The sequence below is a fragment of the Hypomesus transpacificus genome, chromosome 3 (genome assembly GCF_021917145.1).
Source record: "Hypomesus transpacificus isolate Combined female chromosome 3, fHypTra1, whole genome shotgun sequence".
Taxonomy (NCBI): Eukaryota; Metazoa; Chordata; class Actinopteri; order Osmeriformes; family Osmeridae; genus Hypomesus; species Hypomesus transpacificus.
In genome coordinates, this window is record NC_061062.1 from 1865161 (window position 1) to 1935518 (window position 70358).

Here is a 70358-nt window from a genome sequence, read left to right on the forward strand (position 1 = left end):
CCTTTCTCCTCCTCTCCTCCTCCAGGCTTTCCTCCCTGCAGGGTCCATCCATCATGGTGATGGCAGAGAGGGGGGCAGGAGCATGCAGAGAGCACTAACTCTGTTACCTTTATAGAGTCCATAAATCTCCAGCCAGAGACACCATGATTCTCCAGGAGGGATCTAGTTAAAGTGTCCACTGCCCAGAGAGGAATCGCCTTTTAAACGTCCAGTCTGCCTGGTTCTCAGCCGAGTCACAACAACCAGTCAGGCCCTGGACCACAGGCCTCCACAGACAGTTCAGGATCGTAATGGGTAGAAATGCAGGTTATTGTTAATGCACATTTCTCAGGCTTATAAATAAGTGTTGTCACATGCTGTATGTTAATCACGCAAAACGTTATTGAATTTTGCACTTAACTCTACTTCAGACTAAGACTTACTCCAAATCTGAAAATCTTAGAAGAGGCAGATGATCTCTCGGGTGGTAAACCTTTGAACATCTTTTCAGGTGAGACAGAATATAGTCTCTTGGAGAAGAGAGTTTAGAGTTGGACTTTTCCCCCAACACCACTAAAACAGGCAGCCTTGGCTACCCCATCGTTTTATAGCCAGTAAATGGACAACCTGTTTGATTTCCTAAAATAACTCTATGTAGCAGCTTTATTGCCGGTCACAGAAATAGACCCATAATTGGCCCTGTGTGTCTCTTACAAAGGACAAAAACTCTGAATTGTAAAGCATGCACTATAAAGGATGAACTAAAGTAACTTTAAAAACGAACTATAAAGTATCTACAATGGTGGAGCATCGGTTCAATCCTAGAGACTTAATATCTGTATTTGTGTAAGATTAAGCACTGTCTGGAGACCCTTACATACTGCAGATTGTGTTTTGAGATAGTGGGTGGAACACATCCGACATGTATAATGAAACCTATGAACTGTAAGCCCCTCAGGGCCTCTAGCCCCGGGTCCTTGTTGTGGCTGTAGTGGATTGAGAGAGGACAGCATCAACACTAAATCCTCCAGTACATGTCTTTGCATCATGTAGCCCAACATGAACAATGTGTGAGAGCATACTCTAACATGTGTATGGTAACCAGGGAGGTGCTTGGCATGTTAGAATAACTTGAACATTGTACATTGTCTATTAATAAAAAGCCAGACCGGTCGCTGTATATTTTATTCATAATAAAACTAGCGCATGCAGAACCTGGTGGGCGCTTGCTCGCTAGCCGATGGTCTTCCTTGGAGGCAAGTAACCTTTGAAGCTCAACAGAGAAAAGACAAATGTCATGGTTCAACTGGTCCACTGCAAAATCATTTTACATAAGAAGGGGGCTATATATTTGTGTTTGTACACTGGAACAACAAAGAAAGGGCACGCGTCTTTTCAAAAGGCCATTTTGATATTTCATCTGCCAGCACGTGGAGTGTTACATCACTCGATAGAGAACGGCCTCTTTGTGGGACAATAGCACACACAGATCATGATTTGGACTCTTTTTATTCTGACTTTAACATTGCTGCCTTGTGTCTTTGCAAGATCAGTGTTGTAGTGTCTCTAGATTCTACAACACAAGAGACTCTACAGTACTGATGAGCTATAGCATGTGTGCTATAGCAAAGTCTATAGTCTGTGTGCTATAGCAATGTCTATAGTCTGTGTGCTATAGCAATATCTATAGTCTGTGTGCTGGCCTGTTGGCTGTGCTGTCTGCATTGTCTATAGTTCACAGGGCCTGGGCTCTCATTGGAAATGTGCACATGTTCTGAATGAACCAGCATGGATCAATAATAATTAAACGAAGAAAGAAAGATTGCTTGTAGAGTTCATAACTTTGATCAGGTGACACCTTCATTATGGCATCCTATTGTTCTTTCACTATAAACATCTGTCTTACTGTTGGCTTAACCCTGCCTCTACCTCTCCTCCCCACAGCCTCTAATTAAAGCTATAGATCCCCACAGTATACTGATCAAAGACATTAAATATTTACCAGTCTTTCAAGCCTGACCTTAGCCAGCCAGCACAGTACAGAGCCAAAGCTCGCCTTGCTGTATCCTAATGACAAAACCTCTTCTAAACAACCCCCTCTCCCCTCCATAGCACCAGCAAGTTATCTTTAGTCCGCATTGAATATTTATACACAGAGGCTGGAAGCTCCGTCACCGATCTCAAAGGTGACTCGCCCAGGCTCTGAAGGTGGATAGGGATTGGTTCAGGGTGAAGACACATGGATCTCTGCTAAGTGTCTTTTTAGTCATTTTAGGTAAAGGGATATTGTTTTATAGTCGCACCGACTGCAACCCTCTCTCTCACTCTCTTTACTTTTTGAGAAAGACACAGGCGTGAGCACTGAGCCGATGTGGTCTATGAAATATTTGATTCGTCAGCACTTCTGATCCATCCTTGCCGACCACACAGTCTAAAAATAGACGCTCTCTGGCACTATAATTTGTCTAATTAAAGAATACTCCAGCAAGTTACTATGAATAAGCATCAATGAGGAAACTATACAGCCAATGATTCTCTTTGGATGCCAACCTAGAGCAACGGGATTGGCTGGTTGAGCATGCACATGACTTGAATTGATCTTGGAACTAAAGAGCGTTTCCTTCACAGTTTAACCGTCTGTGTTGTAAAGAGGCTGAAGGAGAGAAGGAGACATGCCAATTAAGACCCCACACGGATATCTACCCATGAGAAACCCATCATTACCCGCAGTTATCAACACCAGGACAAAAGAAGGAGCCAAAGACATGGGTTTCTAAGCACAGTGTAGAGGTGCCACTGAGAAAGATTACATCTTTCTTCTCCGCAGTCTTAATCTTTTCTTTAATGTTCAGCAATCTCCTTTAGTGGAATTCTCTACTTTGCCTGGTGAATGGAGGAAATATATTGGGCTGGAGTTTTATGGTTCCACTGATACGCCAGAGGAAAGTGGGGACAATTGAAATTAAAAAAATCCATCTTGAAAAACAGGCCAAGTGCTCCGAAAGTGAAAGGGCATATAAAGTACTGAAGACTAAACCATTTACACAGATTCAGAGAAACTGAGAATACCAAATGCGTACTCCTATCTGTGAACCCAGTCATTCTACGGTGTCCATTAACAAATTAATGTATATCATCTGTCAAGTCTGGTCCTCGTAGGCCCTAAAGGTTCATTAACTTTACCTCTACAGAAAAACACATTGAATGTCCAAAAACTGGTGAGTAAGCGAGTAACTTTCTTGGAAGAAAAGTTGTACGATTTTGGTGTCCAAGAGCTACTCACAAGTCCTTCTGAAAGCAAAGGCTTAACTGTTGCTGTGGCCATACATTGGTTCCATAGGGAGGAGGGCTGAAGATAACTGCCTCTATGAACAAGGGACAAAAACTAAAGAACGTTAGGTGGAGATTGAGTTTGTGAGTGGGCACGAGGAACCATACACTTGGCTTCGGAGAACATCACAAAGCTCTGCACGGTGTTACAACAATGCCAGCAAGGGTGTTCGTTCTCCATACCCTGGGAATCGATTTCACACAGAGTGCTGAGGACAATGGCGCATCGCAGAGACACTGACTGAGATAGTGTGGCTTATGTTTTGGATTTTGGAGGCAGTAGTCAGACTTGTTGGGCAGCATTTACAAAGCGGGGGATCCTGTAAAAGAAAGCCTTGGAAACTGGCTTCTACTCAGCCAGGAGAGGGGAAAAGATTTTCATGGGGTTTATGTTTGATTTCAAGTTGTCTCCGTGATTGGCTGTAGACAAACAAAAAAAACTTTGTATGGTTACGTGCATGGCATAAGGTGTTAAATCACCTCACGTCATCAACTTGCTTATTCTTTATTACTTACCAGCAACTGAGACACAGGTGAGCATTGTATTTTACACTGCTGTCAAAAGGCTCCAAAGCAACGTGAGAACAGACCTGTTGTGCTAACTCTTTCTCCGAGGCTTATTAATATTTTATTGAAAATAATAAATAGAAACCAAACCCTGTGTATTTCAGAACTAAAGAGCAGCATATGGAAACCACAGAGCCACGAGGCAGCACTGTTGTGTCGCGCCCACGGCCGTGCGTCACGTGCCCCAGTTTTCAGTTCTCATGTTTTTCCCGCCCTTGGTGTTCTCCGTGTTTCTGTGTGATTACCTTTACCTGTGTCTTAGTGTCTGTGCGAGGGTTTTCAGTTTAGTCGTTTGTTCCAGGCCTAGTTGGTTTACCTGTGTCTAGTTCGATCTGGTTCTGGTTCTGGATAAGAGTGTCTGCTAAATGACAAATCTTCCCTGGTCGGTCAGATCCTTGTGTCGTTCTACATGTCCCTCTTTTTGGAAGAATAAATACTTTTTGTTTCTTTTGTCACCCAGATCATTTTGGTTTTGTATTAGCTCGTAAATTGCATTTTAAAGTCGGTCTCGAGTTCGAAACCCGGTATAGGTAAAGCTCTGACGAGCAGCGGGTTTACACTCCCCCCCCCCCCAGTCCTAATGAGGGGTGAGATTTCGTTTATCACTTCATTAGATATGATACCATTTGTGTTAATCAACTATTCATGTGAACTATGAATATTAGCCTACAAGTACAAAAACTGTGATTTCAACATTAGGCCTACTACAATGTTGTGACAATAAGTCTATTCCTCGGTGTTCTCGATGCCACAGTAATGACACGCCCCCTTGTGTGCGCTGCCTGACATGCACGTCGGGTTCAACAGCCTGCCACAGCGGAGCACCGACTGATGGAATGTGAACGTGCTTCTCTAGATGCTAATTGAGGCCGCGATGTCATCCTTTGCACGGTGACTACAGCACATCCGAAACTGCACACCCTGGCTTTTGCCCGTTTGCACTTACAATGATCACTACCGAAAGTGCAGAGAGTGGCGGAGACCAGATTAGCTTTCAGCTGGAACCACTGAAGACCACGCACCTGCCTGGGAAAGCGACGACCAGTGACAGTCAATCTCTCTACGCGGACAGTACGTCTACCGCCAAAGTGACGGTTAACGGGGTGCATGATATTGAAGACAGGATTCTTAGGATCACAGGCTACTACGGCTATTATCCAGGATACTCAAGTCATAAAAGTAAGTAGGTTATCCATAAAGCGCATTATAACCAAGTAGCTTAAGGCGGGAAATGTAACTCCTTCAGCCTAAATCTGAATCATGAATTGGCATGTTGTGGCTTTGGTTGCTTGAAAGAGAAAATAAGTCTGAAATCAAGTCCCTATGAACAAAACGATAGAAGAAATATGAAAGTCTAGTCGCTGCAGTCACATCATAAATTTTGCTTTCACCCAATGTAATTATCTGCTAATTGTTCTGGCTCTTTATAGGCTCAGGGAATATCCTACTGACAACTGTACAATTATGCATAATGACAGAGGTGGGTATTGATACTCAGGATATGTTATCTGAGAGAGGTGTGGGCAAAGAGACACAGAGTGATAGCCTTTGTCATGGTAATTATATATTGGTAAAGTGAAATTATACTGCTTACTTTGTCCAATATGAAGAAGTGAATTGTGCATATTGACACTCATTCCATCTCCATTAGGCCTACAATGAACCCTACTACAAGGATGTCAGTGATAATGCGTGTCTGCCCATTTATCCAAATTCAGTAATGGTTTCATTTTTTAAATTGCCTACTTTTTAAAAAAGATATAAAGTTGAGTTCAGACTGGTTGAGTTCAGACTGGTTGAGCTCTCTCTAGCAGTGAAGTGAGAAACATACCTCTGAGCTAAAGCAAAGCTGGTTCACTACCCTCTCAGAAGCCTCCTCATCACAAACTCACAGAGTGTAACAACACTAAACACACTCATCTCTCTGCCCTCCTCCAGCTACTCGTCTGGGACCCTGAGCGAGACAGTGATGCAAATAGAGACTACAGCCTGTTTGCTGTTGCCTACTCTACAGTAGAGACTACAGCCTGTTTGCTGCAACCTACTCTACAGTAGTGACTACAGCCTGTTTGCTGCAGCCTACTCTACAGTAGAGACTACAGCCTGTTTGCTGTAGCCTACTCTACAGTAGAGACTACAGCCTGTTTGCTGTAGCCTACTCTACAGTAGAGACTACAGCCTGTTTGCTGCAGCCTACTCGACAGTAGAGACTACAGCCTGTTTGCTGTAGCCTACTCTACAGTAGTGACTACAGCCTGTTTGCTGCAGCCTACTCTACAGTAGTGACTACAGCCTGTTTGCTGCAGCCTACTCTATAGTAGAGACTACAGCCTGTTTGCTGTAGCCTACTCTACAGTAGAGACTACAGCCTGTTTGCTGTAGCCTACTCTACAGTAGTGACTACAGCCTGTTTGCTGTAGCCTACTCTATAGTAGTGACAACAGCCTGTTTGCTGCAGCCTACTCTACAGTAGTGACTACAGCCTGTTTGCTGTAGCCTACTCTACAGTAGAGACTACAGCCTGTTTGCTGCAGCCTACTCTACAGTAGTGACTACAGCCTGTTTGCTGTAGCCTACTCTATAGTAGTGACTACAGCCTGTTTGCTGTAGCCTACTCTACAGTAGAGACTACAGCCTGTTTGCTGCAGCCTACTCTACAGTAGTGACTACAGCCTGTTTGCTGTAGCCTACTCTATAGTAGTGACAACAGCCTGTTTGCTGCAGCCTACTCTATAGTAGAGACTACAGCCTGTTTGCTGCAGCCTACTCGACAGTAGAGACTACAGCCTGTTTGCTGTAGCCTACTCTACAGTAGTGACTACAGCCTGTTTGCTGCAGCCTACTCTACAGTAGTGACTACAGCCTGTTTGCTGCAGCCTACTCTATAGTAGAGACTACAGCCTGTTTGCTGTAGCCTACTCTACAGTAGAGACTACAGCCTGTTTGCTGTAGCCTACTCTACAGTAGTGACTACAGCCTGTTTGCTGTAGCCTACTCTATAGTAGTGACAACAGCCTGTTTGCTGCAGCCTACTCTACAGTAGTGACTACAGCCTGTTTGCTGTAGCCTACTCTACAGTAGAGACTACAGCCTGTTTGCTGCAGCCTACTCTACAGTAGTGACTACAGCCTGTTTGCTGTAGCCTACTCTATAGTAGTGACTACAGCCTGTTTGCTGTAGCCTACTCTACAGTAGAGACTACAGCCTGTTTGCTGCAGCCTACTCTACAGTAGTGACTACAGCCTGTTTGCTGTAGCCTACTCTATAGTAGTGACAACAGCCTGTTTGCTGCAGCCTACTCTATAGTAGAGACTACAGCCTGTTTGCTGCAGCCTACTCTATAGTAGTGACTACTGCCTGTTTGCTGTAGCCTACTCTACAGTAGAGACTACAGCCTGTTTGTTGTAGCCTCGATTCACATTTGAATTGCGATTCAGTCTGCCAGCGATTCAGATCGATTCACAAATGTATGTGAATCGATTTTATTTTAAAATCTCAGAAAAATCGTGAATTGATTTGTTATCGAATCGTGACCCCAAGAATCGAATCAAATTGTGAGGTACCGAAAGATTCCCACCCTTAGTAAGCATGTAGGCAGGGAAGTACCATTCACGACTGTCTAGTAAACAAGATTACTTTTTTTGTTTACGTAGTTTATTCCCATTATTGGATCCCATTTTTAATTTAGCTCACTCTTGAGTCTCCAATTGTGAATTTGAAATGTCCATGAAAGTCGATGCTAATCATTTGGTTAGACAAGGCCTGTGTGCGGGGTGAGAAAAGGAGTGACACATTAATAGATAAGTAGTTTGATCCTGCCAAACCTATGGGGTAATGATATATTTAGCAATTTCTTGTTGGCATTTTGCTATTGTTGCCATGTTGCCACCATCTGTCTTGCATAACTAGATGCCTGGAGGAGAATCCTGAACTATATTTTGTGATGAGGTATTGGCATAGATGCACATGCCCTGACTTCTGAGGCAGTGAACGAGTTTATACACATTAAGAAAGAAGCAGACTTTTGTTTATCAACACCTATGTTCTCTTCAGAACCAATCAAATCAAGACCTTCCTTTGGTCATGAATGAGTGAAACGACTCAGACAATTAAAGTCATCACAGACACAGAGAATAGACAATAACTTGATTTACAGATGGTTGGGCAGATAGCCATCACTCTGGGTAGTCGTCTCTTATGAAAAGGAAAATACAAATCCATTCACAAGTCACCAACTCTACTTCTTATACGGTAAGGCTTCTTAATCATATTACGTGTTCGGCGCTTACAAAGCATGTGGACAGTATTTTGAGTCGGCTGTGTTGAATCATAGAGTCTAGTTAAGTAACCCCACATAGCAAGTAAACGTAACAAAACCTTTCCCCTAAAAGTTCTCTCAGAGACATGCATTGTCAGCACTATCTGCCTCTCTTAGCCTTTACCTCTCAGGGTGCTATTTTTAACTACCGTCATACTCTTAATGAGATGCAACTTCTTGTGAACCGCCGTTGAAAGAGGGTCAGTCCTCGGCGTTGTGAAGGGAACGGGTCTGAACGCCCACAAAGTTCAACTTATTTTTTTCCGAGGTTTGTTACCGTGTTTTCACCACTGTTGCAACTTCGCGAATTTCACATGCTATTGTTTACCTCACCACTGATAACGGATGACAGATACACTGGTCGACAAGGTTATTCAGACGATTAAAACATGCAACGGTGTGTAGTTAGTTTGAATCTCGCTTAACCTCATATCCCAACTCGGTTTTTGATTCGGTGTACCGTGGTTGTGGAGAAGTGCAGTTTGCCCTGCACACGGTTTTCTACTGCCCTCATGTGGTCACAACCTCCATTTTAAAAGCAGATACCCCAAGCCCACTTACCCTACAGCAATGACTGTGTGTGTTAATCAAGATTGAGAGCTCCTTGAGCAACCCTCGCTCTGTCATTACCTCCCGAGAAAGACGTTTACACAGTATGCTTTGCAGGCTACCAAAAATATCTCAGTTTGCAAGTAGGAAGAAGAGAAATCCCCGAGGTTGTACTGCAAACCTTATTTCTGTTTTCTCGTATTTGCTGTTATGCATCACGATAGAAGGCCTTGCAGGGTAGACACAGTTCTGTGTGCTTGTTTTGCAATGTCTTTTTTTCTTCTTCTAGAGACCCTTTTGCAAAACAGGGCCTTTGTTTCAGGATCAAGAACAGGACAGGAGCCTGTAGACAAATCAAACTCACCTTGTTTACCTCTCAGCCACTTCTCACAGGGTTGTGAACATGCTTCCACTGTTCTGTCGCCCCATTCTGCCCACTAGATGTCCTCGTCACCTAATTAGATGAAAAGAACCATCTTGCTTGTATCTGAATGAATTAAATCCACTATTTTACCACTCATCATATTAAGTATGTCTGGGTGTTTGGGCAACAGTTTCTAAATCCTCTCTCCATCTCCATCCATCTCTCTCTCTCTCACTCTCTCTCTCCCTCTCTCATTTTCCCTCTCCTCTCCTGCTGGTCCTCTCTGAAAAGATGTTCTGATTAGCAAACAGAGATGCATAAACACAAAGGCGTGCGTGTGGCGTGCCTCGCAGAGGAACATGGTCTGATCTGAATGACAAAGGGCCTGAATGAGGAGACTGCGTCAGTAGGCTTGAGCTGTGTGTTCTGGACAACCAGCGTTGCCATGGTGGAGCGTGGGGGTCGCTTGGGTTCTGTTTGTCCCAAGACGCAACAACAGAGAGAAACAAGAGGCAAGAGATGCTGGTACAAGAGATGCTGGTACAAGATAGGCTGGTACAAGAGATGCTGGATTGGGGTGAAGACGTGTAGTGGTGCATGAGGGATGTGTCCGTTTGACCTCATAGGTTACACCAGATGCACCTTACAACGACTGGTGAAGTTTTGCAAAGAAAGCTAACAACATGTACTGAAAAATGCATATTAATTAGTCAGATTATTATGGTGGTCTTGCTATGGCATAGTTACTGAAACAGTAACACTACTCAAACAATGTATGAAATCAGATATTGAACCTAGTTTCCATTGGTCTCGGAGCTCAATGATAATGTATTTAATATATATATACATTAATCTTTATTGGCAATGACGACAACATTGTTGTCGTTGTTCCTCATGGGAAAAATCCTTTGTCATAGTGGATGAACAGTACGGGGACTCTGACGGTGTCTGTGGTGAGTTTGAGCCATGATCTCTCCATCCATACATACCACAGCTGTGGTCCACCAGTCTGAGCTCTGAGTGCAAACTGATTAACATCCGTGGTCCTGATCTGCTGACTGGCTGTCTTTTCCCTGCCCTGCGTCTAGCTGCTGGCTCCACCAATCAGCAGGGCTATTTTTAAGTTGAGCCCCTGGCCTCTGGGGAGAGAGATTCTGTAGTCCCACAGCCCCAGTCTCTGACACACCTGACCCTACATCAAGCTTTATCACTGACCAGGAGTAAGTGCATTGCTACGTTTCTTTAAGTTCTTTGGTGATATACGACTGTGTGGCCCCAGGAGGAACACGTACAGCTGCACCCGGCTGGCCTGTCATTGATTTCCCTGGCAGGAGAGTGAGCCGGAGACGGGGGTTAGGGACTGGAGGCTGTTATATTAAGATTATATTACAGAGAGCAGAACCTCTGTGTGTCTGACCGCACCAGTGCTAACGTGCCATCAGTGGAAAGGCTAACGGGCGGACGAGGCCTATTAAAAAAGCGCAGACAGAGGCAGGGTGACAGAGAGGGGTTTCTCCTAACAGCAGTCGCAGGGGGCAGGTCCTCCTGTCTGGGCTGGGGCAGACCTGGGACCTGGGACAAGGTGCTTTCCTTTCTCTGGAAGAAGGGCGAGTCACTGAGTAAAACAATAACAAAAACATCGACATTTAGAAAATATTTTGGGGTGGGCCTTGGTATCTAAGAGGAGAAACCTGACCGGAGGTGATTATGAGCACTGACACCCTGAGGCGAACTCTGACTAGAGAGTAGACTAGAGACTAGAGAGAATTGGTAAAGAGCCTCTCATCGCTATGTCTCTCCTGCATCTATGCAGTTTGGCTTTCTCCTTATGGACTACACCTCGTCTGATGTTACACTTTTTTGCTCACATAACTTATTGAGGGCTTTTCAGGCTCCTCTCTGCTGACAACACAGTGGGCGCAGAACCCAGAAAGTGGATTGGGGGGGGGGGGGGCAGAAACGTCTAGCTGCTCACCTCCAGTCTCCCTTCCATCCAAATGGTGATGGGGAGACGCAAGGCTTCAGTTGGTCCCTTTCTCCCCCTAAATTCATTAGTGTCGCAGTGGTGCAGACAATAGAACAGGACCTCCATAAATAATCTAAGACTGAAGGGTTAGTGAAGTAGGGGAGAAGTGCCAGGAAAGCAGAAAGAGAGAGAGAGAGAGTTGAAGGGAGAGAGAGATTTGGAGAGGAGGAGAAAGAGAGAGATTTGGAGAGGAGGAGAAAGAGAGAGTTGGAGGGAGAGAGAGAGATTTGGAGAGGAGGAAGAGAGAGGGATTTGGAGTGTAGGAGAGAGAAAGAGTTGGAGGGAGAGAGAAAGAGAGAGCTGGTGGGAGAGATTTGGAGAGGAAGAGAGAGAAAGAGAGAGAGAGTTGGAGGGAGGGAGAGATAGTTGGAAAGGAGGAGAGAGAAAGAGAGAGAGGGAGGGAAAGAGAGAGAGTTGGAGGGAGAGAGGGGGAGAGAGAGAGACATAGTTGGAGAGGAGGAGAGAGAAAGAGAGAGAGCTAACACAGCATAATTAGCCCTGGCTGCTGCTTGGTTACCTTTCAAACAAAGCAGCTGATTTGCCGAGCAAAACGAAGAGGAGGGGAAAAGTGAGGGAGGAGGAGGAGGAGGAGGGAAAAGGAGATGAAGGGAGTGATTGTGCCGTGCCACATACACTTGAAGCTCAGTCTCCCTTGGAGACAGTGGCAGCGTCGGATCACAGCATGACGGAGCAACACTAGAGTCTCCAACACACGGAGTTCTGTCACCAGCCAGAGAGCCAGGAGAAGAGGGCTGGACAGTCCCGGTCAGACACACTGGGAGACAGTTAGACAGAGGGAGCGCAAGAGAGAGGAGGAAGGACCGGAGAGTGAGAGAGAAAGAAGAGCTGTGGTCCAGGAGGAGAGGAGGAGGAACGCAGGAGGAGACCAACGAGGAGTCAGAGGATGACGAGGAACTGCAGGAGGTGCTGCTGAGAGATCAGCTGCCAACGCACACGCACACACACACTCCCACACACACTCCCACACACTCCCACACGCGCTCACAGACCCCCCCCCCCCCCCCCAAACACACACACACACATCCCAGACTCTGTCCCTAGTGGAGGATGAAGAAGCACTCAGCCAGAGTGGCTCCGCTCAGCTCCTACAGCACCCAGGTCCTCACCTGCCCCATCTCCGAAGGTAAAGACTCCCAGCTGGGCACCGGGCACCCAGGGGGGAGGGACAGAAGTAGGAGGGATGGGGGATGGATGGGTGGGTGGGGGATGGATGGAGGGGTGGGGGATTGATGGAGGGATGGATGGATGTATGTATGGGGGAGGGATGGAGGGATGGATGTATGGGTTATGGCCCTTGATGCCATGTCTGGGACATCTACTGTGTGAGTGACTGAGGAAGCTTTAAAAAACTAACAATTGTGCTTTACAGACAGTTGTGCTTTGAGGACATGAAAGGGGTTTCCCCCAATGACAACATAGGTGCGCATGTGTAACGCAACGCTCGAGAGAGGCGTGTGATGCAGCTGGCTAGTAATCCTCCCGTCTGGGTGATAAGGCTTTGCATGGCCGTCCTTAAACGGATCAGTTGTAGAGGGCAGGGGTGTTCAATCCTGGTCCTCGAGAGCCCCTGTCCTGCATGTTTTAGATGTTTCCCTGCTCCAGCACACCTGATTCAAATGATTGGTCATTACCTGGCTTCTACAGAGCTTGATAACAACCCATTCATTTGAATCAGGTGTGCTGGAGCAGGGAAATATCTAGAACATGCAGGACAGGGGCTCTCAAGGACCAGGATTGAACACCCCTGTTTTAGGGGCTGGGAGATGAAGCATGAACACAAGGAGGAGGGGGCATGAGAGTGGTGTTGTGTCTGTGTTCTTGGCATGTTCTGTGTGTGGAGATGTACAGATGTCCAGGCTAATGACGACTGACTCTTCTCAGAGGTGTGCTAACATGGGTTAACCTCATAAGCCCTGGAGGACACTGCAGACTAGTGAATGCTCCTACAGTGATAGAGTTGTTGATTTGGATTTCATGTAGTTACTTACTCACTTCAGTTTGTTGTTTCAGAAGCTTTAAGGATTTTACAGTTTTGTCAGGATTTTGGGCGACAAAAATGTGTCCTTAACTTCCCCTTCACCAGCAGCCCCATCATGCGATAATGATGTTGTGTTTCACGAGACCTCAAATGTAGCCTGAGATTCAGCATTAATGAGCTGGGGAGATTCCAATTCTGTGTTTAATATCTAAATCCTGGCCTCAGATCCTTCTCAGGCTCTCTAGCATCAGGATCTAATATGCTAGCTACAGTAACTACCCTGGGCCACTCACCTCCTGCAGTAAGATGATTTCTGTCTGCTCAGCCAATATGACGAGGCCTGGTGAGTGTGTGGATGATCATACTGTAGCGCAGTAGTTAGTCTATTCCTCTTGGTTCTCTATAACGACAGGATATGATGCTTTTCCGAAGCCGGACGTTATTGCTTTCATCTTCCTTGATATATATATTACTACTGTGTTTACATTCTGCACCAACATCACCAAAGCTAATTCCTTTGACGTACTGGGCAGTAAACTGGTTTCAGATTCTGATCATCACGTCCCTGGATGGTCTTTACAGAGGTTCTCTCTCTGTCTCAGGCAGATCTCCTCTCACCACCGTCTACTGTACACGGCCTACTGTACACGGCCTACTGTACACTGTACATGGTCTACTGTCACTGTACACGGTCTACTGTACACGGTCTACTGTACACAGTCTACTGTACACAGTTTTCTGTACACGGTCTACTGTACACAGTCTACTGTACACTGTACACAGTCTACTGAACTACCCTGGCTGGGATTGGATCAGATCAATCCTGTTTTAAGCATCACCATTAGGATCTCCTTTGGGGATAATAGTAAAGGCCTAGGTGTAGTGGAGATAACATTTGCTCCTCCCTTAAGCCGTGTGCTGCATTCCAAGTTCATCGTCGGTTAAGGTTTAATTGTGGCTACATTTACATTTAGTCAGTTAGCAGATGCTCTTATCCAGAGCGACTTACAGTAAGTACAGGGACATTCTCCCCGAGGCAAGTAGGGTGAAGTGCCTTGCCCAAGGACACAACGTCATTGGAATGGCCCGGGAATTGAACCAACAACCTTCTGATTAATAGCCCAACTCCCTAACCGCTCAGCCATCTGACCCGCTAGAAGTTCTGTAATGGTCACAGGATTTGCTGGAGTCCAGGCAGCGTGATCGCCGCAGGGTTCTTAAGGATTCCTTTGAAGTAGCACTACCAGACGGTACTTGAACAGAACTGACTCTCAAACCGTTGCTCATAATTCCTCATTTACTTGATGTGTGGTAGAACTGTGTCTTTGTGCCCCATAAAAGACAGGAGTATTTTGTATAGATCAGTGATTTTTTATTTTTTTTTCAACAGTGAGAAGGTTAAAAGTATAACGAAAAGAGAAATGTTGGCCTGCTGTGTTTGTCACGTACGATGTATCCATCATGAGTGTTAGCTACAAATGAACCAAGGACATTTTTAAGCTCCTATGACCTGTGTCTTTTCAGAAGTGGTGATGACTGATGCCAGCCACTGGAGTCATTGCTCTTATCTTGGCTTTTGTTGGAGGAGAGCTTGATGGGTAGTTTCAAGGACAAAAATGACTCGTGTCCGCCTGGTTTCTGCTTCTGTGACTAAACTCCTCGTAGTCATCTCCTCGTATTCGCAGGGAAAGTCGGCAGTCTGCTGGAGTCTTAAGGATCTATTCAAATCACAGTTTGCTGTTTTCATATTGGAGACTGTCAATTATCAAAAGTGTGTGTAAATGTTTCAGTTGAATGTGTCAGACACACATCGCACTCATATCTCTCTGAGCCCTGTTAAAGTCCTGTCTTAGGTGCTGAATAGACCTTAGTAACCCAGGAAGAGTCCGCTAGCACTGGTGCTTGACTGTGAAGTCTCCAGCCATGGTAGAAATGACTGAGCCCAGAGCGCTGAGTTAGCAAGCTGAGAGCTGCGATCATCCAGCACATGTCATCTTGTATTCCTGCCCTGGTGTAAATTGATCGCACTGTGGAGAGCTATATAATGGATCTTGGCTCCGGAAACACCCTCGCATTATCTTAGTCACATAGACACACACACATATACACAATACATATACACATGCACACACACCCTCCTCAATACACATTAATAGCAAGTAATGTTATTGATAGCCCAGAAGGCCATTCCATTCCACAATTCATTAAGGCAATGCACAATTCAACATTCTGCTTTGAAGGCTAAAAGACGTCTGTAAAGTATGTTGTTCTATATAAATCCTTACAGTTCTATTTCCCAGACCTGGGCTGCCAGGGTGTGATCCAACCCCAAACAGAATGCTGTACCCTCCAATTATTTTAGCTATAAGAGTCTTCCGAGGAAGCTATAATCAAAATGCCCCCTTACATTTAGTCATTTAGCAGACGCTCTTATCCAGAGCGACTTACAGTAAGTACAGGGACATTCTCCCCCGAGGCAAGTAGAGTGAAGTGCCTTGCCCAAGGACACAACGTCATTTGCGACGGCCGGGAATCGAACCAACAACCTTCTGATTAATAGCCCAACTCCCTAACCACTCAGCCATCTGAACCCCTTATCACAATCATTCTAGAGCAGAGCTGTGGGTGTTCATCTGCAACCTGTAACCGTATTATAACGACAAGGTTGTCACGTCTTTGTCATGTGATCTGAGCTGACACACACAATTAAGACGACATCATCTTCGGGGTGTCGGGTGTCTGTGCATGCCTGACTATATATGGGAGTCAGATGGCTGAGCGGTGCGGGAGTCGGGCTAGTAATCAGAAGGTTGCCGGATCGATTCCCCGCCGTGCCAAATGACGATGTGTCCTTGGGCAAGGCACTTCACCCTACTTGCCTCGGGGGGAATGTCCCTGTACTTACTGTAAGTCGCTCTGGATAAGAGCGTCTGCTAAATGACTAAAATGTCAAATGTAAATATGTGCCCCCGAACGCCGTGCCGCATCATGACCCTATGATGCTATTTACGACATGGACAGGCTCCACGCTAAGCCGACACATTTCCAACAGAAGCCCACTGGAGTGCCTCCACAGCAGGTAATTCAAACTGGAGGACTGCTCACTAAGGACAGGTGATCGATACCTGCTCTCCTCCTGATCCTCAGTATTAGGATAGCATTATAGCGTTAGCTCCAGGGATGTAGGTGCAATTATAGGGTTAGACTAGGGTTAGGGTAACCGACGAGCGACGTTACTACCCCTGTCACACAGAGGTCAAAGGTCACCCGAACAGACATCTGTCCTACCTTGTCTCCTTCTCAGGAGAGGAGGGTTCAGAGTCCCAAGCAGAGACGCCGGGCAGCGAGGCGAGCGGAGAGGGGACGTCCTACCAGACGTGTACCAACGCGCTCCTCAAGGTGCTGGGGGGGCTCCTGCTGGTACTGTGCGTGTCCTCATCTTGGGTGGGCACCACGCAGGTGGTCAAACTCACCTTCCAGTCCTTCTCCTGCCCCTTCTTCATCTCCTGGTTCAGCAGCAACTGGAACATCCTCTTCTTCCCTCTCTACTACTCGGGCCACGTGGCCACCACCAGGGACAAGCAGACACCCATCCAGAAGTTCAGGTGAGTTCACAGATCAACATAAACAGACCTGATAAACATGATAAACAGACATCATCACTCAGCAGTCCAGCGCAACACCAGGACTGTTAGTTATACTTGTTGAGTGTTTACTCTGGTCCACTCATGAGATGGACCTATGCTACCTATTACTCATGAGACCTATGCAGACTTGTTGAAATAGGACTCTGATATTTTTCCGTGTGCAAATTTGCAAAAACACGTGGCCGTTTCCTTGACTTCCCAAACACTATCTACCTCGAGTAAATCCCTCAGTCGAATGACGTCCAATAAAATTCTCCATGAACTCTATTTTCTAATTAGCTTCGGAGAAAATGAGATTCTTCATTATTAAGGGCCAAGGAGAGCTCCTGGAGTGGCGGTCTAATCTGGGTTTAGGAATTTGTTTTTTTATTTATATGTCCGGGAGTGTTAATAAGTGCTCTGGCAGACAGAAAATTTGTTCCGAGCTGTTTGTTTGTTGTTGGAAAGGTTTGATCTGTTCCAGGAACTCAAGTGGAACTTCCCCCGTTTAATTTCCATCTCCATTCAGGCATGTGAATGAGGATATTGACCGCAATGAGCAGATATGCTCAGGGAAGTAATATACATGTCATTTTGTTAGAAGGCAGTATTTACCACCTCCTGGAGAGAAACAGTGCTTTGGGCTGTGGACCATACATTTACATTTTAGTCATTTAGCAGACGCTCTTATCCAGAGCGACTTACAGTAAGTACAGGGTCATTCCCCCCGAGGCAAGTAGGGTGAAGTGCCTTGCCCAAGGACACAACGTCATTTGGCTCGGCCGGGAAACGAACTGGCAACCTTCAGATTACCAGCCCGATTCCCTCACCGTTCAGCCACCTGACTCCCTAGTAGTAAGACAGTTCCGTCCCCGCCCCTTCTGCTCCACCCAGGGAGTGTAGTCGGTTATTCGGAGAGGATGGGATGACCATGAAGCTGTTCCTCAAGAGGACAGCCCCCTTCTCCATCTTGTGGACGCTGACTAACTACCTGTACGTGATGGCCCTGAAGAAGCTGACAGCCACGGAAGTGTCCACGCTGTACTGCTGTCACAAGGCCTTCGTCTTCCTGCTGTCCTGGATCGTGCTGAAGGACCGCTTCATGGGTGTACGCGTGAGTCCCGTCTGTCCAGCCCATAACACACGTGTCCGTCAAGGCCTTTTCTTCGTAGGTTCACGTTATCGTCATGGGTGTTTCGTCTCGATGATGATGGTGTTGGTGGAGATGATGAGGATGTTGTCCTCTGTGCCTGTAGATCGTGGCAGCTATCATGGCCATCACAGGCATTGTGATGATGGCATACGCCGACGGTTTCCACGGCGATTCCATTGTGGGCGTGGCCTTGGCTGTGGGCTCTGCCTCCACATCGGCTCTCTACAAGGCAAGTTAACCCCCAAAAAATAATCATAATCATAAATATCATCTTCTCACTCTTTTTTTCATGGTGTTTCATGGCAAATTTACACGTGAGTGGTTGTTGATTTCCAGGTGCTGTTTAAGATGTTTCTGGGCAGTGCCAACCTAGGGGAAGTGGCCCACTTCCTGTCCACCATGGGAATCTTCAACCTCATCTTCATCTCCTGCGTTCCTCTCATCCTCTACTTCACCAGGGTGGAGCACTGGGGCTCTCTGTCCTCCCTGCCCTGGGGGTACCTGTGTGGGCTGGCTGGGCTGTGGCTGGGTGGGTGGATACTGACACACACACACAGATACACACACACACACACATACTGATGTGTCAACCCTTCTGTCTCTTTCAGTGTTTAACATCCTGGTGAACGTGGGTGTGGTACTCACCTATCCCATCCTCATCTCCATAGGAACGCTGCTCAGCGTCCCTGGCAACGCAGGTAGGCCACAGGAAACGCAAACAGCAACATTCCAGAGTTCCAAGGCGTTCAATCAAGGGGCGTTATTATGTTGTGTGCCAAACAATTAAAAAATAAAACTAATTACTACGTAAATCAAAAAGACAAATACTGTTTTGATAAGAATTTTATTATAACAAGAAATGTAATGTTTTTGCGAGTAACCTGCAGCCTACAGGAGTACGTTGTTGGTGATACTTGGGTGGTTTGGTCGGACCAGAGGGAGTACTCACTCTGAACAGTCTAAGGACCCCCGGTTTAACAAAATGAAACAAAATCGCTTGAATTTCCAAGATGAGAGTAAATATCCGTTGGGTGTGTGTAGCGCTGGGTGATGTTGCATCCAGAGGTCAGCACTTATAAAGGCCCTCGCAGCAAACAGATTACACAGCAAGTTCCTCTCTATCCTCACATCAGAAACCCAATCATCAGTATGTCTCCACAGACTCTGCAACTATCTCTCACCGAGGGAGGATCAGGTTGCTAAGGCGACACTAAACGCCTGCAGACGAGTTGTTTTCCTTAACCACGGTAGCCTGTATGAAGGTCAGTGGGTTACGCCAAGCTGGCGCAGTGCTCCAGACCACAGAGACAGAAAGGGAGGGGGAGAGAGAGAGAGACAGAGAGAGAGGGAGAGACAGAGAGAGAGAGAGAGAGAGGGAGGGAGAGAGGGTGGGTGGGTGGGTGGGAGAGAGAGGACATCACCACTTGTGCTGATTGTAAGCCGCAGTGTTAAGCTAAGATGACCCCACCACAGTCTGAGTGTCCTGTGGTTGGTTTACTTTATGTAATTAAACAGAACACGTTTTTTTTCCCCCCTCTCTCAATCTCGTCTATCCTTCACTCTCCTCACCTCTCTACTCCTCCACTCTCCTCTCCTCACCTCTCCTCACCTCTCCTCCACTCTCCTCTTCTCCACTCCCTACTCCTCTCTTCCAATCTCCTCCCCTCCACTCTCCTCACCTCCACTCTCATCACCTCCACTCTCCTCACCTCCACTCACCTCACCTCCCCTCCACTCTCCTCTCTACTCCTCTCCTCCACTCCACTCTGCTCCCCTCCACTCTCCTCCACTCTCCTCTCCTCCACTCTCCTTTCCTCCACTCTCTTCCCCTCTCTACTCCTCTCCTCCACTCTCCTCTCCAGCCATCGACGTGCTGAAGCAGGAGGTGTTCAGCGTGGTGCGTCTGGCCGCCACCTGCATCATCTGCCTGGGCTTCCTCCTCCTGCTGCTGCCTGAGGAGTGGGACTCGGTCACGCTGCGTTTCCTCGCCGCCGTCGCCGACAAGAAGTCTGAGGACAACGGCGAGGAGCTCACAGAATCCAGCATCCACACGCGCAGCCGTAGCCGTGCCAACGGCGCCGTCTCCATCCCTCTGGCATGACCCCCCCCTCCCCCGCACGTCCATCCCGCACGTTTCTCCAGCACCCACCTGGCAGGCGTGGCCAAACAACCGAAGAAGCATCTGGAGCGGGGAGACCTTTCTTGGGGTTAAGATGGAGTCATGTCTCCAGCACCGCTTCCCTGGCCAGGGCGGGAAGAGAGGACTTTTACAGATTCTGCTGACGAGGAAGTTCAAAACTTCCTTGATCTCTTTCCCTCGCCCTCGCAGTCCACTCCCCAGCACGTCCCCAGTCCACACAGGCCCGTCTCCCCTCCTCCTCCATGGACTGTATTCTGTGAATATTAATATTGACAGGGCCAGTTTGGCTCAATCTTATCTGTATTTATTAAATTTATTCAGAGGTAAATCAATAAGATGAGTATTTACATTTGACTTCTTAAACAGTATTATATACAAGAATGGGAAATATACTATGCTTAATGTACAGTACAGGCTTTTCTTTCTTTTCTAATAAAAGGAAACTAAAGACCCAAAGTTGTACTGGAGCTGCATTATTATTACAGGAAGTGGTTCATAATATGATGTTATTGGACTGGTTTGGTGCTGCCCACATGGTTTACATATCTATCGTTTGTATGCATTGGGGTATACTTACCATGTTGTTCGCATTGTGGTAGAACCCTGGACAACTCTTTCACCATACAGCAAGTGTTCAGTTCCTCTTTCAGTACCTCTGCATGGGCCCTGGGCACACAAACACATTCAACATGCTGTTTGGGAATCCTGCTCATCAACTGGAGACTGTTTCATCAGAAAGCAGTGGATGTGCACCTGTGTGACTTTAAATGCAGGTAGATCCTTCCTCTAAGATGTTCCCTGGGTACTCTACCTTGCAGACATCTCTGGGAAGCTTTGAGAGTGAATCATCCTGTCTTACTAATACAGTACAATGAGTGGATTTAATTAATTCAGTAGAGATGACAGCCATCGCTGGGCTGTGTCACTCATTTAGCCTCTCTTCCTTCCTCAAACACACGTCTATCTGTGGGTGTATGGTAAACAGCCCTGCCTGCCTGCCCCTGTTTGGCCTGGGGTGAAGGCAGAGGCCTGACTGTCAGAGGAGCAGACACCAGCCCTAAGGGAACCACAGCTACAAGCTGGCAGTGTGACACAATATGAACAAATTCCAAAACGGGGTGGGTTCTATATCAGAATAGTCTTGTTGGGACATTTTGAGTTTTATGTTGGAAGAAATGCGAGCCTCTCCCTCACAACTCCTTCTTCCTCTTTCCTCTTACTCAATCCCTTTCTCTCTCCATCACTGTCTCCCTTTCTCTCTCTATCACTCTCTCCCTTTCTCTATCACTCTCTCCCTTTCTCTCTCTATCACTCTCTCCATCACTGTCTCCCCTTCTCTCTCTATCACTCTCTCCCCTTCTCTCTCCATCACTGTCTCTCCTTCTCTCTCTATCACTCTCTCCCCTTCTCTCTCCATCACTGTCTCCCCTTCTCTCTCTATCACTCTCTCCCCTTCTCTCTCCATCACTGTCTCCCCTTCTCTCTCTGTCACGCTCTCCCTCCCTCTCTCCCTCGAGCTTCAGAATCCTGTTCCATGAGAAGCACTGGGGTGTCTCTGAGACAGGGCTCCTAATGAAGCATTTGCTGAAGTGACAGATTCAGATAGACACATTGTTGTGGCTGGCCTATTAAACCAAATGAGCGAGAAAAGATGGGAGGATGAGGGGGGGGGGGGTGTTGACAGGGGGTTCTGTTATGCCACTTGCTTGGGTACTTCACGGTTCAAACAGCAGTAGTAGATTCACACGGTGAGATAGGAAATCTCTCCTCCTTAAATGAGCACAGTCCTAGTCTGCCCTGTCTGGAGATCTGTCACTTATTCCACACGCTAAGAAGGCCCTCAAAACATCACCGCCATCTTCTCCCCCCCATGCCTGGGCAGTCACAGAGGGAAGGAGGACAGGGTCTTTCAAGCATTAACTTTACAGAGTTACAAAGTAACCTGTGGGGAGAGTTACCATAGAAACCAGTCTCATTATAATGAGGAAGTGAAGTCTGTTGACAGGGACGGAACGCCTGCCTCTTGTTTAAACCACGAGCCAAACTGTTTCCCGCGTTAGTGCAGATGCATCAGGCAGATCCTGGACAGAGAGACCGGGTCCTCGCTGGGCGGGATTGGAAGTGGACTGGGACATGAGTGACACGTGAAGGAGCAAAGGGGCAGAGCTTGGCCGGATGAGGAGCCTGTGGTTACTCTGTAACTCTTGATGTCACTCACAACAGGCCAAGGGACAGGAAGTTTCACCTTCGAGGAAAGACTCTCAAACAGCTGGAACACGGAGCGCCGGAACAGCGACTGAGAAAACAGAGAAAGGTGATAAAAAGCTCAGTCGACTCTGATCCGGATAAAAAACTTTTTAAAATCTTTTAAAAGAAAACGAGAGAAGGCCAACCCTCCCCCTGCTGGCTCGTCCTCAGGGCTCAGCTGGTGCAGCATGGGCTCCGCAGGATCCAGACCCAGGCTGTGTCAGGTAGCCCCCTGCCACAGCCTGGGTCTACAGGAGCAGCAGGCCAGCCACCCTGCCTTGCCCTCCTCCCGGGAGCTGCAGCAAGGAGCTCTGGGATTCAGGACTGCCCAGCTGCCTCCTCTCAGACCGGACGAGAACAAACGTCTCCTGACGCTCCCTACAGGTCAGAACATGTCTAAAGCTAGCGTACAAACCACCTCGTACTGTGTCATTGATCCACAAGCCGTAATGATTTGAATCCTGATGTGTCTTTCGGTCATCATGGCAGCTTATGGAATGTGTTTCATCCACCTTACGCTACCCCGGAGGTAGAGCTTTTGATTTTTCAAATCAGTTAAATGTCTTGTGTGTGTTAAAATGTGTGTGTGTGTGTATGCCAGAGTCATCATTTGCAAGCAACCTCCCTCAGAGTCAAAACAACCTTTCAAGCATCATTCATTCTCATCCTCCGCGAAGACAGCAGGTCAGCACGGCAAAATGATCTTAGTGTCTAAGTTAGTGTTATTAGGGACTCTGGAGAAGGAGTGCCGTCTCATTATGTGTGTCTGCGATTCGCCCACAACCATCCAATCATCATCTCCCCTCAGGCTTTACAACCAATGGCCCCTCACATTGGGCTTGCGGCTGCTGCCAATCAGAAGGCCTGGGTAACAAAACACACGTCACTGAGTATCTGTCACCTGTCTGTTTGTGTGACGTGAGGGTACGATGAGAGGACATGTTTCTTGTCTCAGGACAGGGACCTCACAGGTGGGGGTGTTCTCCCCTGTTCTACCCCCAGTCTGGAGGGACACGGTGGCTTCAGCAGGAGGATGCAGGTAGGGACACATCAGATGAACATCCTGGCACAGTACTCTGTCATCCTCAGAACCACGACTAGTTTAGGCCAGCTGGACCTTCGTTCAGGGAGGGGAAAAGGTTTGATCATTCAGACCGTGCCGAACCTCCATAATCGAATGAGGGTTTTGGTTTCATTATACACGTCTATGAAGGAGAAGAACAGGGAGATTGAGAAAGAGAGAGACAGACAAGATGGAAAGGGAGACAGACAAAGAAGAGGGAAAGAGAGGCTGAGAGATGAGGGAGAAAAAGAAAAAAGACAATGGCGAGAGACAGACACAAGAGGAAGAGAGAGAAGAGGAAGAGAGAGAGAGACAGACAGCTGGTGAGCTTTGATGCAGGGCTTTTCTCAGTGGACCTGATTAAAACACTGATGGAGTAGAAAGGGGGGTGGGCTACTGCCATGACTCTCCCTCTGCTCGGGGTAGGAGAGACAGCGAATACCTGCAGCTGGAAACCCTGTCACACCACCACCTACACACCTGACACCTGTCATGCTTCAAAGTCTAAAACATCATTTGCTGAAAATGCTTATAATGTATGACACAATGGGGGTGGAGATTTTTGAAACAGTGTTGGAGCTGATGGGTGTGTGGGTGTAGGGAGATGTCCTGCAGGCCCAGACAGCTCTCAGTCGGCAGACGCAGCTGCGACGCCGAGCCCACCAGAGGCGCGCCCGCGAGCGGAGAGCACGGGGCAGGGTCGTCTACACAGATAACGGTGAGACACACAAACCACCTCCTTTACATCCAGTCAGCCCCAACAGGTTACCACTAATCCAAACTCTGTAATGACTGGAATGCCGGTGTGTCTTGTGGTCGTCGTGGCAGACGACGGGGAGGGGATGCAGAGGCTGCGTGTCGTGAGCAGACCCACAGAGAGGGACATCTTCTGGGACGAGGCTAGGGGAGAGAGCATCGACCCCAGGGAACTCCAACTGACACCCCCTCCCCTGGAGCAGAACAGGGGGAACCCCCAGCCAGGCCCTCCACACCCCCAGCCAGGCCCTCCACACCCCCAGCCAGGCCCTCTCCTCACCCCCAGCCAGGCCCCCTCCACACCCCCAGCCAGGCCCTCCACACCCCCAGCCAGGCCCCCTCCACACCCCCAGCCAGGCCCCCTCCACACCCCCAGCCAGGCCCCCTCCACACCCCCAGCCAGGCCCCCTCCACACCCCCAGCCAGGCCCCCTCCACACCCCCAGCCAGGCCCCCTCCACACCCCCAGCCAGGCCCTCCACACCCCCAGCCAGGCCCTCCACACCCCCAGCCAGGCCCCCTCCACACCCCCAGCCAGGGACAAGGATCTGATCTGTGGAGGTCTGGTTGGCGGCAGGCTGCACTCGACCGAGGACTGGACAGCAGAGACAGGGAGGCAGACGGGGCACACAAGGCCCACTGGGGAGCACTTCCCCTGGATGCTGGACTGGAACAAGAAGGGTGGTACCGGCCACTCCGGTTCATTAGCGAAGACTGAGGGGTCTGGCTGGAACGTGTGGCGTGAGGGCCTGGGAGGCAAGCAGGAGGGCAGAGGGGGGGTTAGAGGCATCTGTCAGGGGAGGAGAGGGATTTGGGACGCTGAGTTAGAATAGGAGTTTTTGGGTAAATCTGGATCATTTGGTGTTAAAACCTCAGTACAGTCTAGTTACCTCAGAAGGTGGCTGTCATGGACAGCAGGCAGCAGACGTGGTGGTGGTGTTGAGCTGTATTCCACTCTGAAAACACACTTCTTGATGATGCTACGGCGCTAAGCTATTTAGATAAAATATTCCTAAAAAAATAACAGTCGATGGCGCCCTCAAGGGGTTCCAGTGTGACACTGAATGAGGACTGTGTAACGTGTTTGTGCCAATGTTTAGTAAGCGAGTACACTCTGTATTTGACGATGCTGTGTGTGTCTGTCATGGGTTCATCTGTTTTAGGCTTCTAGAAAGGAGAGAAGTGTCCAAAACAACCTTATATAAATGTGTATAATGCAAGTGTCCACATATCTTCAACTATTCTTCTAATTATCCGCAAAAGAGAATGCATCACAAAATCGGTCCGAAAATACTTTGATCAATTATTCATGAACGAGAAGAAGGAACTGAAGAGTCCTTCAGAAACGTAAAGGTCCGCCAATTCCCTGCAGAAATAGAAAGATCTGTGGCTCCTCAAGTGTCTCTGAAACAGGAAATTGCTCATCGCCCTGCTGCTCTCCTCCTCTAAGGAGGCCCTGATGTGAGCTCTCAACAGGCTGGAGAGGAGGAGAGGAGGACTGGGCAGCTACGGACCACCTGAGGCCCCTGGCAGTGAGGACAGACCAGGCCGGAGGCCTGATGGAGCCTACGCAGCACAATACATCTAAAGACAATACCAACGTGTGACACCAAGACAGTTTATTTCTTTTTTTATGTGGATTTATATTTCATGGTATTAAAATGTGTGAGCAAATTTTATCACAAAAACTGTTATATTATATTCCACCACATGGTGTCATTATTGGATAGTTTCACAAGAAACTATATTTAATCACGTCTTCCCAGTAACATTAATGTCCAAAGGTCATCAGTGAATGTTAATAATTTTGGAAGTCTAAGTAATTGCCGACTCTTGTCTTATCTTTCTGAAGGAAAATTAATATGCATCACATTCATTACATCCCTAAGTCCAACAAATGCAATAAGCTATCGTTTTCAGATGAGGTGCTTTGTGCCCAATGATGTGGATGCAAAGCAGTAGAGCAAAGAAGCTCATTAAAACGGGCCCATCTATTGAGCAAGACGTGTTCAACCAAGCAAAGTCTGCCGTAAAGAGAACTGGACAGACTTCAGGAGCCGGGCTGAGTGACCACTGACTGATGGGGCCCCTTAAAAAAAACACACAAAAAACCTTCTCCTTTTCCAGTTCAGTGCCTCTACACACTAGGTCTTAAAGCCAAATGGACGGGGCGGACGGGGAGGGAGCACTGAGGTCCGGGTGTCTGCCACACCACACGGTCACAGAACAAGAAGGTGACGGATGCCATGTGAGCAATTGGTTCCAACTGACAGGGGATTGGTCACGGTCAGTCTTGTGGGTGGAAATCCACGTGAGAACGTGGCGTTTGCACCAGCGAGGGGGCAGGAGAGGCATGGGAAGCACAAAGGAGAACTGGGAGAAGGCTAGCTGCTGTGGACAACACAGTGGAAGGTCATCTCCAGCTGATTTAACCCTACAGCTGCTAGCTATTCACATGTCTGTCTGTTGATGTTACTGACATGGCACCAATCCCACTGGGTTTTTGTTTCGTTTTTTAACACTGAAGACAAGGTTTTGGTAACATAGGCATCTAGATTATACTTTGGAAAGTTATTTTGTATTTTAAATCACAATGCTCTCCCGTCATATTTCAAGAGGGCCCCATCACCTACCCCGTCTGAACAACTAGCTCCTTCAATTAGCCTGTGATGTGCCCAGCTGACTGGGGAGGAGCGTCCTGGAGGGAGGGTCGTTCCTCCACGTCGGCCTGGAGAGGCTGTCTGAAGAGGCTGCTGGCTGACAGGCAAGACGGGTCAAAAGGGGGACCGAGGAGCCCTGCAAGTTCTCCAGAGGAGCCCATTGTGGCCCAAGCACAGCCCAGACCAGCCTTCCCTTTCACAGGCCAAGCCCCTTGGCCCTTTGGCCCCAGACACAGACTGGGACATGGCCCCAGCTGCTAATTATCCATCTGATGGAGAGGCAGTGAAGTGGGACTGTCATGGGAGGGGTGGCCCCTCTGTCTAAAAGGGTGCTGGGCTACGGACGAGGCTTGAGAAAGAGAAAAGGGCGGAGGGATGAAAGGACTTTAAGACCAGGGGCAGGTCACTGGAGCAGCAATAAGAAACTTTATTTTATACAAAGATATGGACCGAATGAAGTGGTGTTTACTACAAATAGGGGCTTGTTTATGCTTACCTGACGATCAAATCCCCTCAGTGTTTCTCCTCCTAATCGTTCTCTGACATACAGTTTAACGTGATCTCTTTTTAAAAAGCACATTTTCTCACGTGATTTCATAGTCTGTGTTTTTGTCCCAGTAGCGGGCACCATAATGTCCACCAAGCTCTCTCTTCCTGGTCGGTCCTACAGCATCATGTGACCCGACGACACCGGAGCAGAACCAGTCGAGTTCCAGATGTAGTACTCTGAGGACAACAGCTCGCGAGCTGCAGAAAGGAGAGAGGCGTCAGAGTGCAGGAGAGGACTCAAACACAAGGAGAGGCAAGGAGGGTTCCAGAAACCAAAACATATGAAATCACAAAAACAAAACCTTAAGCTGGGGCACGGCCGGATCAGTGACAAAAAGGAACAGTCCATCTTCCTTCTGATGGGTATTTATCTGTGCATTTATTATCACCAGAAATCCCACACTCAGACCTCCAACAGTGAACACTCACATGTTATGATCCTGGGTTTGACTGAGGAGTAGACTTGGACAGAGTTTTGATCCACACAACATCCAGACAGGGTCAGGTCTGGAACCCGAAAATACAGCTACAAAGCACGGAAGACTGCAAATAAGCACTCCCAGTTGGAATGGGGATGAAAAACAGCCGTAAAAAGCTGTTCGTCATTGAGATTATGAGCGTATGCATGATAGATTGTCGTACTTTGATGTATGCAGTGAGTCCTGTGCACAGTGGGTCAGTTGGTCCCGGTGGCTGCCCTGTAAAAGTCACCCTTCCTTCAAGAGTCACCTCCCGGGACTTGGGGAACTTTTGTCCTGAAGAGAGGAGAGTGAAAACAGCCACTGAGGCGCCTCAGGAGGACTGGTACTCCAGTTGCAGCTGTCAAAGGGGAACTTACCGATGACCCAGACCAGTAGGCTCTTCTCTTTGGACACCTCCAGCAGCCCAGAGCTCACCTTCACATCCACACTGCCCATCTGATCCCTGCACAGACACACAACCCACAGAGTCAACACAACACATTAGCAGCTAGGTTACTTATCTCTTGCTCTCCTGTTGTGGGTGCCATTCCAATGGGATATGGTGTAATGTATCGTCTGACAGACGTTTTATTTTACATGTTTTTTTTGTCGGGGGGGGGGGGGGGGGGGCATTTCTCATGCTTTATTTGACAGTTTTAAGAGAAGTGTGACAGACAAGGCAAGGAGACATGCAGCCAAAGCCCCAGGCTGCTGCTATGAGGCCTCAGCCTACACTGTACTACACACACCTATCCTGAGAGCTACCAGGGCACCCCAGATGTTCTGTGTTACCTGTTGAAGAAGGGAAGGTGAGCCTCACAGTACTCAAAGCTGTTCCTCACGCTCTCATGCAGCTTCAGGCTCACAGCCAGACGTAGCTGGTTCTCCTTCTCCCTCAGCTGGTAGGAGCCGAGGATAGGCGGAACGGGGACCTGGGAGAACACCATATCTTGTCAGCCCGAGGACTCACACGCCCCTCACAACTCCTTTGCATCGCGAGGGAGAGAAATAGAACCCCAAGCGTTGGCCACCGCCCCCTCACCTGCCCCACCGCCCCCTCACCCGCCCTCTCACCCCCTCACCGCCTCATCACCAGCCCCACTGCCCCCTCACCTGCCCCAAGGCCCCCTCACCTACCCCAACGCCCCCTCACCTGCGACGTGTAGCTGCAGAGCCTGAATGGCTCTATGGGAGGGGAGAAGGGGAACTTGTAGGGTCCGGAGAAAGCGGAGCTGTCGGAGTCGTCCACACTGCTTGCCGTCAGGATGCTGGCGTCCAGTGAGGTCACACAGGGGTGAACCAGGATATCCTGCAGAGGGGAGCCGTTTGGAGGCAGGGTGAGAGTGACCGTCACGTTGGGAAGAACCCCCTCTACTTCACACTAAGGGGACAAAGGGCAGAGAAGAGGTCATCACAACCAGTAATATCTTAAAAAAAAATATAGGAGTACGGACTGAGAGAGTTCCAGAGCTCTGACACAATCCTCTGCTAACCTTAGTAGTGACTGTGCCATAGACATCCCAGAGGTCCTGTCTGCTTTGGTTTCCATACTGCATGGAACGCACCACCTCTTTCAGGTCGACGTTGACCACGGCCTTGCCGCGGTGCAGTCCCGTCTTCCAGGCGGGCTGCTTCTGGGCCCCTGCAGGAGTGGGAACAGCTGCAGTGGGCGGGGCCCCCGTCTGAGGGGCCCCCAGCGGGGTCCCCAGGGGGCAGACCTGCAGTAGGACGGAAGGCATGGCGGCCAGGCGAGACGCCAGCCCTTCGCTGTCTGCTTTACCCCCAGACCCGCAGAGGAAGGTCTGTAAGCCTGTTAACAGTGCGAGGCCCTGGGAGACAGAGAACAGGCTGGACAGAGGGGGGCGAGGCTCTGGAGGGGCATCAATCAGGGGCAGACAGGCCAGGATCAGAGGCCCCTGTGGGATGGCCAGCACCGGCCAGAGGACCCCTCCTCCAGCGCCCTCCACGTGCAGCTCCAGGGCTGGTTGGCGCTGGCGATAGAGGCAGTCATCCCGCGCTGCCACAAAAGGCTTGTCGAGATCAGCGAGCCCCAGCTCCGTGAGCAGGAGCTGGAGCACAGTAGCATCCTCGGGGACAGACACGTGCCGGGAGCCGGCCAGACACTTAGCACGCTGTTCTACAGTTGGATACCGCCTGTTTGAAAGAACAGAACGATCAAATGTTTACGACAGACATGCCACGGTAAAACTATGGGTGTAGAAATTATGCTTTTCAGTAATATACAGTCAAAGTTACAAGCAGGTTAAACGTTTTTGCTTATAAACGGACAATTATATTTTGGCTCAACCCGCAAATTTAGCTACCATTTCAAAATACAATCACAAACCTTGAAAAACGCACTGTGACAGATTCTCCTTTCTCGTGAGATATAATCCATAATGCTCGCACGCTCATTTGGCTAGAAAAGAAGAACTGTCATCAGAAGGAATTGTCTGTGATAAATAGTAGATTACTATGTATTTAACATTAAATTAGCTTGAGTTTCAAAGCACTTCCTTCTTTAGCTGTCATGTGACAAGCACCACACATCACAAGACTGGTGAGCATGCGTACAAGAACAGTGAGGTTGTTCGTTTTGTATTACAAATTCGTAGACGTCCAGTCGTCCGATTGGAAATCTTTCGGTGGCAACACGGTGCACCGTGGGACTGACCGGGTATACTGAGGCCATATGACCGCAAGCAAATATCCCCACCCTTTTCTCTAAACAGGAAGCTTGAAACAGTTAGCTAGCAAGCTAGCTGTCAACAACAAAGGACAGTATTGCCCAAATTCAGCTGATCTGGCTGTTGGCTGTTTTGCCTTTTAACTTAACTAACGACTAAACTGCAATATTTTATATTGAGAGTTGAAGATCCAAAATGGCAACAACTGCTCAACTGTTTGAGGTAAGTAGATGTGTGACTGTGTGTTTTCTCTGACCTGTGGGTGTAGCTAGCTAGCAAGCATGAAGGCTAACTAGCTAACTGGTGCTAGTAGAGGCAGTTAATCTAAGATGGGGTTGGGTCATTTAGCTAGTTAGCTATCCACCTCTATCATGTAAAGCTGAACTCAGGACAGAACAGCCACGATTAAAAGCTAATGAGCATGCTATAATGATTAATGGCTTCTTACATCTGAGAACAGTCCGTGCCATAACTGGATATCACTTGCACCAACAACGAATTGCATCTTCATACAATACCACAGTTTTTTACTGAGTACGTTCACATTAAGACTCTATCTAGCCAGCTATTGAGTCCAGCGTAATAATGTCAGCTAGCCAGTCTAGCTGCAACGATAAGGGTAGATACACAATTTGTCCATGCCTTTGTATGCTGTGGCAACAGGAACTTTACTCCACACTGTGTTTGACCCCCTAGGAGCCCTTTGATGCAGATGAATACATAGAGAGGTTAGCCTGGAGAACTCCAGGAGGAGGCTCCAAAGGTGGCGCAGAGGCCTTTGATCCCAAGAGGTAAAGGGAGACTGTATTTATTGTCAATTAGAGTACTTTTGTGTTGCCCATTCCACCCCGACTCTTAAATTAAATTAGCTCTTTCTAAAGCTGTAAGCTTGAGCCAAACCTCATCTTTCAATGCCTTCTTCATAGATTGGGGCTTATCATGGACATTTCAGTTTGACTTTTTTTTTTCTAAACTTAAACCAGTCCTCAAATTCAGCCTTTAAATATTTTTTTTACTGCCCTATCAAAAGAAATACAATACAGCTAGCTACGTCCAGCCTTATCTTTGCCGTTCTCAAAGCGCTTTCCCCAGCTGTGTTGCAAGCTCCATCTAAAGCTTGTGGAGGCAAAGTAAGAGGTGCACAGCATCTCCAGAGCCCACCAGGCTGTGAGTCACATAGTTACTGACAGAAGGAAGGAGAGATGAGAGCCTCGGGAGTTTGGAAGAGATGGACGGTGGCCTTAAGCTGTACCCAGTGCCGGGGGAATTAGTCGAGAGATTATACACTCATCAGTTTGGGATGTTTCATACTACAGTGAAATATGGTGCTGACTTAGAACGTTTACTCTGCCGTCCTGATGGCACTTAAATACAGCTGACGAAGCTTCCAGTTTGAGAGCTTCTTAAATCTGGGGACCCAGAAATTAAACACCCAAACCTACTATTTATATCCATTAGCTGTCAGTGTATGGGGTTAGTGGGACAGATTTAACCCTGCATTACCCAAGTCCTCCAAACTGTAAGCCTTCATTTACTGTTGATCAACAAGAACGCCGATCTCGAAATCTAGTCGGTGAACGTGTTTGCTTTCCCCCCCTGTGTGTGTAGGCTGCTGGAGGAGTTTGAGAACCACATCGAGGAACTGAAGCATCTGGATGAGAAGATCCAGCGGAGGGTGGAGAAACTGGAGCAGCAGTGCCACCGGGAAGCCAAGGAGTTTGCCCACAAAGTGCAGGACCTGCAGAGAAGCAACCAGGTGATCTGCAAGGCCTGATACACCCACGCCTTCCGGAGGCTACGATGGGACGCATTTCGTAACACGGGGCAGTGACTCAATCATACTAGGCAATCAGAATAACGCAGAAAATTGAGAAATTGTCTCAATTTTGGTGGGGGGTCTAGAAGTGGAGTGGTCTAGAAGTAATCTAGTATTAAGTGTAGTAAATAGTCCCCCCTTGTGAATCAGATGGCTGAGCGGTTAGGGAAGCAGGTTATTAATCAGAAGGTTGCAGGTTCGATTCCCGGCCCTGCAAAAATGACATTGTGACATTAGCAAGGCACTTCACCCTTCTTTCCTTGGGGGAAATGTCCCTGTACTTCCTGTAAATTGCTCTGGATAAGAGCGTCTGCTAAATGACTCAATGTAAATGTAATCAGAAGGAACTAGTAGTCTGATATACTAAATTAGACTATCCTTTTTCTGTCTCCTTGCAGGTTGCCTTTCAACACTTCCAGGAGCTGGACGAGCACATCAGCTATGTGGCCACCAAGGTGTGTCACCTTGGCGACCAGCTGGAAGGGGTGAACACACCCAGACAGAGGGCTGTGGAGGCCCAACGCCTCATGACCTACTTTAACGAGTTCCTGGACGGGGAGCTACGCAGCGATGTCTTCAACAACCCAGAGAAGGTCAGCACATTTCAGCCACCCACTATGTATTGAAAAGTGAAAAAAAACAAGTGTCTGTGAAATAAAAAATAAATTAAAACATTACAGAAAACATATTCCACCCCCATAAGTGGTTGCTTTTTAATAGCAGCATAAATATCCACAGATTAACAAAACTAAAACAACCTTGAATCCTAGACTGCTGACTGTACCTACATGATTAGAGGCTACAACAACAACACGAAAGTACCATTAGTTATTTTGCTGCTCAACAACAAAAAAAAAGATTGCCAAAGTAGCAGAAAGTGGCAACATTTGTCGGTAGTTGCTAAGTACGACTTTTTTTGACATTTTGACAGTGCAAAGTTTCTAAATCTTGCAAAATTGTCGCTTAATTGGCAACATTGTGTAACCAATAGCATTAACCGGTAAAAGTGTGTATTGTCGGTTAAATTATGCGGATAATTATGCACATTCCTAGTTGCAGATAAACATCCATTTGGGATTACCAGTAGACCAGGCCTCGTCAATAAACTTGATATCAACCAGGCAACCCTATCATTGATGCTACAAAGTTTGATAGTCGAGTATTTTAGCTGGTTTAGGAACATCTGGGATTTTCTCAATTAACCGCGGGTACGAGGAACGTCATTACCGGGGCAGGGAGTCCACAGGTCAATCTCAGAGACGGGAGCCGGAGATGGGAAGCTCAGCTTCCGGAGTAGCGGGCGGGAATATCGGAACAGATTCTTCTTTTTCTTCCTGAGCGTACCTCCAGACGAGGGTATGGAGGGAGAGAGGGGGAGGCTGCGCGTGAAGAGCTGAAGGGGAAAGGCTCCGTTAATCCTTCTGAAAGGGAGGGCTGGGCCGCCAGTGTGGAGACAAGTGCTGCTAAACCCTGACTGCAGGGAGACGGCTACATTACTTACATGGGATTTAGCTAATCTTAGCTGGGGGACAGATACTTAGAAAACCTTCGCCGAGCAGAAAGGCAGGATCCTCCTCACGGGAGCGGAGTAATGATGTTAGCTGAGGCAGGCAGTGGCGGGAACAGAAGAGTTGCGGACGGCGGGCCTTTCTGGGGTCTGGGGGGTGTCTGCCGCCCTGTGTGTCGGGGGGAGGGAAGTGTGCGAGGGGGGGGGGGGGGGGGGCTTTCCGTAGCGCCCCTCCCCCCCCCCCCCCCCCCCCCCCCCCCCAGGACAGATTATTGAAGGCGATTTAGGCTCCGGTGGGATTACAGGCCATTGAGAGGAGGCATCTCCAGTGCAGAGTGATGCGATGCTAAGTCAGTGCTGCTGGACGCTCAGGTGAGCAGTGCCTGCTCCTTATCAGCTCCGTGGAGAACACAGACAGGTGGAGGAGAGCTGCTTTAAGATGTTCATCCCCACGGTGGAGCTGATGATGCTGCAGGCGGCCGGCCCGCTCTGTTTGCCTGTCTAACTCTCTCTCTCTCTCTTTGTCGCATCCTCTCTCGTTCTCTCTCTCGTTCTCTCTCTCTCGTTCTCTCTCTCTCTTGTTCTCTCCAGATTAAGGAGGCAGCTGATATCATTCAGAAGCTGCATCTCATTGCCCAGGAGCTGCCGTTTGACAGGTGAGATGGCTTTGAAGGCAGTCAGAGGGACAGGTGCTGCTTGTGGTCTCTGGACATGCTCTGTGACCCCCAATCAAAAACCTAGCACAGTGATTTTCAGCTAGATCATTTACGTGATTAAAAACGTTGTACTTCACTAAACTCACTGGCGGGCAGAACGTAGGAAAGTTGATCTCCAGAGTATCTCTGATGAGCGCTCGTGTTTTTGTTCTTCCAGGTTTGCAGACGTCAAAGCCAAGATAGCAAGTGAGTGACTGCATTCAAATCAAGTCAAACGTTATTTAGTGCATTTCATACCAAGAGGCAACATAATGTGCATCACAGAGGGGAACAAAGGGGGGGAGCAATCTTTGCCAGAAAGCGAAAAACCAGTCCACCCATTTGGGCCAATATAGGAGAACTGTAAAATGAACATTCCTCTCTGAAATGAGACGATTGAGCACTCTCCTCGAGAGTGTCCAATCCTAACGGCATTCAGTCTGGGTCTTGTGATGCCAGCCAGTCAAAGTTACAAGGGCACGACTGTCTAGTGGAAGACATGCCAATCTGCCTGACCCAGACAGCCCATGACCCTGTATGTGTGTGGGTGTGACCCTGTGTGTGTGTGTGACCCTGTGTGTGTGTGTGACCCTGTGTGTGTGTGTGACCCTGTGAGTGTGTGTGTGACCCTGTGTGTGTGTGTGACCCTGTGTGTGTGTGTGACCCTGTGTGTGTGTGTGTGTGTGTGTGTGTGTGTGACCCTGTGTGTGTGTGTGTGTGACCCTGTGTGTGTGTGTGTGACCCTGTGTGTGTGTGTGTGTGTGACCCTGTGTGTGTGTGTCCAGGTAAGTACCATGACCTGGAGCGTCAGCTGATCCAGGACTTCACGGCGGCCCAGCGTCGGGGGGAGATTGGGCGCATGCGGGAGGTGGCTGCCGTCCTCCTCCACTTCAAGGTGACCCACAGCTACCCCACTACCCACCCACACATCAACACATGAGCCCACTACCCACCCACACATCAACACATGAGCCCACTACCCACCCACACATCAACACATGAGCCCACTACCCACCCACACATCAACACATGACCCCACTACCCACCCACACATCAACACATGACCCCACTACCCACCCACACATCAACACATGACCCCACTACCCACCCACACATCAACACATGACCCCACTACCCACCCACACATCAACACATGACCCCACTACCCACCCACACATCAACACATGACCCCACTACCCACCCACACATCAACACATGACCCCACTACCCACCCACACATCAACACATGAGCCCACTACCCACCCACACATCAACACATGACCTCACTACCCACCCACACATCAACACATGACCCCACTACCCACCCACACATCAACACATGTAGTCCATGTATATATATAATTTTTGTTGTTGCATAACGTCCTATTCCTGATGCCATTGAAATTTGAGCTTATAAACATGTATATATCAAGTTAGTATATGAAGTTCAGCAGTGTAGCAGGCGTGCTAGTCTCTTGTGTGATTCTCTGTTACAGCGTGCTAGTCTCTTGTGTGATTCTCTGTTACAGCGTGCTAGTCTCTTGTGTGATTCTCTGTTACAGGGCTACGCTCACTGTGTCGACGTCTACATCAAGCAATGTCAGGAGGTGAGGACGTGGGACCCAGTGAAGACTTGTTCATCAGAATAATAATGATAATATGTCAATATGTTACAGTCGCTTTAGAATGGTAATACTGCTAAATGTAACACATCAAGCAGTCAAACAGAGAAAAGGAATCATGACATAGACTCCTTACTGTAGTGCCTGCTGTGTTACAACACTACTGTACTGGGGGCTCTGGAGCCTTCCGCAGCCCCAGGGGTAACGTGTGTGTGCCTGTGCGTGTGTGTCCAGGGGGCGTACGTGAGGGGTGATGTGTTCGAGGACACTGCCCAGCTGTGTCAGCAGGTCAACAAGCAGGTGGGGGAGGTGTTCTCTAGCCCGGAGACTGTCATGGCCAAACTCATCCAGAACATATTTGAGAACAAACTGCAGGTTTGTCATTTATATATAATAGTTTGAAGTTTAAAAAACAACATTTATTTGACAGTTGATTCAGTGAGAATCTGTGTGTTTTCAGACCCATGTGAGGAACAAACTGGATGAGACTCGTCACTCTGACGTCGAACAATACCTCAAGAACCTCTACGACCTCTACACCAGGTGAGACGGATACTCTACCCTTTATGCCTCGGAGTCGACTTCACCTGGTACCAACCCTCTTCCCAACCGTCAGGAAACTCACAAACCCTGTTCGTCTTCAGAACCACGGCCTTGGCTGCCAAGCTGACGGAGTTCAACCTGGGCTCAGACAAGCACACGTTTCTGTCCAAGCTGATCAAGAGCATCTTTTCCTCCTACCTGGAGAGTTACATCGACATGGAGAGGGAGAACCTGCGGAGCCGCAGTTCTTTGATCCTGCAGCGCTACTACGACTCCAAGAACCACCAGAAACGCCCCCTGGGCTCTGGCAGGTGAGTTGAGGCCCCACCTCTAGCTAGCCCCCCCTCTAACCCTAACCCCCCCCCCCCATCCTTCACTCCCCCCCCCCCCCCCCCCCCCCCCCCCCCCCCCCCCCCATGACTCCTCCCCCCCACCCTTTACTCCTCACTCCCCGCCCCCCGTGTCGCTGTACCCCCTGCTGTGAGAGGTGACCCCCAGCCCTGTCTGCAACCCCAGTATCCAGGAGCTGAAGGAGAGGATCAGGCAGCGCACCAACCTTCCGCTTGGCCCCAGCATCGACACCCACGGAGAGACTTTCCTGTCCCAAGAGGTGGTGGTCAGTCTGCTTCAGGAAACGCGCCACGCCTTCGAGAGGTGCAACAGGGTGAGTCTGCGCTCCGCCGCACCCTACAGGACACACTGGATATGTGCCGAATCATTGTGTTGAGTTACGATGGCACAGGATCCATTGGTCGACGGTTGTGCTGGAAAAGCCCTCAAGTTTCCCTGCTCGTACCTAATTAGGCTGTGTGTTTGTTGTGGCCCCAGCTGTCCGACCCCTCAGACCTACCTAAGAATGCCTTCTCCATCTTCCTGCTGCTGGTGGAGCACCTGTGTGTGGACCACATCGACTACGCCCTGGAGATTGGCCTCTCAGGCAAGTCTCGGCGCCAGCAGACTGAGGACAAGTCTGCGGCGAGGCGTTCGGAACAGCTGGATTCAACCAGCTGGTTTTCAGGCTTGGGGTATTCCGTGGGTTTGTTGGTTTAGCTGTTGAGTTTATTCCCCCTCTCCTTGTTTCTTCTGCAGCCATTCCTTCATCAGATGCCAAGAACGCCAACCTGTACTTCCTGGATGTGGTTCAGCAAGCCAACACCATCTTCCATCTGTTTGACAAGCAGTTCAACGACCAGCTCATGCCCTTGACTAGGTGAGCGTGACCCCCTCCACTCTCCGCTGGCCTCTGTGCTACAGCGGCGCTCGCAGCCCCGATACTGGGGGGAGAACAGCTTGTAAAACCTTGTTCTGGAATTGTCTACACACCAGCTCTTCCCCCAAACTGACTGAGTGCCTGCAGAAGAAGAAGGAAGTGATTGAGCAGATGGAAGTGAAGCTGGACACAGGAATAGACAGGTCAGTGCCGCGGTGTTGCGTTCAGAGTATTGCTGACTAGTGTTGACGGTTCGGTAATGTCCTGTGGTTTACCTGCGTGTCCTGTCTGTCTCCAGGACGCTGAACTGCATGGTGGGCCAGATGAAGCACATCCTGTCGACAGACCAGAAGAAGACAGACTTCAGACCGGAGGATGAGAACAACGTCATGATCCAGTACACCACGGTGAGAGATCCCATATCCATGCCACCGACAGCCCTCTTCCTGCCCACTTCAGCCAACCTCCAGAACCATGCACAGACAGATACACACCCACGTCCCTCCTCAAATGCTTCTTAACACACACACAAACATCCACCGTGACCTCCCCCCCCTCTCCAGGCGTGCTCCAAGGTGGGTGCCTACGTGAGCCGGCAGGTGGAGCGCATCAGGAAGTCGATGGACGGGAAGAACGTGGACACTGTGCTGACGGAGCTGGGCATCCGCTTCCACCGCCTGGTCCACGAGCACCTGCAGCAGTACAGCTACAGTTCCATGGGGGGCATGCTGGCCATCTGCGACGTGGCAGAGTACCGCCGCTGTGCCAAGGACTTCCGGGTGAGGGGGGGGGGGGGGGGGGGGGGGGGGTCACATGACCTGGGTCTCGAAGCCACACTGTAGAGATGTCAGGCCTGGTCGGGTGTAGGAGTTGTGGTAGAAGTGCATGTTGCTGGTATTGTTTTCCTGGTCCGTTAGAATTTAGTTGAGGACCATTCCCAAGTTGTTCACCTGAGACCACGGTGCTGTTTGGCCCCGCGTCTGGTTCACGTGTCTGACAACTAAACGCTTCTCTTCGTGTCCTTCTTGTCTTCCAGGTTCCCCTGGTCCTGCAGCTGTTCGACACCCTCCACGCGCTCTGCAACCTCCTGGTGGTCGCCCCTGACAACCTCAAACAGGTGTGCTCCGGGGAGCAGCTGACCAGCCTGGACAGGAACCTGCTGCACGCCTTCGTCCAGCTCAGAGTGGACTACCGCTCATCCCGGCTGGCACGCCATTTTAGCTAGCGACCCCTGAGACGCTCCCCAACCCTGATGATCCCCCTCCGTCCGTCCAATCATGCCACCTCCCTGGCTTTGTAGAACTTGGCCCAGAGAGATCCTTGCTCTGGAGAACGCACCTTCCAGACAGTGCACAGAATGGTCTCTTCTGGGTCACACATGCCCCGGCTCAAGCAGATGCACGTACCCGCACTAGCTTTGCCCACCTTGTGAGGCTGTGATCAGTCCATTTGCGTTGGAGATACTTGCGTTCTTACTTTAGATTTCTTTGCCGCGATGTCCAAAACATGTATGGGACTGATCCCTTTTGTTCTCTAAACATTAATACCCCTCATCCACTGTAGAGGTTTGGCATAGGCCTATTACAGATAAACAGACTTTGATTCCTGAGGTTTCGACAGTCACTTAAAGGGACATTTCTTTGTTTTGAATGTGCCAAATATATATGTAAATATATCGAGTGGCTGCACTTGTGCACAGGGCCGAACTGTGACGCTGTTAAGTTGTGGTTCAGCTTCTAAATCTCAGGCCTGGTTAGAGGAGAGCAGAGTACTGGGAACCAAACACACCTTTAACGAGGTTCTCCCACGCTGACCTAGCCTGAGTCCTCCGGCTGAGAAAAGACACATGACCGCTTCCCTGACCTCTGACCTCTGGCTTGTGACTTCACAAGCAGGGGTCAGGGGTCAGGTCCGCGGGCGGCGACCCAGACTGAGGTCAGGTGTGGGAACCTGTCAGGGGTTAGGGTGGTCTGCAGCTAGCTGAGGTGACAGGGGCCGCAGGTCAGTGAGAACGTGTCACTGTAATTGCACAGATCAACACCCTACTCATCCGGCAAGGCTGACGTTCGGTGATCGTCGTTGTGGACTGGATCAGTGTTTCTGGGTCAGGGCTCAGACAGGCGCTGGGCCTCACAGGGCTGATGGAGTGGTTAACATCACTGTGTTTCCTTGGTGACAGTATACTGATGTTGCTAGACCTTACCTGAAGCTCTCTGTTCTACTAAACTGTTCCCTGTCCACCACTCTCTAGCTTAATCATCTATTCAATTAAAAATATGTTGTTTTATCTTTGTCCTGAATACTTTTCCTTTTAATATTATAATCTCTTAACCTCCATGTCGGCTGATTTTTTATCTTACTATTACAAGTTACAGCGATGGGTCGGTTATGTTTTAGTTCTTATATAGAGTTAATTTCCAGTGAGAATGTGTATCGGTTTAGGGATGAGTTAGGAAGGGTTGTCTCTACCAGAGTAAAGTTACTCTTCAGACTTGGGGATGAGAATAGACAAGAGGGATTGGATGTTTACTGGTTCATGAAACGCTTGCGGTTGTCATGGGCGAGAGAGACGGTGCGATAGACAGCTCAGCTTGGCTCCGGCTGGCTAGCGTTGTGGAGAAGGTACACAGGGCATTGAGCAAAGTCAAACAACGTAATTAATTAGGCTAATATTAATAATATCAATGCCACGAAAATTCAATTCTCCGGGCCCTAATCACAACCGGATAGCTTGTCAAAATTATTGTGTTAGGCCCTGGTGCAAACATGGGGGCTTTTCCAAACATTTGAAAACTATTTATTTTTGCGGCGATTAATGTTCCCCGCTAGGGAGGAGAGGGGGGGGGGGGGGGGGGGGGGGGGGGGGCCGGGCCAGGGGCGATAACTGGAGAGGAGGCAGAGGCTGCACCTGCCCCCAGGGAAGCCTGGCCCAGGCAGAGGGGATAGGGGGGGGGGAGATGGGGTGTTTAAGCAGGTGGATGGGATTAGTAACTCTGTCAATACTGAAGAGCTGGATAAGACTGGTCTCACACTCGTCATCCGGCACAGTTTGAGCAGCTCCTGCATGGACACACACACACACACACACTGACTAAGGTGGTCCACAATCAGACTCTGAAAGACACCCCGAGCATGTGGAACATTTCTACAACAAACTTGTCTTGCTTGAAATGAAACGCTGTCAAAGCGCATCAGCTGTCAAATAAGGTTGTTGAAACTACTCCAATAAGCACCTGTTTGACAGAGGTGGTGATTCCCTCAAGCACAGTATTCAGCATGGATCACTGATTCCGTGCTTGGGTCTAGAAGTCCGGTTCTAGACCGTGTCTGACGACCAGAACCATTCTCCGTCCAAGTCGGCCTGGATCCTTTCATTCATCCTCCTCATCCTTCCGTTTGGCTCCTCCTCCTTCCACAAAACGACTCCTGCCACCATCTGTTTGTCCACTCACTCTACAAGCCCTGCTAGTCCTCCTGCATCCCACAAATCCTTGCTTTCGGCACATCCCTGCCGACTACACCGGCCCAGCCTCTTTCTCCTGGAGCACTGACAATAAAGCATTACAGCAGTCAATCCATGTCAACAACAGCTTTGCTTAATTCCTGCTAAACACGTTTAAGCTAAATCTTCACCTAATGATGCATAATGATTAGCACTTGCTCTTTAGTCTGCCGGCAGCTTGTATAAATTCCGCCGCTGTATTTCCCTGCTGTCGCAGCGATGACTCAGGTGTAGGAGCTACAGGCCTGGCAGGCTGGGAGGGTATTAAGGATCCCCCCTCTTCAAATTAGTCACCAAGTAATTAGAGCTCACATTACAGAGGGCTTTGTATTCCTAGGACACACCTCAACAGCCCTTTCTGCATCAAAATCAGATTAGCCATGCCTGAGCCAAGCACAGGTACGACAGTTCGTGGTCCGGTTCAACGCCGGTACACACGACACACAACGGTTGAGTGGTTCAAGTGGTATCAGGGTGTGTCCCCGTCACCTAGCGAGGGCTGTTATCAGGGTGTGTCCCCGTCACCTAGCGAGGGCTGTTATCAGGGTGTGTCCCCGTCACCTAGCGAGGGCTGTTATCAGGGTGTGTCCCCGTCACCTAGCGAGGGCTGTTATCAGGGTGTGTCCCCGTCACCTAGCGAGGGCTGTTATCAGGGTGTGTCCCAGTCACCTAGTGAGGGCTGTTATCAGGGTGTGTCCCAGTCACCTAGCGAGGGCTGTTATCAGGGTGTGTCCCAGTCACCTAGTGAGGGCTGTTATCAGGGTGTGTCCCAGTCACCTAGCGAGGGTTGTTATCAGGGTGTGTCCCAGTCAGGCCATCTGAACAGGAGTCCAGGCCCAGGAACGCAGCCAGGCTCTCTGATGTGATGCAGATGTTGCCCCGGTCTTGACCCCTCTGCCTGGGCCAAAATGGCACAGGTGCCATGCCACCTTCAGTCTTGGGCAGCTTGGATGAGCGCTGAGCAGGAAGCGGGCAGTGCCAACCCTCTCTTCCTCTCGCTCTCGTCACAACGAAGGCTAGCTCGGCCGTGTGGGTCCAAATACAATCTGCCCTCGAACGGCGCAATCATATAAACAATCGATCGATGCTGCTAAACGAACGTAGTGGCTTTTGTCGTTCCCATCTCCTGCTCTGCCGTTTAAAAAAAGAAAAAACAACAACATGCTCTATTAATACTCTTGTCATTGTTGAACGTTTTCCGGAGCGTTTTCCTGGCTCCGTGCCTGTGCCATGCACGCTCTTGGCTGGGCTTGTATGTTTGACTGCTCTACGGGAACAGACTGGCACTCTTACTGAGGGCTCCGGGGCCTGAACACACGAGCCACTAAACACACGAACTACTAAACACACGAGCCACTAAACACAGCCCTGTGTAGAGTAAGAGGCGCTCTCTTGCTCAAGAGATCCTGCTTTCTGTTGTCTTACTGTAATCTTTCCCCTCAGAGCGTTTCAATAAAACACTGTTTTTTTTAACTTGTCATTCTAGTCAACTGTGAACAAACGGATGTAAAAAAAAAAACTGACTAAGATACGTATGAAAATTGTATAGGTAGTCATCTACATACTCAAATCCAGTGTGTTGATAAAATCAACATACCTACCGATTTTAGTATGATTATTAGTGAAAGGGGTTTCAACAACACTTCCAAAGCACTCTAGAGAAAGCCTTGGGATTCATGTTTGCAAACACAAACAGCTGTTACATCAGTCTGGGCTGTGCCCTGTCTAAGCCTCAGATGTTGAACCAAGCCGGCACTACTGCCAGCTAGTAACAAATGAGGTCTCTCCCTTCCTCGACTGAAGATGAAACACTACATCATCACAGCACATGCTTTTTGTCTCATCAAGTATTTGCCTCAGGGTAGATCAAACGGAAATGAATTGGTTTGTGAATGCCAGCCACCGTATCCTGCTCCATGGAGCAGAGTGGCTGAGCGAGTAGAGACGGTGCAGTAAGTGCATCTGGCCATCGGGGGACAGTAGTGCTCCAGTGATGCTGTTTCTCCCCCGTCGAGCTCTCTTCCTCAGACCTTCTCACAATGGGGATCTGGCTGAGGGGGGAAATGTTGCTTTTTTAGGTCTGTAAGCCCATATCCCTTAATCCCCAGCCATGATTGACAATCATGATTTAGGGTATATGGTGTCCCATTCTAATCCACGAGCAATGATTTCATTTGCATACCTTCCTTGCATGGCCTCATTTTGGAAGAAGAAAACGTTGCCTTTGTAAGTGATACAGAAAGAGAGAGAGACAGAGAGAGACAGAGAGAGACAGAGAGAGACAGAGAGAGAGAGAGAGTAAGAGAAATGGAGAAGAAGAAGAAAAAGGGAGAAAGGATGAGGAAATATCTGTGTTTTTTTGCCAGAAGCAAGATGATAGCAGTCTCCATGACCAGCCAACCCTTCCTTATGCCTGCCTCCTCTCCAACTACACTCCCCTCTGACACAGAAATACAAACAAGAAAATAGGAACACACACACACACACACACAACAAACAGAAACACACCCTTAAAGAGATCTGTACACACACACGCAGAAACACACACAACTTTACAAACTAGGTAGACTACATAGCGACAATGGTAAAGAGTCTGTTGAAAGCCACGTCCTGCAGTTACCTACACAGAAGACGTGAACACAGAAGTATTATCAGACTCCAGGGGACTCCGAATCACACACTGACATGCTCCCTCACACGATGCAAAACGAAATTGGTATTTGCTCATTTTATATCCAAGTCAGGCTTAATTATAATCATGGGAGTTTGGGAGTTACCGTATAATCTGTGTAAGGTATTAAGAATTACACAGAACACGCCACAGCGAAATAGAAACAAACACAAATGCTTACAATTATTTCCCAGTCATAATACCCATGGGATTCAAACCAAATAATAGATACTGTTTGGCAAACCTTCAAAGAGCAGTCACCCAAACTATGCTGAATCAACGTGTTATTATTTGATCTATTTCATATTTTATCATTTTGCCAAGAAATGTATGATCAGAAGGGCCTGAGGTCACTGTCAGGGTTTGTTAGTCACTGGGATTGTTTTCTTTTCCATAACTATTTTATTTTCTTCTCACAATTTAATACACATTTTCAAATAACTAACAGCAAACTAATTGTATCGTTTTATTTAATTTTGTGTATAAGACTGTTTTTCATGTTACACATATATTAAAGTGACCTTCTGATAGATATATAGTCATCAAAAATATAGTAAATACTTATTTATTTGAAACTTTACTACCACATGAACATAATGTTAAATCTAACAATAATGAAAAAATACTTCTTATTTTCCTTGACACATTAATTCTCACATTTCTTATTTGAAAATGAATTATCACAAATAATTCATCTATTTAGAATTTAGCATAAATATGACCAAATCACACACACAACCTCAAGCCTTACATTTTCACTCTCCTTATTCATCTTTCCTGAATCCTTAAATCCAGGTTATCAACATAACATCAAGTCAATTCAACAGAATAAAGAAATTAAGGTGTCTTCCACCCTCTGAATATCTGCCGATTTCAGACGCCTCCATCCTGCAATCAACTCCCCTGCCCTCTTGACTGCCTAAGCCCGGGCAAGCCTTTGTGACAGATGACCACTTCCCTTGAAAACGCTAACAGTTTGATAATCTCCTGTTATCTACTGTATGTCTAGTGTCTGCTTAACAGGCTGTCTATGGGGACGGCTATTCAGGCATCCAATGAACTGATAGTATGGAATGGACGAGAGGCAGCGTTTACCGTGAAGTCCTACCTGAGGCAGGATGAGGCAGCGTGAGGAGAACCTGTAGTAATGGTGAGGGTTCTGCGGTTGTTTCCAGTGGGAAATAAACAGCGAGTAATGCCACACTTTACCTCCTTAACATTATTCAAACTTGAATTTTATAACAACTACAAAAAATATAGTGAAATGAACAGATCTAGAGTCATTAATGTTCCTTGATTATTAAATCATATGATCAGGAGCAACCATGGATAGATGTTATGTGTTTAGTGTGATGTCGGCTCCCCTTCCTGTTTACTGCTCACGCCCCATTTACCCTGTCGCTCATTAACGTTCCACCCAACCAGCCCGCCAACCAGCGAAATAGCCAACCAGCAAACCAGCTAGCCAACCAGCGAGATAGCCAACCAGCAAACCAGCCCGCCAACCAGCGAGATAGCCAACCAGCAAACCAGCTAGCCAACCAGAGAGATAGCCAACCAGCAAACCAGCCCGCCAACCAGCGAGATAGCCAACCAGCAAACCAGCTAGCCAACCAGCGAGATAGCCAACCAGCAAACCAGCTAGCCAACCAGAGAGATAGCCAACCAGCAAACCAGCTAGCCAACCAGAGAGATAGCCAACCAGCGAGATATCCAACCAGTGAGATACAACCAGCGAGATAGCCAACCAGCAAACCAGCTAGCCAACCAGCGAGATACCCAACCAGCAAACCAGCTAGCCAACCAGAGAGATAGCCAACCAGCAAACCAGCTAGCCAACCAGCGAGATAGCCAACCAGCAAACCAGCTAGCCAACCAGCGAGATAGCCAACCAGCAAACCAGCTAGCCAACCAGAGAGATAGCAAACCAACCCGCCAAACAGCGTGAGAACCAACCAGCAAACCAGCCCACCAACAAGCAAACCAGCTAGCCAACCAACAAACCAGCCCACCAACCAGCAAACTCTAGCCAACCCGCAAACCAGCTACTTTAACCAGCCACACAGCCAGCAAACCAGCCAGCAAAGCTAACCAATCAGTCAGCCAGCCCCGACCTGGCGTGTCAGTGTGGGCGGTGGGATTAGGCAGCCTTAGGCTGTGTTTACTTTAGCACAGTGCCCCCCAGCCTACCTCCATGTGCCATCAAACCCTCTCTGCAATCAGCACTGTTTACTGGCCTAATTGATTCCCTCTCTTTATCTCTCTACCTCCCTAATTTTGTTATTAAGTATGAGGGAAAGATGAAAAAAAGCTCTTCTTTTTCCCCATTTTGAGAAATTATAGTCTTGTACTTGATCCAGCTAACAGGATTTTCTTAAATTACTTCATAAAAGACCATCTTTTAACTTTCCTCTTTCTCTCTCGATCCATTCATTAGCTGGTCTGCCTCAAGGCCTGCTCACATCAATTGCTTGGGTTAAAGTTACAAAGTTAGGCAGCTCAGCACAGCGCTCACGGTGGTTTGTGGACGAGAGGGGGCGGTTGGGGTGGGGGGGGGCTTGAATTATTAATTTCTGAAGTATTAGAAAAATAAAGAGATTGAATTAAGAGTATTGCCCCTCTGTTATCCAGCATGGGTAGCCTCAGGGACTATGGTAGAGGACATTATGCAAATGCTCTTTCTCTCTCTTTCTCTTCCTGCCTCCTGCTATCTCCGTCTCTTCCCTACACTCTCTCCTCTCTCCCACCCTCACTCTCTCCTCTCTCAGTCAATCTTTTCTCCCTCTCTCTATAATCTTTTCCTATGCTCCCCCACTCTATTTCGCATCTCTCTGTCTGTTTCTCTCCTTTTCTCCTTCCTCTCTCTCTCCCCCTCTCTCTCTCTCCCTCTCTCCTTCCTCTCTCTGTCTCTCTATAATCTTTTCCTCTTTCTCGTCTCTCCCATCTCTCCCTCACCCTCCTCTCTCACCCTCCTCTCTCTGTCTCTCCCTCTATAATCTTCATCAGTCGGCTGAAACAGAGACAGAGAGAGGAGGAAGAGAGAGAGAGAGAGAGAGAGAGAGAGAGAGAGGAGAGAGAGAGAACAGCCTGGGAAACAGACAGCTGTCAGAGCCGCTCCTCAACACAGTTCTAGCTCTCTTTCTCTCTTTCTTTCCCTCTTTCCTTCTTTCTTTCTTTCACTCTTTCTCTCTTTCTCTCTTTTTCACAATTTGTCATACCCTGTCTCTATTTATCCTTTGTCAGAAAAAAGTATATACACTTCCCTTCCTGACTGCCTTTCACAGGATACAGGGTAATAAAAGATCAAATAGAATTGTGCTTAATCACCAGCAATTGCTACCATAACAAACAATCTTTTTAATAATAAAGTCAAATGTATGATTGCTAATTGATGAGTAATACAATTACAAGTATTAATGTTTTTAAGATTTGTTGAATTATCTAAGAAAATTTATGAAAAGTAAATTCTGCCCTTCTAACATTCTTGTTTCAACTTCCTGGTTGCATCAACCTGCAGAAATAACTCACACAGCCTGGAACCCTCCATGTCTCATTCTCGGGGTTAAAAAACGGTGGTAAATATTGACGCTAATTTCTACAGGCAAGCGTACCGTCGTAAATAGCAAACTGATGAGACCGTGGTCCAGTTAATTAAGCCTCCATTAGAAGATGATGGACCGGAATGGGTGATAAGGGAGCGAGGTGGCGAGGCAGCGAGGAGAGGCGTCAGTAACAGGGCCAGCAAGATTTGTCCGCAACCTGTTCCTGACACACGTGGCACAAGAGAAAGAACAGACAGGTTTGATGTTCGCAAATATTAGCTTTTTTTGTGCAGGACGTGTGTGTTTTCTTTGACAGGCTCATTGTATATTCAGGGGCAGATGTTTCGGTGGCAGTAGCGAGGAAGAGGGAGGGAGGGAGAATGAAAGGCCAGGACGGTAGAGTTGCTCTCGGAGGAGATAGTAATTGGCCCCTCGACGACGGTGGTGGCGAGGAGAAACGCTCTCAGCCCCCTCTCCCTTCACTCTCTCATCTTCTCTCCCTCGCTCCCCCTCTCCCCCTCTCCCCAGATCTGATAAAGGTAAACGTGTAGCAAATTTGTCATTTGATGAGGGAGGATTTCCACAAACAGAGCTGACATGATGAGCCTGTGATCTGCCTGTATGAGTGTCAGCAGGGGCCCAGGCAGACAGAGATCTCAATCCTCCCTCTACCACTTCCCCCTCTCTCTCGCTCTCTCTCTCTCCCTCTCACACACACTCAGGCACACACAGTCAGTCACACACACACACACTCGGTCACACACACCCTCACTCGCAGACACACACACACTTGGCTGTGTGCACACAGAGCCTCAGTAATTGCTGCCTGCCATCCATATCTCTTCTCTCGCTCCCTCTCTGAGTCCCTCGCTCCGGTGCTGTCTATCTCTCCTCCTCAGAGACAGCCTCTCCTTCTCCATCCTTCTTCTCTCCATCAAATAAAAGGTCTTGGCCCTGAACTCTGAATCAGAGTCAATTTCCCCCTCTCTCACTTATCTCTGGGCTCCATGTCTAGTACACTGTGTTTAATCCTTATTCATCCTGTGCACATTCAAGTGTCAATTTTTTAAATAAGGTTTAGATCAAGAGTTTTTTTTTTGAAGTAGGGGCCACCCACACAGAGGACAACACCAGAAGAAGTCACAACATTTTCAATCGAATAGAAAAGACAATCTGAGAATGGAGTTGCTGGAGGACTAGTACCAGGATGGTTTACACCAAGAATCTCTTTACCATCCAACTGGTTCCTTCATTACTGGTGCCAAACCATGTCGTACATTTGCATTACATTACATTTAGTCATTTAGCAGACGCTCTTAAGTACCTGGACATTCCCCCGAGGCAAGTAGGGTGAAGTGCCTTGCCCAAGGACACAATGTAATTTTGCACGACTGGGAATCGATCCGGAAACCTTCTGATTACTAGACCGATTCCCTAACCGCTCAGCCACCTGACTCCATGTCATGACTGAGGGCTCCACCCTCAGTTTCTGAGCTCGACCTGGCTTCTCTCTCCATCCGACAGCTCAGATATCCTGCTCCAGTCCACCTGAGAGGGAGGAGTCACCGGGTTGGAGTTCCCGTCCTCTGGAGTTATGGTCCCGCCTGGTCCCATGACTCTCTAATCCTGGGCCACTGCCGCTCCCGGCTGCTCAGCGCTCCCCTGGGAGCTCCACCACAGTTAACCCTGTCAGCAAGCTCCTCTAGGAGTCCCTCTACAGTTAACCCTGTCAGCAAGCTCCCCTGGGAGCGCCACCACAGTTAACCCTGTCAACAAGCGCTTCTGCTCCGGAGCCAAACACTGAGCGTGTTCTCGTTCAAGCGATGAGACACCTTCTGCAGAGCGCAGAGGCGGTCTGATGGGCACAGACTGATCTCAGCTACTCCAGTGTCCTGGAATATCACTGGAGAGAGCCAGTGCCCTACTGCCACATGGAAGAGTGGTGGTGGGAGAGGACTGGAGAGGGAGAGGGGGGCGAGTGAGGAGAACTGAACCTTGTTAATGGAGTGTTTCTGTCTGTGAGTCGCCCAGCTTTGAAGGCCAAGCCCCCATGGGTGAGGGCTCTGAAGCGCTCCAATCAGACATGCACAATCGGTTCCACTCCTTAAATCTCCTTTAGAAGCATATCTATTTGAACAGCCTCTCCTTAATTTGTTTCTCTATCAGTTAGTGGGTTGATCTGGCGAAGTGCTGGGCAATGTGAGACACGGCTGAACGGAGAAATGCACGTGGTTCTCTCTCTGGTCCCCCTCTCTCTCTCTCTCTCTCTCTCTCTCTCTCTCTCTCTCTCTCTCTCTCTTACACACACACACTCACAGTCCTAGACACATACACAAGCACACTCGCTCTCTCTATCTTTTCCCCTCTATCCTCACCATCCATTTAAGTGGCACTCCTGACTAATTTTCCCATCACGCTTGGTGTTGGCTCATTTAAGGTTGGAGATGTTGTGACGACGAGCCTCTCTCAGCTGCAGTTGTTGGTGATTAGAAATGATAGATAATAAGCAAATGCCAAGAGTCACCAAGAGACTGTATGATGAAGAAGAGAGACAGTGTGTGTTTGTGTGTGTACGTGTGTGTGTGTGTGTGTGTGCGTGTGCCTGTAAGTGTGTACGTGTGAGCACTTCAATTTCAACTTAACCACAACCACATCCAGCTTACCATAAAGTGGTTTATGACATACTTTCCAATGAATAGCCACCACCAGTTTTGAATATCCACTACCAGTATCATCTGATTAGATTCACTAGCTGGTAAGTTCCACCTGGGACCCAGTGAACCCTCCAGGATGGACCAGGCCTCAGAGAGGAGGAAGCCCCAGAGCGGTGGAGTGTGCCTGGGGCTGTGGCGGGCGGTGGTGAGCCTGGGTGAGGGGACTGTGTGCATGTGTCCACGTGGCTTCACAGGAGGCCAGCTTCAACTCTGGTCCACAGTCCAAGTCACCCAGCAGCCCGCTCCAGACCTCCACCTGCTTGACTCTTCCCACAATCCCCTTGGAACAAAGGCGTCATTGACAGCAAGAATGTGCCAGGCCACCACGTCAGCCCTTCCAAACCCCCCCACCCTCCATTTTCCCTCCAACCCCCCCTCAACCTCCACCCACTGGACTCACCAAGTGATTAGCTGGGGATTAAAATATTTGCTGTGCAAATATCTGCCTTGACTGTCTGACCCAACATTGCAGTTCAAAGACATGAGCTTAACCAGGCCTCCTCCTAACTTCACATCCCTCCCAGACAACCCTGGACAGCTCCCCTTCCCCTCTCATAAGACATCTCCCTCATCAGAGGGCCACATCTAACTGCCTGGGATCAGAGCCGAGGCTGGGGAAGGTCTGGAGGGTGGTCGCAGGATGGAACGGCTGACAGCCCAGCATCATGTGAGGTGGCGAAACATGCTGGGATGATGTAGATGATCATTTGGAGGAATGAACCTGGGGTCACAGTTAAGGTTCTGGGGGGCCCACAACACACACACTACACACACTACAATACATACATACTACAACACACACTACACACACTACAATACACTGTATGTTTGTTTGATCACTTGTTGAGAAAGTCTTGCTTGAAGTTAGTTGCTTTTTTATAGTTATATCTAAACTTGTGTTGATTGAGCCACACAAAAAACACTTTATTCCAACACGGTGAAGCTGCCACATTTCCGACAACCTAATTGTTAAAGGCAGAAGGCGTCGAAAAAAAAGGTTTACAATGTTCCAAAGGATATTAAGAGGGAAAGAAAAGAAAAAAACGATGAAATGTATTTTCTTTTTTTCCACAAAAGCCTTAAAGTGCTGAGTCGAGGGGAGGCTCTCAGGTCCAAACAACACGACCCCCTCGGTCATCGACCACTCAGCAAATTAAGAGCTGGGTTTGCAGTTGGGGCCCTCCACCTTCACCACCTCCTCCTCTCCTCGGAACAATGCGAGCTGTACTGCCACCAAGGCGCATTCACCCAGCACACTGCCCGCTCCTGTTGCCTCTTTATTAGGAACCAAAGTACTCAGGGGGGTAATATTGTTTTGCCTCCGAAGGTCATTTGGCACAGAGTGTTCTTAATTTCTGTCCTACCTTTCCTTTGTGAAAGGCAGGGGTGGGGGCAGACATGGCACGTTGCTGGAAAGTAAAGCTTTAATTACTTTTCTGTTGAATTAATTAAGAAGGGAAAAGTTGGTGGTTGGTGGGGGGGCAGAAGCGGGTCTGGGGGCGGCGGTCGGGGACGGGCGAGGGGCGAGCGGCGAGGGGTGCAGGGAGAAAAACAGCTCTCCAGACTGGGGAGATTTAATTTAGAGAGGCTCCCCTGGAGGGCCTGTCTCCCACAGTCCTGGGCCCCGCACCGACCCAGCTGAGGGCCTTATTGGTACCAGGCTCACAACCATCCATCACTGTCAACACACCCTGGTACCCAGGGCACACTGGGGCAGGACGTCTGCGGCTGCTCACCTGCACGCCAGCAGAACCCCTGAGCCAAGGACATCACAACATTCTTCAGGAGGAGGGCTCCCTGTTGCTGCTGTTCCAGAGGTAACATTGACACGTATTATCAAAATAGTTTTGATAGACGGTTTAGTAACCGACCCCTCGCTTTTGATGCAAAAGGTTTTCAGGACACGATATAGGTGTCCGTATTTCATGCCTTCCATGTGAACCGAACTGTTTTGCGTGGAGTGTTTGAACAGGCTCGTGAAGCAAGGTGAGAGAGAGCCGTGCGGTCTCCAGGATCTGTGCTTCGTGAGGGGACGAAGAGCGGAACAAGCTACCCAGCTGTGAGAACAGAGAGGTTGGAGGAGGAGGAGGAGGGGGAGAGGAGGGGCTGGAGATTGAGTCAGCGGCTGAAACGAGGCCGCTGTTTGATACCTGGTTCTGGGCCCGGTCCAAACCTTTCAGGACTACTGTTCTGGGCTGTGATCTGGATCCATGTGTGTGCTGCTACGCGACTCCACTCTCTCTGCTACGCGGCTCCACTCTCTCCATTCTCAAAGCTTTTGTGGCTCTTTGTTGCTCTGGTTTAGCTCCCTCACCACCACGCCAGGGTGGGTCCACAGGTCACTGCAGTACACCTGATCTGTAACTGCATCTTCCAAGCACTGCAATGAACGTTGATTGTAAGTATGAGGAACTGTGGTATGTATTGTGTGTGTGCCCTTGTGGCATTGGGGGATGGGAATAGTGTTTGAATATAACATCTAAAGGGTGTGTAACTGTGGTATCACCAAATGAGATGTTTGTAATCCCTCTGGAATATGAATTAGACTGGAATGAATCAGTCCTAAAATGAGTAGGTGTTTTGAGCAGAGAGAACCCTTGCATTGCAGTGAGATGTTGCCAGTTAAACACAATCCACAATGGGAAACAAAGAAAGATAGTAACTGTGCCAACAGTAAAAGCCGACATGATCTGAAACAGTATATTCAGTGAGATAAAGGACAGAATCAGAGAAGAATCAGAGAAGAAGAAGCGTGTGAATCGTATCGAAGAGAAATCAAGCAGATGTTGTATGTTTTTTTTCATTTCTGCTAACCTTTTAGCTTGGTGTGCAGGAAACTACCCACTGAAAGGGAGTTTTGTTATACACTGTATATATAGGATTTTTTTTGCAGTGCATTGATGGGGTGTGAAAACGTTTCCTATTCATGGACTGTGAGAGCTGATAAAAAGTGTTCAGTTGCCATGTGAAAGACATAAACAACCTTGGATTGTGCTTGGGAGTAGAAGGAGCTCCTGCCAGAGAGTGCATGCTTACATTTCATCAATGCAAATGATTCTGTGCTGGGTGGCTCCAGCAGCCTGTGGCTTTATCAGTGTGGGAGCAGATCTCAGGCTGCACTGATGACTACCTTTCACTGGGGTGTAAAGTAACAGCTACCGGGTGGGCACAGATCTCTCTCTCCCCTCTCTCTCTCTCCCTTGTCTGCCCACCCACAGTACGGAGGTGTTTCGAATCAGCATCGAGAAAAATATGCATCTCTCTGGTCCTCGACACACACATTCACACACTCACACCCTCACTCCCTCTGTCTTTATCATGCACAAGCAAACACACATATACACACTCAAAAGTGAGCAAAACAACAAGGGGAAGTATCAATGCTGAGAAGAGAAAGAACTCATTGGTAGGACCTTCCAGACATACTAATGGATTCCCAATTAAAAGCAGTGTAGCGTTGCCTGTAATCCATAAGTGTGCACTGATTTTGAGGCACCATCTTCCCCCTTAATCACACTATCAAGTTGTGAGATCAATAAAGCTTAGTGGTTAATCTGTGTTTTATTTTCAGGGGGGGGGGAAATGGAGGCAGTGTACTTTGTAAATGTTCTTACTGGCACATGTGAATTTCTTTGCACTCAGATGAAGCAGGATTAAGGTCTGGGGCTGGGGAGGGGGCTGGGGGAGGGCTGGGGGGGGGGGGGGGGCTGGCCTCTCGAGGCTCCAGCTCATGTGACAGGCTGAGTGGGGCTCAGGGCTCAGGGTGGCCAACCAGACTAGGGGTCCAGATCCAGCCAACGCCAGGCCAGGCCTGGGAGGATACATCACCCGCTGCCTGCCTGCCTGCCTGCCTGCCTGCCTGCCTGCCTGCCTGTCTGTCTGTCTGTCTGTCTGTCTGTCTGTCTGTCTGTCTGTCTGTCTGTCTGTCTGTCTGTCTGTCTACCTACCTACCTACCTACCTACCTACCTACCTACCTACCTACCTGTTTGTCTGCCTGTCTGTCTGTCTGTTGGTCTGCTAGCCTGCCCACCTGCCTGTCTGCCTGTCTGTCTGTCTGTTGGTCTGCTAGCCTGCGCACCTGCCTGTCTGCCTGTCTGCCTGGGGGGCCAAGTCCAAGTGCTCACCAAGTCCTGGCCAGTCCTGGTAGAATCGAACCCGGGGGCGACTTGTAGCCATACAGACTAGAATAGCTAGCTGAGGTCTTTGCATGAACAAAGCATTAAAAGCAGTCAACACAAGGTTATCTCATACAGTGAAGCACTGTAACGGTATTCAACCGACTGTCTTGCTTTTTCCATCAATTTCTTATGATGTAACCCGAGGTTGGTGTTGAGGTTGTGTGAGGCAGCAGGGTGTGAGGTTGTGATTGTGTGTGTGGAGGGTGTAGAAAACACTGTGGGTGGCTGCTGGGTCAGCCTGTCCAATCTGCCTCACTTCACCCCAAACAAGGATTACGGTCTTCAACCATGCCTCATGATTAAACACACAACCACGCACACACAAAAACACACACACACACAAATGTACATACCACACGCACACATACACATGCAAACAAGCACATCACATGAACAAAATATATTCGCTCGCGCACACGCACACACACACACACACTCTACCAGATCACATTAACCAAGGGCATATGAAAGCAAGGAGACCCAGAGAATGGATAGGGCTGGGGCAGAGAGTGGGGAAGGGCCTCTGCAAGCTGAAACAGCTTAGGCTGCACCAGAAATGAGATCCAGGCACTTATTTGTCAGGGTGTCTGTTGCTCCTTCCCCCGTCTCAGCGCTGTGTGAATATGCATGAGGATTTGAGAGGTATAAATAGCGGAGGTGTCCATATTGCCAGTGCGTTTTCCATCAGCATAGAAAAAGGCTTTAATGGGCTTATTATGAAGCGCATTACATCACCAACGGCCAATTACAAATTCCTTAAGGGGAGAGGGAGAAGGGGGAATGAGTAGGTTTCGAGGGGTGGGTGGGGGAGGGAAAGTTTATGCAGCTAACAAACAGCATGCACCTTCAGCATGACACGAAGGCTCTGCCCCTGTGGGGCGATACGAGACGAGCAGTTCCAGCAGGTGAGCTCCATCACTTATCGTCCAATCACATCAGTGAGCTGACAGGTGAACAGGATACCTCTGTTCCGGGCTGAGAGCCGTCATGGCGTACAGTGTTTGTATTTGGGGCCCAGCGGGATGCTTTGGCCCTCAGCGCCCGGTGAGATCTCTCCCAGCAGGTGCTTTGCTCCAGTTTCCCCCCTCACAGCCCCGGCTCTGACCCACCAGGCCTCTCCCATCACCGGCCCACTCGGCTCAAATGGAACAAGAATCCTCCTTTAAAACATACAGAGCTACGTACCACCTCGACTGGGACAATAACAGTTTTTTTTCCCACCCAAATGATCCATCCTGGCACCTGTGCTTTTAGTCTATGGAGTCATATTACTCGAAGGGTGAGGGGGTGTGGTTAGGGGGCACACTGGGAGGGGGGAGGGGTGTGACATGGATGTGCCCCCCCCCCCACTCCCACCCCCCCGCACGGCTAGAGAGAATGAGAGTTGATGTGGGAGATTAACATGATAGATATGGGCAAAGCCACTGCATGAGAATCAGACAGAGAGAGAGAAAGGAGGGAGGGATATAGTGAGATGAGATCTCCTGAGAGAGAAAGAGAGAGAGAGAGATGGGGAAAAGGGCTCAGGATCTTTCCTCCCAGAGAGCAGGCGGAGGGTAGCCGAGGCAGCAGGCTTCTCACCGGGCACCCCTGCCTCCAGAAGGACCCGGCCCCAGCAGAGGGCCGGCGGCGGGTGGGTGCCAGTGCAGATGCAGATGGGCGCAGGGAAGAAACAAATGGGCAGGGGGGCAGCAGGCGAGAGAGAGAGAGAGAGAGAGAGAGAGAGAGAGAGAGAGAGAGAGAGAGAGGGGGGGGGGGGGGGAGGGAGAGACAGAGAGAGAGAGACAGACAGAGACAGAGAGAGAGAGGGAGGCAGAGAGAGAGAGAGAGAGAGAGAGAGAGAGAGAGAGAGAGAGAGAGAGAGAGAGAGAACGAGGAAGTGAGTACCATCCCCGTCGCTCTTTATCACAGCCATTGATCGTGGCGTGTGTGCATTGATCCAAGTCGACCATCTGCTAGAGTTAGATAAGCGTGCGAGGGCCTGGGCATTGTGCTGTCACTCATGGAGTACGCACCGAGAGAGAGAGAGAGATGGAGGGAAAGCGAAAGCAAGATAGGGAGAAGGGGGAGTGGTGAGGAAGGAGGGGTGCTTTGGCTGCAGGGAATTATGGGGGCAGGATTAGCCTCTTCACTTGCAGGAAACAGAATTTTAAACGGCTGTCTCCTGGCTCCCTCACACACACACACGTCTCCTCTCCCAACCCCCACCCGGACCTTCTTTCCCAGTACAGGCAACTTCATCACAGAGAGCATCATCAGAGAGCATGCCCCCAGAGGACAGAGAGGGGACAGCCCTCTGACTCTGGTCCTGAGGTTGCCCTGATAACCAGCCAGCCAGCCTCCTCCTCCTCTCTCCATCCATCCATCCTCTCCTCCTTCCCTCCCTCCCTCCCTCCATCCTCTCCTCCTCTCTCCACACATCCATCTTCTCCTCCTTCCTTCCCTCCCTCCCTCCCTCCATCCTCTCCTCCTTCCCTCCCTCCCTCCATCCTCTCCTCTTCTCTACACACATCCATCCTCTCCTCCTTCCCTCCTTCCCTCCCTCCATCCTCTCCTCCTTCCCTCCCTCCCTCCCTCCATCATCTCCTCCTCTCTCCATACATCCATCCATCCTCTCCTCCTTCCTTCCCTCCCTCCATCCTCTCCTCCTCTCTCCATACATCCATCCTGTCCTCCATCCATCCTCTGTCTGTACTCTGTGTCTCTGTCTGTCACAACACAATCTATTCTCAGATGGCCATTGAGCATTATCATCATCTTCATCCTCATCATCATTATCACCCTCATCGTCCTCGTCATCAACATTATAGTCTTCTGTCTAGCCATTTCTTAAAATTTATTTTTTTACAGCGTCTGTCTGATATCCTTATAAGCTATTGAGTCCTCAAACAATGGACCTTCTGACTTTGTAAGCAACAGTAATGACTTGAAATTGAAGCTTGGGATTGGACTAGGTGCTTTGATAGTCTTTCCTGGATCAAAAACAACCCAATGTATTCCAGCGGTGTGTTAACCGTGCGAGCCGAAGGGCTTATCGGGGTTGGTGGACAGGGGCAAGCCCATGAGCAGTGAGTGGAGGCACCTGTCTTCCTGTTCTGGGGTCTTTTAGGGGGAAGAAATTAAAGATACCGTGGATTCAGTGAATATTCCGGTTGCTAGGGAGACCCACAAAAGAGCAACTGCAGTAGCAGCAGGAGAAGGTCTTGACCTGAGGGGAGGTGGAGCGAGAGAGGGTGTTGGTGCTTCCCCAGAGCCTGCCTCCCCCCCGCCCTTGCCCCCGCCCTCGCCCCCAACCCTCACCCCAAAGCTCCCCTTAGCTGCTGTGCAACTGTCTTTATGTCCATTATTTTCGGTTGTTGCAACTTTTTTCTTTTGCTACGTTTTTTTTTTCTCTTTTTCTTAAATTTGCACATTGCGGTCCGAGTGGCAGGCCTGCTACATTGTGGGAGGGTGGGGGTGTTTTTGATGTGACGGCGAAGGGGTATGGAGGGATTAGCCAGGCCGGTTGGATCATCTTACAGCCGCCGACCCCCCCCAGACTTGCGGACAATGGGGATTAAACTTCTCTTATTCTTCACCCCGAATCGTCAGGATGACAAAGACGATATTCCTCTGGGTCTTTGAACAGCGCGGCCTGCACAGCTGAAGCTGTGAACAGGGTGGGGGTGGAGGTGAGGGTGAGGGGTGGGGGTGGAGGTGGTGGGTGGAGGACAGAATGGGCAGTGGTCTCACACAAAATTAATCCTGTGGAATTTTCTCCTCGTTACAAATAAAGATTTGTAGCTTTCGCTTTGCTATCACCCCCCCCCCCGCCCCCCTCCAGTCCCTCCATAACGCATCACTGTGGCTCAATACAGGCTAACCGTGTCCGGCAGAGTCTGTGTTTACATCAGACGCCCCCCTGGGAGAGCAACCAGCTGATACCCATCTACTTCTGCACAGCGACGCCGCATCAAAGGCAAGGTGTCAATAGCTCATTTGGAATTGATGTGATAGATTCATTATATTTCATTTACGCCTGCCTCCCACTGGTCAGCCTCTTGGCCAATCACGAGGCCCAGCCGGCCGTTGTCCTCTGTAATGCCGAGCCGGACGAGAAACATCCCTTCTACACAATTTCACCAGTGTTTGGAAGGTGCTGGATGGTAATTGTTTGTGCGGCAGTGGGACCCTCGGAGAGCAAAGGTGTTTTGTCGAGCAGAAAATGAAGCATGTGAACGTTTAAACACAGCCTTGTGACAAACCCGTTAACATACCTGATGTGTTACTGCTAGCCTTGGCCAGTGTCATAGCCCCATGTAGGGGGTGTAACACACCTGGGGCCTGTTCCATAAAGCGAGTTTACCGAATAAGCCAGACTTATGTCAGTTATGTCAGACTCATTTCTAGTTCATTCGGTTCCATAAAGCTAGCTCAACGTAGTTCGAATTTGGTTACTATGGCAACTTAGGCTGCGAAACTAGTCTGGTCAGGGTCAGACTAACTGTCAGGCTTAGCGTGACTTGGTGCTTAACCAGACGTTCCTGTAACACTGACCCAACGGGAAGACGATGATTTACCACGTATATTCTCATTTTCTTATTCTCATCAGTTCAATATGTTCCAACATTGATAGAAAATCAACGTAAATAGCCTACAAAGGCTACAACATTTAGCCTAATACATTAAACAATGATGAACAATGCTTTGATAGGCTACGCACCATAGCCGTTAAATGTATGGATGTTAGTTTGTGATTTCAAATGTTTAAGCATCAGGCATAGGCCTATATCTCAATCTAAATTATCTGAGTATAATTATCATAGCAATATAATTGTTAACAGTAGCCTACAATTGCAAAACAAACCTAAATCCGCCCTCCATTTCCCCGACCCATGTTAAAAAGTTAGGCTACTAGATAATGTTTTAATTAATAGTAGGCTATTTATTATTTATACTTTAGAGGGTATTTTTTAATCAACGAAGGTCTAAAAAGGTCTTCAACCTACGTAGCCTATCGTTGACGACGTCAATCGAGCGTGTCGTTTTACTTTGATTGAAGCGGTGGATGAGGGAGCTGTCATTGTACACGATTTAAAGGGAACGTTCTTTCTGGAAGAAGTCACGTGGCCGTGTGCATTGCTTTAGCCGTGGTGGATTGTATGATCCATGTTTTACCTCTCGGGCTGTTAAAAAATAGGATGCACGCGCAATTAGCTTGACTACGTAAATCTGACTTGAATTAGTAGGACTGCGTTAGCTGAAATTGGCCTTTATGGAACCGCTTAAGCCCCGCTTAACTAATTAAACTTATTCAAGTCTGGTTTAGGACTTTAAGTCTAGCTTTTTTGAGCGGCCTTTATGGAACAGGCCCCTGATGTGTTCCTGCTTGCCTTGGCCTGTGTCATAGCCCCATGTAGGGGTGTAATACACCTGATGTGTTCCTGCTTGCCTTGGCCTGTGTCATAGCCCCATGTAGGGGTGTAATACACCTGATGTGTTCCTGCTTGCCTTGGCCTGTGTCATAGCCCCATGTAGGGGTGTAATACACCTGATGTGTTCCTGCTTGCCTTGGCCTGTGTCATAGCCCCATGTAGGGGTGTAATACACCTGATGTGTTCCTACTTGCCTTGGCCTGTGTCATAGCCCCATGTAGGGGTGTAATACACCTGATGTGTTACTGCTAGCATTGGCCTGTGTCATAGCCCCATGTAGGGGTGTAATACACCTGATGTGTTCCTGCTTGCCTTGGCCTGTGTCATAGCCCCATGTAGGGGTGTAATACACCTGATGTGTTCCTGCTTGCCTTGGCCTGTGTCATAGCCCCATGTAGGGGTGTAATACACCTGATGTGTTCCTGCTTGCCTTGGCCTGTGTCATAGCCCCATGTATGGGTGTTCCACCTGGTTTTAACCACACCGCAGTACGAGTGATTTGAGACGACAAAGCTTTGTTGTGGACTAATTTCTGTTGGCTTCCAGAATCAGACAGCCGTCCTTCACACCGTCTTGATGTTGTTGTTGTAGTAGTCAGGGGTTTCATCACACTAGAGGAAACTCACAATGTCATTTTGTTCTTTTTCACTGATGAAGAACTGTAATGTTGTATTTGGGGGTTGTCGCAGATTCATTTCCACCAACAAATGACAACCTTCTTCCTCCCGTTCCACAGGTCCGAGGCTAAATCGTTTCTCTTCATAAAAATGCATCTTTTGATTGGAAGGGTGGGGATGTTTAAAATGTATGCATATTATCTTTCTTTCTCTCGCCCTCTCTCACCCCCTCCCCCTCTCTCCTATCTCTCTCTCCTCCCTCACTCACTCTCTCTCGTTTCCCCTCTGCCCCCCCCCCCCTCTCCCTCCCCAATCGCCCCCCCCCTCCCACCCATCCCTCTCACTGTCTCTCACTCCCCCCTCCCTCTCTCTGTGCAGTAAATAAAAGATTAAATGTCTGTTCTAAAAACACAGACTGGTCACCAGAAGATAACTGTTTCAGCTTTGTTTACTGTTCGTGAGTGTTTTCTCTCTTTTTAGTTCCTTTTTTCTTTTTCATTGTGTCCATAATTAAAATTCCTTTATTTTCAAAGTAGTTCTGAAAGAAGGAGCTAAATTGCCTTTTCCCTGTTTATGCTGTCATTAGCCTACTGTTGTGTTACAGGAGGGGAAGGGGGGGGGGCGGGCTGGGGGGGGGCAGGCGACAGCAGCAATGTCCTTGGGCTGGATAGGAAGATCAACTTTATAGTGTGTGTGTGTGTGTGTGTGCTGTGTAAATGTGTGTCTTTTTGCTCGTACAAACCAATGTGTCTTTCTGACTTTCTGTATGTTGGTGTTTTACTTCAAATCCCAAATATGTTTTTTTAACCTTGTGTCTAGGAGTTCAAATGCAGAAACATCCAGCTACTCTAAAGAGACTAATCAGATGGTTCCAAATTGATGTTTACATGTGAATGAAGTGTTGATGGATCCAAACAACGAAAACACGATCAGCGCGAATCAAAATTAAGACAGCCGCTCTAACACCTTATAATGAACTGCACGTCTTTTCAAAACACAGCCCACAAACACCAACCTGAAAAACATGCTTATCTGGCAGCACGGTACAATTGAATTTCCGGAGATCCGCTTTTCATGCACACTGATGAAGCAGGTCGCCGAATTGCTACCCAAGTCGGCACCTCTCCGCCCTCATCCCTTGCCCACAGCCTCCACCTCCTCCTGGGCCACTTGCAGCCCTGAAAACCCCCCCTCCCGCCCCCCTGACGATCGGAGACCTCATTAGAAAAAGGTGACAATGAGGTTCTGCAACTCTGAATTTGCACCAGCTGATTCCTCCCCCATGTCCTCTCGCTACACAGGGCACAAGCGTGGATGCTGACGTGTACTGCATCGATACGAGGGAGAGGAAGAGGAGGAGGGAGAGGAGGAGGAAGGAGAGAAGGAAGAAGAGGGAGAGGAGGAGGAGGAGGGAGAGGAGGAAGAGGAGGAAGGAGAGGAGGAGGAGGAAGGAGAGAAGGAGGATGGGGAGAGGAGGAAGAGGAGGAAGGAGAGGAGGAAGGAGAGAAGGAAGAAGAGGGAGAGGAGGAGGAGGAGGGAGAGGAGGAGGAAGGAGAGAAGGAAGAAGAGGGAGAGGAGGAGGATGGGGAGAGGAGGAAGAGGAGGAAGGAGAGAAGGAAGAAGAGGGAGAGGAGGAGGATGGGGAGAGGAGGAAGAGGAGGAAGGAGAGGAGGAAGGAGAGAAGGAAGAAGAGGGAGAGGAGGAAGAGGAGGGAGAGGAGGGAGAGAAGGATGGGGGGAGGAGGAGGATGGGGATCCTGGAGGGTATCTCAGCCTTGCTATCCATCTGAGGTTCATCATTGGGCCTGTAGCTTCAGCAGAAGCCCCTGGAGTAAACAAGCCACCGGTCAGAGACCGTGTCTGGTCCACGGCATGGACACAGGTGCAAAAATATCTCACGCACGCACATACATACACACATACGAACACACACACAGTCAGTCCTACACACACACCATGCTCACAGTCCCTTCTCCACTGCATACGATGCTGTCCCCCCTTCTGCTTAGCCAGGCGGCCATAATTGAATCTCAGGTTGGGATTAATTCTTGGAGCTGCACTTGACTCGGTCAAAAACAACTATTACAAGGAGGCTATGTATTTTTTTACACAGCACTTCACATTGATTAGGCAATGTGCAGCGATGAGCAATGCAGTGGATTCTAGATGACTGTCATTTGCATGAAATGAGGAGTCTGTGGCGATCCAGGGGAGCGAGCGCCCGGCTGTCTGCCTCACAGCAACACTACACACTGAGCAAGCGCTTTACATACTGTAACTGAGAAAATGAAACACATGCTAACGCAGGCCCACACATTGCCTTGTGGCTGTGAACTTCCCTGTCGCTGCAATGACAATCAGCATGCACGTGAGTACACTACAGCTACACACCGGTACAACACAACCAATGAGGAAGTGATACCCAGGGCACTGAAGCAGGACTGTTGTTGTTAAAGGTCAAGGAGAGGATCATGTTGGACTGGAGAACTGGAGGCGGTGGTCCAGAGAGATGAGAGAGATGGGAAGAAGGAATCCAGGAAGCTCTTCAGGTTTGAAATGTAAGATTGTGACACTCGTTCAGATTGTGACACTCGTTCAGATTGTGACACAGTAGGATGAGGTTAGAAGGGAGAGAACGAGCTAGAGAATGAAAGAGCGAGAGGAGAGGAGAGAGGGATGTTTTGAAGAGAGGGAAGGAAAGACGGTGTGTGCGTGTGATAGAGCGAGGGAGGGAGAGACGACGAGCGAGCGAGGTCTTTCCTTCAGTAGGCTCTCAGGAGAGCTGGTCCACAGAAAGCATGGGCCTCGTTTGGTTTGAGGGTGAATAGAAAGGCAGGAAGGAGGAGGAGGGCTGTCAGGGGAGAGTGAGGGGGGCTGAAAAAGGCCCTCTTTCGGGCTCTGAATGAAAGAAAGAGAACGTTTTCCTTGCCTCCTCCCGACGCGCTGTCAAACTCGATCAGCGTTGACGGACGGTGACGCTGCTCCCTTCCCAGACTCCGACGCCGCACAATGCTGTCTGCGAGGACCCACCATGCATTTCACTTTCAATTTAGCCCTCCCCAGGACATGGCTGTCAGGGTCAAGACCGGCGGGATGAGATTGGACTGGGGGTGGCGGGCTACGTCTAGGACTGGAGCAGGTTCAGAACAGAGGGAGAGGAGGGGGAGGGGGTGGTGTTGTTGACGGTTTGGGGTTCTTGGTCCAGAGGGGATCGGCTGCTAGTTGGGTTGCATGGGGGGTCAGTGTGGATGGAGAATCCATGAAGAATGGACTGGAGATTTGGGGTGATAATGGGGGTGATGGAGGGTGGCCTTTTCCCAATAATAATAAAAAATTAAAAAAAATCACAGTGAAAGGTCTGACTGCATCCTTTATTCCACACAGCTTATGTAGCTTTCCATGGGGTCTTCAATAGGAGCCCTGAGACCAATACCCCACCGAAGCCCATTAGCTAGCATTAGACGCGTCCACACACACACGCACAAGGAGATTTGAGACAAACCCCAAACAGGCCACAATAACGTTGGGGTACAAGCCCTGACACTTAAGGCCCCGGCTTGCTCCAGAACAACCCTGAATAGACGTGCCCCAAATCATGTTGTTGAACAAATCAGGTATTAAGGAGAGAGGAGTTAGTCTGAATTTACTTTCCCTAAAGACTTTAGTTAAGCTAGTTACTGCGGGGCTTTGGTTAGACGTGGGATGCTTGTGTGCAAGTGTGTGCGCGAGTGTGTGTGTGTGTGTGTGTGAGTGTGAGGCAGCCATCTTTCTCCTGCTATTTTACACTGTGACACCCTTGAACAGAAACCCATTCTTCACACACACACACACACACACACACACACACACACACACACACACACAGGTCCCAGCCTGCAGCCTGTGTATCCCCTTCCAAACAATAGGCTGCTATTGGCAATTAAATGACATTTGGCGATCCAGGGTGCAAGTTAATGGTATTACTGTTGCGATTCATCGACTGAATAGCAAAAAGGATTTCCCCTCTCACCAATAAAACACCACTCACCGTCTTACCAGCATTACATAGCTTACCTCGGGTTTATGATTCACGGCTTCCCGATTACCATTTGAATATTTCCTTTCTCGAGCAGTCGCAGAAGGAGTTACGGACTACGGAGCTCCGTTTGTTTCCGGTGCCACTGGGGCCTCCGGCTCTTTAAGAATGTGAAGGTTGGCTGTCGTCATCAATGCCAAGCTTGTCGGTCACCTAGTCCCTTATGTCCCAGAAGTCGTCACCGGACACAGCCACCCAGGTAGATGCACAACCGTAGGGCCTTTCTCCTGGCTGAATCTGTCACTCACAATAAATACGACCCTCCGCCATGAAGCTACAACTGAACAATACTAGTAGCTAGCTCTACCGTTTGGCCTGTCGCTAGCTAACGCTTTCGGGGTTAGCCTGTATGTGCTAACGTTAGCGGAATAAATTGAAACTTCTACAGCTGAAACTGGCGATATTTTTTACATGACCATTGGGATTATCGTCTTCTCGAATGTGATTTTAACGTTCACATGTGTACAGTCAGAGGGATATAATTTGGAGATGGTAAAATTGTACGGTCAGAATAGAAAATTAAATACAATGCATCACATTATGGAATTGATCTCTAGCTATATAGCCAGTCTAACTTCTAATGCCGAGTTGTCCCATTCAGAAAAACATCTCGAGTTAAATTGGGAATGTGAGAAGAGAATAAAAGAGCACATCTTTATTCTTCACGAATGGCTAAATAATTAGTTTCCAATGGTGTCTGCGTCTCTCTTTTTTTCTCTTGTTTGTCGAGAGACCTTGTTTTGTGAGTCGTCTATACCGCGGACAAGGAGCTTTGCGAGGAATATGAAAAGGCAGATTTAAAGGTGACTGGAGTCAAGGGGGGAGGGGGGTTCGGTTATTTCAGCGATGTGGCTACATTTCGAAGGAAAAAAAGAAAAAAACTATTTTCACCATCTGGTAAAATGAACAAGGAAGAGATGGCCAATGTAACAAAGGCCCAGTCACAGGTCGTGGAAGCATGAAGCAACAAAACCATGGCAAAGGTCGTGTCTGGAAATACTTCCATTCATTCTGCTAGCTGCAAGAGCTTTGTTTGATACAAAAACAAGACGGCGTAGGGACAATTCCCTAACAGTAGATAACATTCAATTTCCAGAATAAAAAAGAGAACAAAAGCCAAAGGCCTAACATCAGCACCTGTGTAGTGTCATTTCAGGACCTAATCTCCTTGGTCCAATAGCAGCCTAAAAAAAGGACGTGTTTTGTAGTGAGAGCCCATTAAGTAATGAATTCCTCGCGAAGTGCTGGGATCACCAGGGCCCCTGGGGCAACACTGTGATAAGGCCCAGCTCCGACGTCGGTTTGTCTCAAGACTGTGTCCTGTGAAGCCCTGGAGGAACACCCTTAACTTGACACACCAAACAGGGCAGGATGAGAACACAGCCCAGGCTGTTAATGGAGAGGATTATGGAAACGTCTGTCTGGCCTGCAACCATTTTGCCTGCCAGAAGACACAAGAGGGCTCCAGTTTGATTCAGTCGCTCTCTTGTTGTCAAGTGTCCACAGCTCAAACAGACCCTGACACTGAGGCATATTCACCCAGGGAGGCAGAGTGGACAGACTCTGAATTCGTGACAATATACTTCTTTAAAACAAAATAAATAAATAAAAATACATATTTGCTATGGTTTTGACATGTATCTAGTTATTAATATTATAGCTATTTACTATTATATATAAGTATCACTAATTACTCATTGTATAATTTGTATTAGATTTGTTTCACCACTTACAATAGCTCATTGTGCTAAGCTAACTTTATCTAAGATTGATGTAGCTCAGGGCAATTTCGATGAAAAAGCGTCAGCACAAAAGCTTAATTTAACCTACACATGCATACAGTGATACCAAAGACACTATTAACCTCCATAAAAGCAAAGAAAGGAGGCTTGCCATAACGTGCCCTGCACACTTAACCCTCCCCCTCCTGCCCAACATTGTTCTTATCTCATATGTGAATTCATGGGCTGGAGGAAGGAGATGTCGGACGGCATTATTCTCCTCCCCGAGGGACCTGACTCGTATTGCTGTGCAGTTTAAGCTATTTCAGCCATGGCTATGATCTTAATTAGCTACACCTAAAGCCCATCTCTTCCCCAGACAAGTCTAATTAAGCCCAGAGCCTCGGCCAGCCAGGGCCCCTCTAAGAGAGAACCCCACGATCCCCTGTCCAGGGATTACAACCAGGGATACATCACAAGTAATCATCTACCCCCACCACGCAGCCCCCAGCACCCCCCTGCTACCCAGCACACCACGGCCAGCACCCCCCCCGCCCCTCACATCCCCACCCCTCCATCCCTCCAACAGCACAAAGGTATTTTTCCCCAACTAATTTGCTGTGTATATTAAACAGCCTCTTCACCCCGGTCAAAGAGGGTCCCGCTCCTAACAGGAGCCTTAATAAGGCAGTGTCAGAGAGGCTAACGGCGGAGCAGAGAGCGCTGCTCCTTTTGTACGCGGCAGCGATCGCTCAAGCTAAACGCCATGTTATTAGTGGCTGGGGGGGGGGAGTCGCTCTTCTGCTTTCTGTTTAAACACCGCCACTCGCCTGGCCTGCGAGGATGTGGCTCTGGGGCCGCAAGTTCAAAGGGAACCTTTTCTTAATTGGATCGTCCCTTTTAACCCGTCCGGCGGCCTCTCGTCGTATTGGACTCTTGCCGTCCGTCTGGCCTGCCTCCGCTGGCCTTGCTGTTGCAGAGACTCGTCTGAGCATCATAACTCCTTAGTGTTAGTATCAGCTCAACCACTTAGCACTGGATAAGCCCTGGCTAATGTCATCATGGTGCTGGTGATTGGGCTCAGCCCTCCAGGGCTATGTCAATTCAACATGGGGGGGAAATTAACCACTGCAATTAACAGTAAATTAGCTCATTGCTGTTAAGTAGCTATGGATGTGTGGAGCCGTTGACCCTCACCGCCCCTCCCTCCCCCTCCTCCTTCCTTATTGGCTCATCGATAGTGTGCACCACAGCCAGCCGGCTTCATCAGCCTATCACAGCCCAGTCCGATGGCCTTCTGCGGCCCACTCGAGAAGTCGATAACCAATGAGGAGGCTGCCGGGAGCCATCTCCGCTCAGTTTGCGGACGTGTGTTTGACAAAGCTGGTGCTAGGCAAGGTCTTGTGGCAGGGAACAGGCAGGACGCAGGTTGCAGGTTAACCGAGGCACAAGTTGCACTGCTCGTGTGTTAGCCGTAGACACGTATGCTGTGATGCAGTGGTCTCCAACACTGGTCCTTAGGGCCCACTGTCCATCACATTTGAGATGTTTCCCTGCTCCAGCAGCAACACTTTCGACCCATCTGGACTGGTTCTCAGTGGGTTTCCATATTGCTTGGGACACTGGTGAACATTGGTGTTGAAGAATGAACAGGGTAGCTGAACGTTGCGTCGGCCAGACCTGCAATGGACAGGAAGGGAAGGACTGTCTGCTCGTGGACTCTGAAGTGCCTAGATAGGCTCTGCTGGATGGAGTTCCTGAGGACAGGCGAAGCCGCAAGTCATCAGGCTGCATTAAGACTGAAAGAAGCACACTCTTCATGTTCTCTCAGAGGGGCTGGGAGAGGGAGGGAGGGAGGGACAGAAAAAGAGACAGGGAGAGAGAAATAGAAGTGCGAGAGGTAGAAGTGAGAGAGAGAGAGAGAGAGAGAGAGAGAGAGAGAGAGAGAGAGAGAGATAGAGGTAGAAGTGAGAGAGGTAGAAGGGAGAGCGGAGGAGGGGACGGGGTGTCCCAGTAGCAGGCCAGCCCTGGGTGGTTCGAGCCCAAAGCTTACTGGTGGATGAAAGTGCGGCAGCCCAGGAGTTCAGTCGCACGGAGAGGCGAGGCCGGTGATTAGGGGGGCGCGAGGGCAGGACAACCCTTTAATTTGGGCTGAGGGGAGAGGAGGGGGCCAGCTCTGGTGTGTCTGTGGCAGACAATGGCGATTACCTTCCTCTTTATCTGTCAGAGAGGGGGCTTTGAGAGAGCAATCTGAGCTGCGGAGGAAATGGCACGACACGGGATTAGAGGCACAACAGGACGGTAAATTAAATGTTGGAGATGAAAGAATGAGGCTCTGACATGCATCAATAGAGAGCATTCGCCGCATTCTAATAACACCAGCCGTGGAGAAATACCTGCAGAGATTAGTGCGCGAGAGAGGCAGCGAGAAGGAGGAAAGATACACAATAAAATAAATGACTTTGGACGGCTGAAGTCATGTGACCGCGCCTGGCGGGGGAACAAGAGTGTGTTTGTGACCGTGAATGCAAGTGTGCAGCACTGCATGTGTGTGTGTGTGTGTAAATGTCCCCTTGTGCATGCATGTGTGGTGCAACCTAGTGTATCTGTAACAGAACTGCCTCTAAAACTACATTCTGCCTCTAAAACTACATTTCCCAGCCTCAATCATCACAGCCCAGGACATATCCACCTGGAGGCCTCTCTGGACGATCCTCGTCTGGCCTCTCTCTTCAGAGGCCCCCGCTGCCTCCCACACTGCCTCCGAGACTGCCTCCCAGACTGCCTCCCAGACTGCCTCCCAGGCTGCCTCCCAGGCTGCCTCCCAGACTGCCTCCCAGGCTGCCTCCCAGACTGCCTCCCAGACTGCCTCCCAGACTGCCTCCCAGGCTGCCTCCCAGGCTGCCTCCCAGACTGCCTCCCAGGCTGCCTCCCAGACTGCCTCCCAGGCTGCCTCCCAGGCTGCCTCCCAGACTGCCTCCCAGACTGCCTCCCAGGCTGCCTCCCAGACTGCCTCCCAGGCTGCCTCCCAGACTGCCTCCCAGACTGCCTCCCAGACTGCCTCCCAGGCTGCCTCCCAGACTGCCTCCCAGGCTGCCTCCCAGGCTGCCTCATGTTACCCAGCGTACTGCAGGGCTGCTACTCAGCCGAGACAGATCCTCTTGCTGCTTTCCTCTGCTTTACGGCACTGCTCTCCTCTGCTTTACGGCACTGCTCTCCTCTGCTTTACGGCACTGCTCTCCTCTGCTTTACGGCACTGCTCCGGTTCACACCACAGTTACTGAGGTTACTTTTACTACCTTGGTACAATATCTAACTTACTGTGAGAAAAGTACTTCTCCCAAAGTATCTGCCAGTCGTTCCGTTAGTCCAGACCAACAGCACATAACGGCATCTGCACACAAACAAACAACCCCACTATCATTAGTTGTAAATACCCTCATTAGCCTACACTCTCCTGATTGACAGGTTTTACCAAGGGGGAAAAACATGAACAAATGAATGAGGGAATAGCGTGATATAATGAGCGATAGGGAAAGTAGAAAGAGAGGAGATGTGGTAAATAACAGTGGCTGATATAGCAGTGACAGCTGAGAGAGGGAGAAAGAGAGAGAGAGAGAGGAGAGGGAACGAGAGTGAAAGAACTGTGCGCAGATGATTCTGTCAAAGACTAGCTCTATCTGTGTTATTACAGCACTGAGACAGGAAGATGAAGAGGGGTTCGCCTTCATCACAGCTACAGCAGAGAGGAACAAAGACACACTTACAAGCACTATCAGCCTCAAATATCAAATCAGCTCTCAGCACACCTAATCTTGGCAGACGGCCACAGATGATTCAGAGAACCTGTGGTCAGGGACACACATGGCTTGATACACAAGGCAGACGCACACACGCATGCACACATTCCTGTACAGTTAATGTGTGAGTGTTACGCTTGTTAAGGTGGCCCGCTATCGAAAACCCCCCCTCTCTTCGTCTCTCCTTCTCTAACAGCACAGATACGCACAGATTCCCCTTTTGTCTCTGACTTTTACTCTGACTCAAGACGTTCAGAA

General features: G+C 48.9%; 3 protein-coding genes across 5 annotated transcripts; 2 read left to right on the plus strand and 1 right to left on the minus strand.

The window, feature by feature from the left end:
• The first annotated feature begins 4823 nt into the window (after positions 1-4823).
• On the plus strand, positions 4824-20309 carry slc35f4 (solute carrier family 35 member F4). 2 transcript variants are annotated; one of them, XM_047049248.1, is made up of 7 exons: positions 4824-5055; positions 16437-16737; positions 17653-17872; positions 18015-18140; positions 18248-18440; positions 18520-18609; positions 19774-20309. In XM_047049248.1, the coding sequence occupies exons 1-7, from the start codon at positions 4824-4826 to the stop codon at positions 20010-20012; spliced, it is 1401 nt and encodes a 466-aa protein (XP_046905204.1). In that variant the 3' UTR covers positions 20013-20309. The 2 variants fall into 2 exon arrangements, with proteins under 2 accessions (XP_046905204.1, XP_046905213.1); XM_047049257.1 differs by lacking the exon at positions 4824-5055 and adding an exon at positions 12202-12295 and having other exon boundaries at positions 16440-16737.
• A 5318-nt stretch (positions 20310-25627) lies between these two features.
• On the minus strand, positions 25628-30335 carry ap5m1 (adaptor related protein complex 5 subunit mu 1). 2 transcript variants are annotated; one of them, XM_047049080.1, is made up of 8 exons: positions 30134-30335; positions 29280-29940; positions 28940-29095; positions 28579-28718; positions 28164-28249; positions 27968-28080; positions 27755-27851; positions 25628-27523 (listed from the first exon to the last, which is right to left on the minus strand). In XM_047049080.1, the coding sequence occupies exons 1-8, from the start codon at positions 30199-30201 to the stop codon at positions 27441-27443; spliced, it is 1404 nt and encodes a 467-aa protein (XP_046905036.1). In that variant the 5' UTR covers positions 30202-30335; the 3' UTR covers positions 25628-27440. The 2 variants fall into 2 exon arrangements, with proteins under 2 accessions (XP_046905036.1, XP_046905029.1); XM_047049073.1 differs by having other exon boundaries at positions 25633-27523; positions 28940-29167.
• A 79-nt stretch (positions 30336-30414) lies between these two features.
• Positions 30415-40158, plus strand: exoc5 (exocyst complex component 5). Its single transcript, XM_047048280.1, has 18 exons — positions 30415-30695; positions 31170-31264; positions 32082-32229; positions 32688-32882; positions 34388-34452; positions 34670-34698; positions 35277-35386; positions 36054-36098; positions 36348-36488; positions 36574-36656; positions 36758-36967; positions 37173-37320; positions 37485-37593; positions 37746-37866; positions 37983-38069; positions 38165-38273; positions 38430-38645; positions 38903-40158. The coding sequence occupies exons 1-18, from the start codon at positions 30669-30671 to the stop codon at positions 39089-39091; spliced, it is 2127 nt and encodes a 708-aa protein (XP_046904236.1). The 5' UTR covers positions 30415-30668; the 3' UTR covers positions 39092-40158.
• The last annotated feature ends 30200 nt before the right edge of the window (positions 40159-70358 follow it).

Bases quoted from the DNA above. Each gene is read 5' to 3' on its own strand.
- slc35f4 (XM_047049248.1), top strand. From the start codon at position 4,824: ATGATCACTACCGAAAGTGCAGAGAGTGGCGGAGACCAGATTAGCTTT. The intron at 18,141-18,247 runs GCAAGTTAACCC...GTTGATTTCCAG, and splicing joins CCACATCGGCTCTCTACAAG to GTGCTGTTTAAGATGTTTCT. The intron at 18,441-18,519 runs GTGGGTGGATAC...TGTCTCTTTCAG, and splicing joins GCTGGCTGGGCTGTGGCTGG to TGTTTAACATCCTGGTGAAC.
- ap5m1 (XM_047049073.1), bottom strand. From the start codon at position 30,201: ATGAGCGTGCGAGCATTATGGATTATATCTCACGAGAAAGGAGAATCT. The intron at 29,941-30,133 runs GTTTGTGATTGT...TCTTTCAAACAG, and splicing joins GTCACAGTGCGTTTTTCAAG to GCGGTATCCAACTGTAGAAC. The intron at 27,524-27,754 runs GTGAGTGTTCAC...TCCTTTCTGCAG, and splicing joins CAAACCCAGGATCATAACAT to CTCGCGAGCTGTTGTCCTCA.
- exoc5 (XM_047048280.1), top strand. From the start codon at position 30,669: ATGGCAACAACTGCTCAACTGTTTGAG. The intron at 34,699-35,276 runs GTGAGTGACTGC...GTGTGTGTCCAG, and splicing joins CGTCAAAGCCAAGATAGCAA to GTAAGTACCATGACCTGGAG. The intron at 38,274-38,429 runs GTGAGAGATCCC...CCCCCTCTCCAG, and splicing joins TCATGATCCAGTACACCACG to GCGTGCTCCAAGGTGGGTGC.